The following is a 72,089-nucleotide window of genomic DNA, read 5'->3' as shown; positions in this document are numbered from 1 at the left end:
TAGCCTTGCTCCGTCTGATGTGGTGACTTGGGGTGGGTCCACTTGTCTTCCACATCATCCTTACTAGGAAGAAGAAGAACAAAGAAGAAATCAGTAGAAGAGCGCAACAAGTCCTAAGATATCTGCATAAACAAATTCATTTAACTTTCATTTCATGTCTTTATTTATGTTTTGTGTGGTTTTTTTTTTTTTTTCATAAGTTCTCATGTTTCTATTCTCTCTCTTTCTCTCTGTAGTCTTTTGTAGTTTTATGTCTTTGTGTCATGTCATCGTTTGTGGTTGGTTTAAAACATGTTTTATAAAAATAAATAAAGTATGTTTTATAATATGTGTATTTACTCATGTCTTTCGTTAAGTTTTATAATAATAAATTGTTCTCTTTTATATATATATAGCAAAATTGTTCTTTCATGTCATTTTCATCGTGGGAATAAAATGATGATACAACATTGTATCTATACTGAAAATTTATTCACGATTAAATCAATTACAAGATCAGATATAATTTTTTCATAGCAAATGTGCTTCACTTTTTACTCTTTTTCTTTTTTGTGGTTACAGAATTGTGTTTGATTTTACAATTATCATGTCAAAATTGCAAGTAATACTAAAAAATCATATTTAATTATTAAAATTTATCTAAAATTATTATGTCAGGACTTATATTGATTTTTATACATGTATCGCATATTATACAAATTAAATTTTAACCATACAATATTATTTGGGTAGATAAGGGTGGATTCATAAATTTATTCAAAAATTGCAAATCACTTCTCAAAGGGTTTATCATCTAAGATTGTGTTTGGTTTAAGAATTTAGAGAGAGATTTAAAATATCTCCTAAATTTTTTAACCAAATACAACTTAAGAGATCGTAAATTTTATAAAGGCTAAATATCTCAAATCTTAAGATCATAGGAGATTTGTTCAATGGTTAACTCTGGACTTTAGAATTATTCGATTGTTAACTCTAGACTTTAGAATTGATTAGAGTGCATTCGGTCATCTAATTATATATATAGATAGAAATAAAAGTATACTCTCAAATGGAATTGGGTGAGACACCATTAATCCATTAATCTCTCGTACCATTTATCTTTTGTTAATCCAAGTTATTAGATTGTGTTGAATGATAACTAATTACATTTAGATTGTAGATTTTATCTATACTAGTGAATTGGCCGCGTGCAAGGCATGCTAACAAATGCCCATTATTGGCGTTTATTGGTGCCCATTACAAGAAAAAAATTAATTTACAGAAATCAGGAAAGATGGATGCATAGATATAAGCCTACTTGGAAAATGCAGATAGCCGAGTGTCATAGAAGAATGAACACTGGGAAAATAATTCATACAAATAGGCTAAAACTACTTGAAAAGAAGATTAAAACAAAACTTACAAAAAGAAATGCTTATCGACAATCTATAAATAGAAGTGTGTTGCATTTGTAATCTCCATTATCCACATAACACAACTTATAAACAATGCTAAAGACAATGTAACCATGTACTATAGAAAATAACCAATTCATTCAAATGCACCATTTTTTCATCTACAAACTTTCCATTCTTCAAGCTTTCTTATCTAATAAGTTTAGTCTCCACTTCTTTCCAAAGGCATCAACTGCAGAAAGTAAATTAAATCCCTAGACAATATAAATGGGTTAGACATAGGGATTGGAAATCTTCCATTACAACTATGTAATGGAGATGATCTGAATCTCACACCCAATATAATTCAACAATCAATAGGATAAGTAATTTCAAAACTAATGATTTCAAAACTAATGACTAATCAGTAAACAGGAAATGAATATTGTTAGTTAAGCAGAAAACAAAGTAACAAGGTCAATGAAAAACTTTGAATCAAAAGGTGTTAATAGGAAAGGAAGCTCATAAATTCCCAAGCCGTGAATTTACCTGTTCATTCTTAATATATTTATGTACTAAGAACCATTCCCTTAATAACCTCGTGCTCAAACAAATTCAACAAAATGGTGAAATGAATGTTGACAATCTTTGCAAATAGATAGAATCTGGTAAGGATACTCTGCATTCTTGTAGCCACATTCACAAAATTTCGTATGGTTGCCATGTAATTGTGGTTGCCATGTAATTGTGTGGCTCAACCAATTTACAAGAAAAAAACACAAAAAAGAAAAAAAAAAAAAGTGTTTTCAATTAAGATGCACCCAATCTTTGTCTATCATCATAATACCGCAATGTAGCTTGTTTCTGGTATTACCAATTCATAAAAATAATATCCAAATCAAAAGGTTTGATGGAAATATATTCAATCTCTTTTAATCCTCTACCAACGTCAATGTGATTTTTGATTTCACATTTTGGATACAACTAAGTAGTAAAGGAGCTAAATGGTTTTTGAAAACTAACATTGATATAGATCTATTAGAAACAGCAACATTTTTATTTTAATAATAATAGTAATAATAATAATCATGTAATTGCTAAAGCATATTCAAGTGTGGGAAGCAGACACTATCTCACTTCAAGTCAATTGCTACAATTCAAAATTCTAAAACATAAACTTCCTGATAACTTGTCATGATTAAATAGAACTCTTAAAATCTAGCAATTGAAAAATTGATAATGAAGGCCTCCAAGTGTAACAAAATCTAATTGCCAAAGTCAATAGGATGTGTACGTAGAAATGAAATAAAATAATAAATAATGAAATTTCTAATTAGAACCTACACAATTGTCAAAGAAATAGATGCACAATTCCAATGACATTTAGATTATCAAGTGTTGCCATAACATTTCATCAAAATACTTTGCAAAATTCTTTACAAAAATTTAGCATCATCAAATTAGAGCCCTAATGAATCACTTTTTTTGTAATCTAGGAAAAATAGTGGCAGTGGCATGTGGTTCACAATGATCAGCTACTTTCAATGATATTAAAACAAATTGGAGGAAATCAAACATAGTTTGCAAACATGGGCCAGTGTATCTTAATACCTCATGCATAACAATACAGAAGAAATCAATATTAAGCCATAGAATACCTTCAAAAAACGAAAAATAAAAAAATAAAAAAAAATCAATTTTACATTGTAATGAAGGAGAATTGAAATGCAGGTCTTGAGAAGGAAATTTTTTCAAACATAACAACTCAAACCTAGTGAGCTGAGGATTCTCCACACAAGATAATGAAATGACCCTTCAACCATGAAATACGCAACAATATGGCAATGTTTCTTCACCAAACAGAGAGGGGGTAAACATAGAAACAACAAACAAGAGAGTAAAGGTCAATCTTGATACACGTAAATATTATATGAAAAAAAAGGCAAAAAGAATAAACAAACCTTTTGAATTGAAGAAAAACAAAAATGGAACCATAGAAGACTTGGGGAGAGCAATCCTAGCAAATCGTGAAAGATAGAGGGAGAAATATTTGAAGATTTGAAATTAACAGAGATTGTCGTGTGGGAGAAGTTTTCACATTATTTTTTTAAAAATGGGAAAATATGTTGGGTTAACAGGTTAAAAAGAAAATATTTATATTAATTATAATTTTTGATAGCTTTTGAAAAAAAAATGCTATGGACGTTAATAAATTAAAGCGTTTTGGGGGAAAAATGTTGTGAACACATGTTATTAAAAGCTGCTTCTATTGTAGTACAAATCAAATCAAATGCACTATTATTATCAAGATTTCAACCGAAGCCCAAAGGCAAAGAGTAAAAGGTCAACTATACCTTTCATGATGAAAATTTTGCCCCCATGCGATATTATACACACCCACACCCACACCCACACCCACACTAACACTATTTCACCAGGGCCATACCCATCACCTATCTTTTAACAATGAATCTAAGAACATAAAAACCAAATATAGTATTGGACACAAAATATATTAATCAACAAATTTTTTTAGGTATGGCCATACCTTGTAAAGTCATGTTAAAACATGTATTCTATGTTTGATTTTGTATTTGATTTATGGGTTCCTACACTTATTGTAATTTCTAGAGTTCCAAAAAAATAACCAAAAAAAAAAAAAAACTAACCTTGTGATCTACAAAGGAAATAAAAACATTAAAAAGGTGTGCAAATATCATTACTTATAGGGGAATTTCTACGAACTTGATCAAGTTTTCTATTACATTTACAACCTCAAAACATGAGTACAGCCAAAAGATTATAGAATAGTAGATTTGGGTATGAATCTTGTGTATAATTTTATCTCTACCAGTGTATTGATGAAACAATATCCAAAATAAAATAAAAAGAAAAGCAGTGAGAAAAATAATAAAGAACAAATAACAAAGAAAATATACAAAGATGACACATGGTGAGCTAAATCCAACCCAACAAGGTCTCTTCTGCCCAGCAAATGTTGAAAACCAATGAGGAACAATTAAATAACGCTCCAAAAGGAATAGAAGAATAAAAAACAAAAACCCAAAAGTATACATGGGTATAAAAAAAATAATAAAAGAACATTTTATCTTCACATAACCAAGAACGAAGAATCAATCAAATTTTGCAAATTTTGCGTAAAATCTATTATCTTCCTTCACTTGAAGATGAATAGTAGTTCCCGCAATGGCAATAACTATGTATCCAACCATGAAGAAAAATAATAATACTAATAATAATAACAAATTTAGGATAGATTTTAACAGATCTCTTTTCATTTGAAGCATGGAAATGTATTTTTTTTTTATTTCCAAATTATGTTGTATGTTAGTTAGATCATTAGTTGAGATGTTTTTTTTCCTTTCCCAAACCAAGTCAAGAATTGTCTAATTCACGTGAGAGTGAGCTTCAAACAGAGATTCCAAATCCAATGTTTAGTAATTACTCCTAAGCATACGACAACACACCAACAAAAGGAACAACATGAGGGTTCAACTAAACAGAAATTTCTCACATGGCAACCAAAGAGAAAATAATTCTTGATTGATTTTGAATGTCACAACACAACCAAATGATAGTTAAAAAATCTGTGAAAAGTTGCAACTTAAATTTTTTTCCAAATGAATCCAAACGATAGCTAAAAAATCTGTCAAAAGTTGCAACATAAATTTTTGCGAATGAATCCAAATGATATGTACCAGACTCAAAATTATAGTTTCAACACCTAACCTGAAGAATTCCTCTATGTCAATTTCTGGATCAAAATAGCATCGCATGTTCTACATGCCTTGCCTGCACCATAAAATCGATGAAAATACAAAAATATTATTAGTTAGTTATTCATGTCTACAATTATGTAGTTGGGCTAGTCTGCAGATACCGAAAAACTTTACCAAGACATATTTAATCTTTTCATGGAGTATTTGTAGATCAAAAATATAATACAAAACCATTAATGTCATGAGTATAACATATAGGCATAATTTTTATTTATTTATTTATTTTTATTTTTTTTGTGTAAAAATCGATTTGGGGATGGGAAAGTGGAAGTATATATATCAATTTACGATTGGAAAAATCAAGGTTAAGTGATGTGCTTATGGTTTAAAAAATAATAAATTCCGGAGATGGTGGGCTAGTACCTTGTAGGAAAAATAAATGAAAAAAAAATAAAGAAAAGCCATAACTTTCAAGGATTTTTTTTATATTTCCCAATGTAACCAAAGTATAATCTAAAATTTTGTGAAGAACATATTATATTCAAAACTCTCTACAGGGAGGAATGATTATCATTTTTCACACATATGACTCTCTCTTTCAGGTTTAGAGAACTAAAAATGAGAAAGCAAAGCTTGTGCATTTTTTTAACCTTTCTATGACTAATATTGCAATTGGAAGGTTTTATATTTCTATTAATATCATAAAGCATTTAATGAGTGAAATACTTAGTTTTGACTCAAATGTGTTTAGTAATAAAACTTAGTATTAATAAACATTGAATATAAATCATAAATGTCATAAATTTACCACTATAAAGTCTTAAAAAATTGATAGATTTCATAAGTATATAGATAACATAAATGAAAAGATAAAAAAGACAACCCTTGTAAGTTAAAAATATTATACTCACCAAGAAAAGCAAAAACCAACTAAAGAAATATATCAAGCACGATAATAGCACAAAAACTAAAATCATAGATAAGTATTACAACTCTAAACATTACCTTCACATCATGAGCATTTATTATAAATACCTACAAACTAATACGAATAAATTTAAAAACATATAAAAAGGTCGAACCAGAGAAACAACAATTAACATAACAGCATAATATGAATAGAATTTTTTGCTCCCCACAACCTTGCAGAAGAAAAAACAACGACGAGCATCTCTAGCCCTTACCCTTTACCCATATAAGATTGAATTCCAGAATAAATACAATATAAACCCTAAAGATATAAATATGAAGAAACCCTAATTTTATTAGGCAAAATCCCAAAAACAATCTACACAATTTTTTTTTTCTTTCTTTCTATTTTGAATTGCATCCTCTTTAGTCGATTTAGGTATAAAACATCCCCAAAAAAAAGGTAAAATTAGGGTTTGGTCCTTGCAATTTTTTTTACAACTCACAAAAAAAAAAAAATTAAAAAAAATTAGATTTGTATGTATGAAAACCCTAACTTCTGAAAAACGAACCTGAACGATGGGAGAGGGAAGTGTGACAACTCTGGTCTTCCTACTTCGTCTCCTTCGACTTCTTCTCTCTCTCTCTCTCTCTCTCTTCTCTCCGTCTTCTCTAGGGAACACAAGTGTTATTTGTGTCTTGTTGGTCTTGCTTTTAGGCTTTATAAGTAAAGGGGCAAAATAAAGAGATCGGTGAGAGGGCAGAGGTGGGAGGAAGGCGAAAGAGATCGGTGGTCGGTGAGAGGAGAGAGGAGAGAGGAGGCGGTCGAACATCGTCATCGGTGGAGGGAGATCACCGTTGGGAAGAGCATAGAGGAGAGGAGAGGAGAGAGGGGAGGGGGTTCTCTAAGACAGCTGTGTGTTTATGGATCTTTTCATTTTCATAAAAAGCGAGCAAACAAATTTTGAAGGCAGTTTTCCATCAATACCCTTGCATCGAAAGAAGAAAAGTTATAAAGCATAAGGCCAAAATTGACTTTTCAGTTATTCAGAAAATACTGTTCATATTTGGCTGAAATTACTGTTCACTTTGCATCTGTGCTTTATATATATTGTATAGATATAGATTTTATTAGTAGATTCTAGAGTGTGATTAGAAGCGTTGACTATTTGGGGTTGCACTCATTTTTTTACCATTAGAAGATGCTAAATAATGGCTACATTACACAGACTTTTCAATAGAAGTAGAGAATAAATAAATAAATAAAAGGCAGAACAGTAATGACATAATTTTGTAGTTGTATTACAAATTTTGAGTTCAAAGGCCTTTTTTGAGAAGGGTTAAAAAATATTAATTTATTAATTTATTTAGTTTATTTAAATTATATTATTTTTTTTATTTTCACATGTCTTTTTATAATAAATAAAGATAATTATTTTATTACCTTTCAATTTTTTTTAGATGGTTTAAATAGTAGATTTGTTTAATTGTTTGAATTAGATATAAGAAATTAACTAGAATATATTATTAGTTAGATATATAAGACAAACTATAATATACTTGAGATATGAGACATAATGTTAGAATAATTATATTTTTATAGTTCATATGTGAGTTGTCATTATTGATAAAAGCGGTGGGACCTACTAAAAGCATTAGAACCCACTACCTAATGATAATGATGACAACTCACATACCAAGGTAAATAGTATATCAATATGGTTATTATAACATTATTAAATATGAGAATATTTTTATTGTGTTTGATTAAAGTAGGATATAGCATGACCTATATCATTTGATGAGAAAATGTTTCAGATCTCCAAAATAAAATTTTATAATTTAATTCATAATGATATGACTTGATAAGTGTTAACTTGTGATTTATTATTATGGGTGAATTCATTAAAATTATAAATTTCTAACCTTTTTTTTAAAAAATATAATACCATAATGAGTAATATTACATAGAAGAAATTGCATTTTAGTTTGATAGTGAGAAAATAATCCCATTTTCATGATGGTTTAATTTTATTTAATTTTTTTTCTTCTTTTTTTTTTGTATGGTGTAGGTTTTTTTTTTTTCCTCTTGAATTTGGTGTAATGTATTTTTTTTTTATCTAAAAAAAAACTTGCATTTGATAAGATTTCACTTATAATGTAATTATTTTAAAATTATTAGGTAATATTAGGATATGATATGGCAATACTCTTATCAATTACCAAATATTATGTTCTTTTATTATTCTTCGCTTACCTAACATATAATCATAAGTTTCACTCTCTTCCATCAGTCATAATGATCTTGGAACATCACCAAATATCCGAACACCACCAAATTACTTCTTATGTTGGGTCAAAGAAGTATATGGATATCCCACTATATATATCCAATCAAAAAAGGGACTTGGGACTATTCTTAGAAAAGAAAATGGGATAAATGTAGTGAATGGGGTTACTTTTTCATTGTTGAACACAGAAATGGGATGTGATGGTGGTTGCAGGGTTTCAGTTTGAGTTTGGTTTGGAGAGGAGTGTGGAGTTGGGTGTGCCTTGAAGGCTAAAGGTGTGTGTGTTATCATTACTGTTTGGGTTTGGAGGTCTCAGTGGTGCCATTGATTTGATACCATATATATGTCAATTTTATTCAGAAATTGTATGTCAGCAGCAAACCCCTCGGGAAAGGTCTATTTTTCTACCCCCAAAGCAAACATCACAGATAGAGAGAGAGAGAGAGAGAGAGAGAGACTTGGAAAGAGACTTCTCTGTCCGTTAGTTTTTCACGTCTCTCAGATTAGAGAGAGAGAGAGAGAGCTTTGTTCTTCAAATCCATGGAATTGTGACACTTCAATAAGGTTTCAGGGTATAGATTTTGATGTGACAGACTTTATACTTTTCAAAATTAAATTTTAGGGGTTTGGTATAGTAGTCCTAGAATAATTCTCTAAGTGCTAGACGACTCGTATTCAGTGTTTGGATGTGAGGTTGAATCTTGGCAGCTGCAGTCTTCAGTGTTTGGATATGAGGTCGAATCTTGGTAGCTGGACTCTCTGACTGAAATGGTGTATGCAGTGTGGAGTCGGTACACATACCCGAGGTTTGCCCCTTGTCCTACTTCGGTTAATCAACATTAGGTAGTTGATTCTAAAATCAACGGAGGACAAATTTAAAGAGTTTACTCGTTAACCAAAAGAGAGAGCTCTTCTTACCTTTGAAAAACTCCTACATTGCATATTATGGACTATTTTGGGAAGTGGTTTTGTTTTAAGGGTGATTGATTAATAAGTCTCATATTTTGAATTTGAAGATCTATATAGTCTTTTATATATATATATATATATATATTTATATTTTTGTGATTCATTTAATCATTTTGGATGTGTAATAACTCATTTGCCCATCACATTAGAGTGTTACATTTAGAAAGTTATGTTTGAGTATTACGTTTGAGAAAAGTATAGTAAGGAGTTTTCAGTGTTTTACGTTGGAATGTTACATTTTTACAAAAAGTACACTAAGGAGTTTTTTTTAGTGTGTTATGTTGGAGTGTTACATTTTTACAAAAAGTAGACTAAGAAGTTTTTAGGGAGTCTTACGTTAGAGTGTTGGAGTATTATGTTGGAATGTTAAGTTTGGAAAAACTATACTAAAAAGTTTTTTTAGAGTTTGGAGTGTTATGTTGGAATGTTACGTTTAGAAAAACCACACTAAGTTGTTTTTTTAGAGTTTAGAGTATTACGTTGAAGTGTTACATTTGGAAAAAGAACACTAAGAAGTTTTTTTTAGTGTTATGTTGGAGTGTTACATTTGGAAAGTACATTAAGAATTTTTTTTTTTAGTGTTACATTAGAGTGTTACGTTTGAGTGTTACATTTGGAAAGTACATTAAGAAGTTTTTTTAGTGTTACGGTGGAGTGTTACGTTTGGAAAAAGTACACTATGAAGTTTTTATGAAGTGTTACGTGTTAAAGTGTTACATTTGGCAAAAATACACTAAGGGTGTGTTTGTTTGGACGGACTGGATAAGGGGAGATTGGAATCCACTGGACTGTTAGACCTAGGATACATTGTCCCTGGACTATTTGGTTGGACTGGATTTGTATCTCATGTATATTTAGTCATGGGATTAGATGTCAGGAAATGACTAGTTGGTTGGATAAAATATGAATCCTATGTTTGTTAGGGATATTATGGAGAAGGATAAATGTTCAAATGACTATTTTACTCTTTTCAATTATTTACTAAGTAATAGTAATATTAAACATATCTTTAATATTTTAATTAATTTTAACTAGATTAAATAAAAATTTATTTCATTTTATTTTTTACACAATTAAATAAATTTATTTTTAAAAATTAAATAAATAAAATATCAATAAAAATATAGGTTATTTTTTTAATTAAAATTTTAAATAAATTTATTTTAAAAAATAATAATAATTAAATAATGAAATTAAATAAAACATCTATTAAAATTTAAATAATGAAATTAAATGAAATATGAACAAAATTTTAGAATAAAACATCAACTAAATATCTATAAAAAAATTATTTTAAAAATTTTGACTATTGGTCCGGTACAAAAATTTTGAACCAAACAGCGAACTATTAGTCCGGATGGACTAATAGTCCAATCCCATAGAATAATCTCTCAAAACAAATACCACCTAAAGAGTTTTTTAGTATTTGAGTGTTAAGTTTAGGAAAAGTACACTAATAAGTGTTTTAGTTTATTACATTGGAGTGTTACGTTGAAGTGACGGAAAAATGATCCAAAAATTGGATCCAACGTCCCTAAAATGGCGTCCTCCAATGAGGAATGGTAGAAACGTCTACCAAATCATATAAAAAATTAAAATAGGATCTAACAGTAAGGTTGTCAAAATAAACAGGACCTATCGGTGTATTAGAAAATTCATGGGACTTGTAACGCCCCCAAGATATAACCAAAATATAAATAGATAATTACATAAATCAAAGTGTAACGTTCTTGCATTACATAGAGTTAATAATACAAAAGAGTCAAACATAAATAAATGCCCTACAGGCGTACATCTTTCCAAGTCTTGACTTGGTTACAGCAAAAGAGGGACTAGCTTATACAAATAAAGCCCTAGGCTATACAAAATGAAACAAAACAAAGAAGCTTTTGCTTCCCAAAAGTCCCTCCAATGCTATTGCCTTGGTGGAGTTATGCTATCAATACCTAAAAATGTTTTCCCCAAATATGGTGAGCCACAGCCCAGCAGGAATAATCTAACACAATATATGAGGTTTAGCAAAGATATAAGTACGATGCGCATTTACAATGCTTGTAATATAACATTCGTAATTTCATATATTCATAAGATACCAAATCTGATTCTTGATTCATTTTCCTTCAATTCATTTCCGGTTCGTTTATTCCTCTCAATTCATGAGTCAATTTCATTATTTCTTTCATAACCAAACGAGACTACAACTCAATGGTTCTACAATTCCAAAATCAATACTCAAATACTTCAAACTGCCATTTTACGGATATTTCATCCGCGGGTGTGGTCTCACCTTTTTCGTGCCCCCCTTTCGGAAAGGTTTGAAATGAAAGGCTTCACAGTTCGGACTCCCGCGGTTCTGAATCTAGTATCACAAGTGCAATGTGAAACTGATAAGCACCAAAGAGTCCAAACCAAGCAAATCTTTTTGGAAAATCGATTTTAAATCAAATAATGCCAAAATTGGACTACTTTGCCAGATTACAAAGTCGTCACCTAAATATTTTATTTTCGAAGAAATTTAGGAAACCCTGACTCATGCCAAAGGCCATGTGTCCGTCATCATCAAAGTTGTTTCGGCTCGGGAACTTAGGTACGAGGGGGAAAGGTCATGAATTGAGTACCCCCGCTTGCCCGATCAAAGATCATCCTCTACTAATCATGATATAATTTTTTATAAACATTATGTGTTCTTATTCCAGTTATTAGCTAACATTACTATGTGACGCACACAAGCAAGTATAGACTAATCGCAAGGCTTGAAACAATTCAACTCATGTTTTGTTTTCAACAATGGTTTGAATTTGCCACCTCAAGTGGGCTTAAAAATGAGGATTTGCCACCAAACATAGTGGGCTTAAAACATGATTTTGCCACAACAAAGTGGGATTAAAACTTACATTTGTTGAATCGTTCCAATTCAAACAACAAGCCTTCATCCACAGGCATTCATGCATTTTAGCATTTAAGCACATAGCCTCATGGAAAACATGCTAATCATGGCAACATCGACACGCATGCGATATGCTAAAGCGTAAAACTCACCTAGTACTCCAAGCTAGGAAAGAAAACAAATTTAGAAAAAATGCATGATTCCTAACTATGTTAAATGACTAATGCAACACATGCAATAATGCAACTAAATAGGCTCAGCTACTTAATCATGGTATTTGTAACACTTTGATAGTATGCTTTGAAACACGTATTCAAAGAAGTATTGAAATGACAATGTAGTTTAAATGATGAGCTGAGCCTTGGTGAATGCAAGACAAATGAATGGGTGCAAACATGCGAGCATAAGGTATGCTAATTGAAAATGTCCTTAATATAACCATCAAAAGTGGGTAAATAAAAAGGAGAAAGACGCGAGGTTGAAAGACATCTACACACGCACGCACACTCATTACAACATTATGCCCTTGCGAAGGAGGGTCCGAATGAATAAGCCAAGCTAATCTAAGCTAAGCTAATTAAACTAATCTAATTAATCTAATTAGACTAATTATTACAAATCAAATGAATAACTAGCAAACAAATTACTAATTATTACAACACTTAACTAATTAGCAAACTAGTTAATCAAAACAAATGCACACTAACTAATCATGCAAAGCATTAAACTATGCTGCCACTGTTCCGCTCTGGGAAGTGGAAGATGCATGCGTTCAGTTTTTGCCCCGAAAAGTCCTCTGTTTTGCTCCCGAGAGGCTCTGTTTGCAGGGTTGAACACAATCCAAAATCTTTCTGCTCCATATTACCAAATCTTTGTTGGAGATTACACCAGTGGCCTGCCGGCCATGAAAGGTTGTTGCCGGCCCTCTACCGGCCAAAAAGGTGCCTTGCTAGCCAGAAATGAGGCACTGCTGGCCATGGATGGGGCACTGCCGGGCACTGATACTCGTGGGTCACCATACTGCAACAGAGCACAAACAGAGCAAAATGAAGGTTTTTCCAAGGGTTCGGTTGTATTGTACCCCTCCTTATCATCTCAAAACCTCAAAGGAGTGACACACTTGGATCCAAAACCATCAATCAAGCTATTTCATTGCATGATGGCCAAAGAACCAAGTTGTACAATTTCGATAAATGCACAAATAAGACTCGAAAGAACTACCACCCTATCATGCATGATCAAGGGCAATGGAGACCAAGGAAAATGGTACATTTCATCACTATTGAGTATGAAATGTCCCATTTGCCTTGTGTTCAAATTAATATTTGATTTGAACACATGCAATGCAACACAAAGATGATTATCTTGCCTCTTTTACTTGTTCATTTTGTTTACTCATTTTACATTACCGATTCATTCTTTAGTCGATTAAGTCTAAAAGTGAGTGTCCTCTAATGGAAAGATGGCTCAAACCACAATGTGCTTTGGGCATGAAAGAGGCATTACACTGTTGGTAATGAACCCCTTAAGGGATTAAACCATTAGATGCAACACCTCAATTTCACACTTTGGCAAACAAGTGGTTTAAAACCACTTTCAAAGAAAACAAAAGAGTGAAGAATCGAGGGAGATTGCAAAGATTTTAGATGCTGAAATGAAGTGTAAAACCACACTAAAACATGCTATCAACTCAAAACAATGATGATTAAAGCATTAAAACATCAAACTAGTGAAGGAAATTGCACTACAACTATGCAATACAAGCCTCAACTGAACTAACCATCCCAAAATAGAGCCAAAACAAGTTATTTCAGAGGCAAAAACATGCTGGACTAAAGCTAAATGAAGCTAGAAAAACATGCTAACATATGAAACTATCTAGGCATGCAAACAAGACACAAGGAGGGGAGGCTAATCCCTCCAATTTTGGACTTCAAAAGTTGATTTTTACCACTGAAAAATCTCTAAAATTTAGTGGTTTGAAGGCCCCAAAAAGTTGATTTGAAAGTGGTGAATAATAGCACAAAGCTTAACAAACAAAGGAGCAAAAAGGGTAGACAACCCCTTAACTCAAAATAGCCTCAAACCACCATTTTTAGAGCATAAAAACAGAGGTTTGTACACGTCAAAACCAGCCTTAAAACAATTTAAAAGGATGGCAAAACAAGTATTTAAAACAAGTTTAAATGACAAGTATTATACCTCTTGAAGCTATGGTACAAAATAGGCAACAAACCAAGCTCAAACCTCCTTCTAGAGCTCAAACAAAGCTCTAAGTAACCTCAGCCCAAAGGTGAGAGTATTTGGTTAAGGGTTGATATACAAAAGCTAAGAGAAAACAAGCTTAAAGGCACAAAATTGTAAAAGAGAAAGAGAAATCTAGAGAGAGAGAATTTTTGTCTTCAATTTTTCTAGCCCCCCCTCCCTCCCCCCCTATAGCGATCCCGGGTTTACCCTTGTTGTATAGTGATCCGGACATGTGTCCGTGGATGTTGGTAGTTGTTTATTATCTTGTTTACATCCTTTCTTACGTTGTATTTGAGTTATAGGATGTGTTGAGCGGGTTTGTTACAGGTTGGTTGAGTTTAGAAACCAAAACTAGTTGCCCAGATTTTTGGCCTGTACGCTCGAGCGGAGGTGTTGGCGCTCGAGCGTAGATTACATCCATCCAGTATCTTGTTGTGCAGTGTTGTGAGCTCGAGCGTAGGGTTGGGAGCTCGAGCGGAGGCCTGGTTCTGCAAAAGTACTGGGCGAGTGCATTCTGCGCTCGAGCGGGAGGTTGGCAGCTCGAGCGGAAGTCTGTGAGTGTACGCTCGAGCGGGGTGTTTTACGCTCGAGCGTAAGACTGGGTTTAAGTCCCGAAATTGTGACTTTTCAAATCACTTTTTCACTTTCTCTTCTCTCTCTTACTTTTCCAAAATCACCATTGTTGAGCCTTTCACTCTAGACTCTACCTTCTCTCTAGGTTTTGATCTAGTAGGAGTGATTTACTCACCTTTGGCCTTTACAAAAAAATTGTTGATCGTCGAGGGCTTCATTTTAATCTGAAAATCTCGGGTTTTGGAGCACGTTGGGTTTTGTCGTTTTCTCCTTTGGGACTCCGAATTTGAGGTAGGGATAACCTACTCCTCTCTATGGGTTTTGTCTTTAAATTTTGGTATTTTGAGATGTTGGTCTTGGTTGGGTAAGTTTGTGAAAGTTTGGGGCTTTTGTGTAATTTTACAAAGGTTGGGGTTTCATTCATAATAGACCTAGATGCATGTTTGGCATGAAGAAAATGGAATGATTGTTGAATCATTGATGAAAATGGGACCTAAGGGTTGAAACGGTAATTATGGAAAATGGCCTAATTACAATGTTTAATTAATTGGGATAATTAATTGGTGAGAAATGAGGAAATGAAATGTTGATTGAATATCCATTTGCGCATTTAATTTCTGTTTTAGAAATAACTGCTTGGGGCTATCGGTGAAGGATAGTCGAGATTGTTGTAGACAATGTATGTTGATTAGGCAAACTGAAACTAATCAATGGAATGTGTTATGGAACTTGACAGTTGCTAGAATACATTAATTGTTTGTATTGTGTGATTGTATATAGAACCAGTGTGTTTATATACGTTATGTGTAGAGGAGGAGATAGGGGATGTACTCCGCGGTTTAGGGGAAGATAGGGGATGGACCTCTAAACCGGATAGGTATTTGGAGGAGATAGGGGATGTACTCCGTAGACAGAGCTCATATGCTTGTCTAGAGAAGTGAAGATAGAGCTCATATGCTTATCTTTGTGAAGTGAAGTGTGGATACAGCTTGTATGCTTATCTGTGGATATTGTTGATATACATATCTGTTGTAGAATGTGGATACAGCTTGTATGCTTATCTGTGGATATTGTTGATATACATATCTGTTGAGAATGTGGATATAGCTTTTATGCTTATCTGAATGTGAGATATAGTTTTTATACATATCTGTTGAAATGATGATAGAGCTGACATGCTTATCTGTTGAAAAAGGGAAAATGAAAGGTAACTTAGACTCATAAGTTGTAAGACATAAATATGAAATTTATGTGATTGAATCAGTGTTGACCAACTATCAATTGCTAATGTTTTAGTCATTGTCCATGGTTGGTTTAGTGTATTTCTACTGGGCTGTGGCTCACCCTATATGGGAATATCATTTTCAGGTACAGGAAGCATGCCACCTCCAAGGACATAGCTGGGAGGCTAGTGGCGGACATAGTTTTGTCGTTTCACTGTTGATGTATTACATGTAACTTCAAGCCAAAGGCTTAATGTGTAAACGAGTTAGAACTCTTTCTTGTAACCAAGTGTTAACTTGGAAAGCTGTAAGCCCGTAGGGCATTTTGTTATGAGGTTAACATGTAATATTTATTTAACGGAACTCTAATGAATGAAAGGAATACAGTTAGTTTAAGTGTAAATGCATGTCTTATCTGATGGGTTTATTGTTATTATTTTGAGGGCGTTACAACTTGGTATCAGAGCGTACCGGGTTCGAATACTTTGGGTACGTGGGAAGTGACTAGGATCACAATGGGTTGTCTCGCTTGATAGAGACTTTGATGTAGTATCATATGCTATGTGCTTATTTGATAACATGCTTATGTGACTATGTGGGTATGGGATTTAATTTCTTGGATGTTGATTGGATCCTTGAGTTTCTGGGAGTCTTGTTGGAAAAGCACTTGATCAACGCTGTTTCTAACCGGAACTCTAGTAACGCCTCGGGACTATCATTATCCGAAAATGAAATTCGTAAGTGCTTATGTGTTATGTGCTTATGTGGAGTGAATTAAAGTTGTCCAGGCATTAGGACGTGAGTGTTTAGTTTCGGCACATTTATGAATGTGCTAACGTTCTGTGTTGCCTTTATTAGGATGTCAGGACGAGGAAGAGGTGCTAGGCGTGGTAGACCTGCGAGGCAGGAAGTACCGTTACAGGGTGAGATTCCGGCAGTGCAGGAGGGAGTTGGGCAGGCCAATGTGGCCGAGCCAGTAGGTCAGCAGGCTATGGGTGCCTTGGCCAGAGAGATAGCAGGAGCTTTAGGTATTCTTAGAGCTGGGAATCAGGCAGCTGAGACAGGGCCTTCCTTCTTGAAGAGGGAGTTCTTTCGGTGTAATCCGGACGAGTTTATCGGGGATCCTAAAGAGCCGCTTAAGGCAGATGAATGGCTCGAACAGACAACGAAGACGTTTGAGATGCTTGGCATCGAGGACGGAGCACTGAAAGTGACCTTGGCATCCTTCCAACTGAAGGGAGATGCGGGTCAATGGTGGAAATACGAGAAAGCTCGTGTTGGTGGTACTTGGGAGGCGTTTGTGAATGCTTTTCAGGAGAGGTTTTTATCAGCAGCAGCTAGGGAGAAGTTGAGGGATCAGTTTAGCCGGCTTAATCAGCAGGGCTTGTCAGTGGCTGAGTTTGAGGCTACTTTTACCAGTCTGTCTAGGTTTGCACCTGAACTGGTGGCGTCTGAGGAACGCCGTTGCTATGAGTTTGAGCGGAAGTTGAGGCGGGGCCTCAAGTTGAGAATTGGTGGGTCTTATATTCGAGAGTATAGACACCTAGTGGATGCTGCAGCTCATATGGAGCTTATGATGCAGGAGGAGGATGAGGGCCAGAGAGGCTCCAAGAGGAGCCAGGATAGTCAGGGTGATGGCAGGAGGCAGAGGGGTTCTAACCCTCAGCAGTCGCAGGGTGGTGTTGCTAGATCGACCTTCCCAGTGCCGAGTGCAGGCTCCGGGAGAGGTGGTCAGGGGGATTTCACCTGTTACAAGTGTGGCCAGCTGGGTCACAAGGTATCTGTTTGCCCGCAGAAGGGTGGGGGTCAGAGAGCTGCTTCTTCTTCAGCTAGACCGCCGAGTCAGAGTTTGGGCAGGGGGCAGCTCTTGATTTGTTATCAGTGTGGACAACCTGGGCACATGAAGAGGTTTTGCCCACAGTTGAGTGCCACTTCGGGAGCGTCTGGTTCTAGGCAGACGCAGGGTTTTCAGCCAGCTCAGTCTGTGCAGGCCTCGAGGGCCAATCCGGGAGCTTCGTCATCCCAGTCTGTGCAGCAGTCTTTTGCTCCGAGAGGTGAGCAGGTAGACCAGGGGCCTACGGGGCGCGTGTATGCTGTTACCGCGCAGGACTTAGTACCGGCTCCATCAGTAGTGAGAGGTACTTTTCTGTTTTGCAACTCAGTTGCTAGTGTGTTGATAGACACGGGTGCATCTCATTCTTTTGTATCTGCTGCATTTGCATCTGTTTTGGAATTGGAGTTAGCACAGTTAGCATCTCCTATTTGTGTGGTATCGCCTTTGGGCGGTGAGTTGATTCTGAAACAGGGTGTTAGAGGATGTGATATAGAGGTCGCCGATTATAGGCTTCCTTTTCCGTTTGTTGTCATGCCCATGAAGGGTTTTGATGTTATTTTGGGTATGGACTGGTTATCGTCATACCGGGCTGTTATTGATTGCTACCGCCAGAGGGTTACATTGTGTACCTTGAGCGGGGAGTGGTTCCATTTCTTGGGAGACCGGGTTGGTAGTGTTTTGCCACCGGGGTATGATTCGCGAGGGCGAAGTGAACTTAGTAGTCTACTTGCCAGTTTTGAGAGTGGTGAGAGTGGTGAGACCCAGGTTGTGTTACCGAGGGTGGTTTGTGAGTATTCGGATGTTTTTCCCGAAGATCTTGTTAGTTTGCCACCTCACCGAGAGATAGAATTCTCTATTGATTTAGTGCCTGGTACGGCGCCGATTTCTATGGCACCTTACCGTTTTGCTCCAGCAGAGTTGGTTGAGTTGAAAGCTCAGCTCCAGGAATTGCTCGATAAGGGCTTTGTTCGCCCTAGTGTTTCACCGTGGGGAGCGCCGGCCCTCTTTGTTAAAAAGAAAGATGGTGCCTTGAGATTGTGTATAGACTACCGGAAGTTGAATCGGGCTACGGTTAAGAATAAGTATCCTATGCCCCGTATAGATGATTTGTTTGACCAGTTGAAGGGTTCCCGTTGTTTCTCTAAGATAGACTTGAGATCGGGTTACCATCAGTTGAGGGTCAGGGAGATAGACATTCCTAAGACGGCATTCCGTACGCGGTATGGCCATTACGAGTTTTTGGTGATGCCATTCGGACTTACCAATGCACCGGCAGTCTTTATGGACTTGATGAACCGGATTTTCCGGGAGTTCTTAGATCGATTTGTGGTTGTCTTTGTGGACGATATCCTTATCTATTCGTCATCTAAGGAGGAGCACGAGGAACACTTGAGAGTGGTGCTTGAATTACTTAGAGCCCATAGGCTGTATGCCAAGTTTGGGAAGTGTGAGTTCTGGCTGGGGGAAGTCAAGTTCTTAGGCCATGTGGTATCCGGGGAAGGGGTGTCTGTTGATACATCCAAGGTTGAGGCAGTGCAAGATTGGGCACAGCCTAAGAGTGTGTTTGAGATCCGCAGTTTTCTGGGATTAGCTGGGTATTACCGTCGGTTTGTGAAAGATTTCTCCAGGTTAGCGTCACCGTTGACTAGACTGACTCGGAAGGGAGTCAAGTTTGTGTGGAGTGAGACTTGTGAAAAGTCGTTTCAAGAACTGAAAGTTAGATTGACCACCGCTCCGGTGTTGGTTATTCCGGAGAGAGGGTTGGGTTATGCGGTTTATTGTGATGCTTCACGAGAGGGTTTGGGTTGTGTGTTGATGCAAGAGGGGAAAGTGGTAGCTTATGGCTCACGTCAGTTGAAAATACACGAGAAGAATTACCCCACACATGACCTAGAGTTAGCAGCTGTGATCTTTGCCTTGAAAATCTGGAGGCACTACCTTTATGGTGAGAGGTTCGAGGTATTCTCGGATCATAAGAGTTTGAAGTATCTGTTTACACAGAGAGACTTGAATCTGAGGCAGAGGAGATGGATGGAGTTCATCGAGGATTATGATTTTGAGTTGCATTATCATCCGGGAAAGGCCAATGTTGTGGCCGATGCCCTTAGTAGGAAAACCATTAGTGATGTAGCTTGTATAGCCATCCGGGAATGGGAGATGTTGGGAGCACTTGGCGAGTTTGATTTGTTACTGGGCGAATCTGTTGAGGCTGCGGCCTTGTTTTCTGTTGTTGCGCAGCCTACACTTGTGATTAAAGTGTTAGAGGCACAGAGAGGTGACCTTGAGGTAGAATCCCTCCGAGAGAAGATCTCCAGTGGGAAAGTTGAGAAGGGTTTGACGGTGTATCCCGACCTGCGTGTGAGATACCGAGACCGTTTGTTTGTACCGGAGTCTTGCCGAGAGGAGGTACTCCGAGAGTTTCATCATTCGCGCCTTGCGGTGCATCCGGGAGGTACTAAGATGTATCAGGATTTGAGCCGCCAGTTTTGGTGGCGGGGTATGAAAAGAGATGTGGCTGTTTTCGTATCGAAGTGCCTTACTTGCCAGCAAGTGAAGGCCGAGCATCAGAGGCCAGCGGGTTTGTTGCAACCCTTGCCTATTGCCGAGTGGAAGTGGGAGCATGTCACTATGGACTTCGTTGTAGGTCTTCCGAGGACTCAGCGGGGTAGTGATGCTATTTGGGTGGTTGTAGACCGGTTGACTAAGTCGGCGCACTTTATTCCTATGCGCGTGAGAGATTCGGTGGATTGTCTTGCCGATTTGTATATCCGGGACGTAGTGCGATTGCACGGGGTCCCAGTGACGATCGTCTCAGATAGAGATCCTCGTTTTACTGCTAGGTTGTGGCAGAGCTTGCAGAGTGCCTTGGGCACTAAGTTGACCTTTAGTACGACTTATCATCCTCAGACTGACGGGCAGTCCGAGCGTACTATTCAGATCCTCGAAGATATGCTTCGGGGTTGTGTCCTTGATTTCAGTGGGACGTGGGAGAGGCACTTGCCATTGGTAGAGTTTGCCTACAACAACAGTTTTCAGTCTAGCATCGGTATGGCACCGTTTGAGGCCTTGTATGGCCGACCGTGTAGGTCTCCAGTTTGTTGGGCCGAGGTGGGTGATGCACCTTTGTGGGGTCCGGAGTTGGTTAGGGAGACGACGGAGAAAGTTGAGCTTATCCGTAGGAGGCTTGTTACAGCCCAGAGTCGGCAGAAATCTTATGCCGACCGTAGGAGGAGGCCTTTGGCGTTTGAGGTAGGTGATCATGTCTTTCTGAAAATATCACCTAGGCGAGGCCTGATGAGGTTTGGGAAGAGTGGGAAATTATCCCCTCGGTTTATTGGTCCTTTTGAGATCCTTGAGAGGATTGGCGAAGTTGCTTATCGGTTAGCCTTACCGCCGCAGTTGTCCGGAGTGCATGACGTGTTTCATGTGAGTATGCTTCGGAAGTATGAGCCAGATCCATCACATGTGCTGGACTGGACCGATTTAGAGGTAGATGAGGATGCCTCGTATGAGGAGAGACCGGTTCGGGTCTTGGATAGGCGGGATCAGGTCCTGCGTGGCAAGACCATTCCTTTGGTGAAAGTCTTGTGGAAACATCACGGAGTGGAGGAAGCCACTTGGGAACGTGAGTTGGAAGTCCGTGAGAAATATCCGGACTTGTTTGTTGATATGTAATCTTGTATTTAAATTTTACATTTTGTTGAACTTAGGAGCTTTTATATATGTCTTAAGTTGTGAAACATTGAGAATGTTTTGACTATTGGTAGTATGTTTTGGAACTTGCCTCATACGGAAGTTGAATATGATACTATATATGTTGAATATATTGTTGAAATTGGAAAGATAGTGCATAATGTTGATGCATGTTGATAATACATATGTGGTTTACATATTGTGATATGTCTCTTGTTAAAGGGATGGGATGACCGGTAATGGGTCGAATTGTTGAATGTTCAAGTGTAACATTGATTAAAAGGGAGAAAAACTTGTTTTGAAAACTTGTGCTTAATTTCGGGGACGAAATTCTTTAAGGGGGGGAGGTTATAGCGATCCCGGGTTTACCCTTGTTGTATAGTGATCCGGACATGTGTCCGTGGATGTTGGTAGTTGTTTATTATCTTGTTTACATCCTTTCTTACGTTGTATTTGAGTTATAGGATGTGTTGAGCGGGTTTGTTACAGGTTGGTTGAGTTTAGAAACCAAAACTAGTTGCCCAGATTTTTGGCCTGTACGCTCGAGCGGAGGTGTTGGCGCTCGAGCGTAGATTACATCCATCCAGTATCTTGTTGTGCAGTGTTGTGAGCTCGAGCGTAGGGTTGGGAGCTCGAGCGGAGGCCTGGTTCTGCAAAAGTACTGGGCGAGTGCATTCTGCGCTCGAGCGGGAGGTTGGCAGCTCGAGCGGAAGTCTGTGAGTGTACGCTCGAGCGGGGTGTTTTACGCTCGAGCGTAAGACTGGGTTTAAGTCCCGAAATTGTGACTTTTCAAATCACTTTTTCACTTTCTCTTCTCTCTCTTACTTTTCCAAAATCACCATTGTTGAGCCTTTCACTCTAGACTCTACCTTCTCTCTAGGTTTTGATCTAGTAGGAGTGATTTACTCACCTTTGGCCTTTACAAAAAAATTGTTGATCGTCGAGGGCTTCATTTTAATCTGAAAATCTCGGGTTTTGGAGCACGTTGGGTTTTGTCGTTTTCTCCTTTGGGACTCCGAATTTGAGGTAGGGATAACCTACTCCTCTCTATGGGTTTTGTCTTTAAATTTTGGTATTTTGAGATGTTGGTCTTGGTTGGGTAAGTTTGTGAAAGTTTGGGGCTTTTGTGTAATTTTACAAAGGTTGGGGTTTCATTCATAATAGACCTAGATGCATGTTTGGCATGAAGAAAATGGAATGATTGTTGAATCATTGATGAAAATGGGACCTAAGGGTTGAAACGGTAATTATGGAAAATGGCCTAATTACAATGTTTAATTAATTGGGATAATTAATTGGTGAGAAATGAGGAAATGAAATGTTGATTGAATATCCATTTGCGCATTTAATTTCTGTTTTAGAAATAACTGCTTGGGGCTATCGGTGAAGGATAGTCGAGATTGTTGTAGACAATGTATGTTGATTAGGCAAACTGAAACTAATCAATGGAATGTGTTATGGAACTTGACAGTTGCTAGAATACATTAATTGTTTGTATTGTGTGATTGTATATAGAACCAGTGTGTTTATATACGTTATGTGTAGAGGAGGAGATAGGGGATGTACTCCGCGGTTTAGGGGAAGATAGGGGATGGACCTCTAAACCGGATAGGTATTTGGAGGAGATAGGGGATGTACTCCGTAGACAGAGCTCATATGCTTGTCTAGAGAAGTGAAGATAGAGCTCATATGCTTATCTTTGTGAAGTGAAGTGTGGATACAGCTTGTATGCTTATCTGTGGATATTGTTGATATACATATCTGTTGTAGAATGTGGATACAGCTTGTATGCTTATCTGTGGATATTGTTGATATACATATCTGTTGAGAATGTGGATATAGCTTTTATGCTTATCTGAATGTGAGATATAGTTTTTATACATATCTGTTGAAATGATGATAGAGCTGACATGCTTATCTGTTGAAAAAGGGAAAATGAAAGGTAACTTAGACTCATAAGTTGTAAGACATAAATATGAAATTTATGTGATTGAATCAGTGTTGACCAACTATCAATTGCTAATGTTTTAGTCATTGTCCATGGTTGGTTTAGTGTATTTCTACTGGGCTGTGGCTCACCCTATATGGGAATATCATTTTCAGGTACAGGAAGCATGCCACCTCCAAGGACATAGCTGGGAGGCTAGTGGCGGACATAGTTTTGTCGTTTTACTGTTGATGTATTACATGTAACTTCAAGCCAAAGGCTTAATGTGTAAACGAGTTAGAACTCTTTCTTGTAACCAAGTGTTAACTTGGAAAGCTGTAAGCCCGTAGGGCATTTTGTTATGAGGTTAACATGTAATATTTATTTAACGGAACTCTAATGAATGAAAGGAATACAGTTAGTTTAAGTGTAAATGCATGTCTTATCTGATGGGTTTATTGTTATTATTTTGAGGGCGTTACACCCCCCCCCCCACATGCAAGAGAGGGGTCCTATATATAGAAAATACAAATTTCCCTCACAAAGATCTAGCCACACACATGTTGGAAGATGCATGAACCTATGCAAATAGCTGGCACAAAATATCACAAAATATCTGCAGGAAACACTGATGGCTAGCCGGCTATCACTACAACAAGTTGGGTCTTGAATGACGAAATTTTTTTGTCTCAAAAGAGCTAATTTCGTCACTATAGATATTTGTGACGAAATATTTTCGTCACCTGTTTCGTCATTGAATGTTTGTCACTAAAAACCAACATGACGAAAAATAATTTCGTCACCAATGAAATTAATTCAGTGACGAAATTTTTTGTCACCAATAAAACAAGATTTTGTCGCCAAAAATTCTCATTTTCGTCACCAAATAATTATTCAATACCATATTTATAATTTTAGTTGACGAATAAATTTGTCACAAATGTTGATCATTAATGAGGAAATAATTTCGTCACAGTAAGATGTAAAGGTGACGAAATTTTTCGTCTCCAAAAGTCATACATGGGTGACGAAATATATTTCATCGCAAATATATTTATATACATGACGAAATATATTTCGTCACCAAACAACAAAATCAATGAAAACTTCTATATATACGCTATAACAAATTTTGTCAAAAAAAATGTTTATTAATGACGAATAATCACTTTGTCATAATAACAAGTACAAATGACGAAACAAATTCGTCACTAAACCTGTTCCATATTTTATATTTCAATTTCAATTATTATTTTACAAATATCCCTGCTCATATCCCAATAGCCTTTTAATTGTACTAAGAAATCACTAGCTATTATACATCACTCCACAAAAAAAATCAATAAACAATTTATATTATAAATCAAAATATATCCATCAAACAACTTTAATAATATAAACCATTAAGTACAACAAAAAAAACCACCAAAGCAAATCCCAAAATGAACTAACGTGAAATCCACAAAAAAAAATCAACACTCAATCTTGATTTGCAACTACAACTAAGTATCAGTTCACGAAACAAAATTCAACAGTTGATCTTCATTTGCAAGTATACTTCCAAACGTCATCAAAAACCAATCTGCAAAGAAAATAGACAAAGAAAACATTAATATATTATCAATTACATCTAAAGGGCTAGAGAAATTTTTTTTTTCCATACAATGAAGGCCAGAGCCATATTAAAAAAATTAATAATAATAAATTCATATAAAATAAAGTCATGATCATCAACTTGTTGGTATAAAAAATAGATATAAATTCAAGTAGTCAATTGAGTATTTCTAGTAGTTAACTTTGAGTATTTCAGTTGCAAATATTTAAATGCTTACCTGTATTTGTTCCTTGTTTCCAGCAGTAATGTTTGAGATTGTTCAACAGGCTTCTTTCTTGATGCTCTTATGATTGTGGGTTAACAGATTCAACAAGCAATAATTGGTCTATAATTTGAATTGAAGAAATAATAAATTTAAAATTTTGCATAGCTTGGGTTTGGGAAATAAATCGAAGAAAACAAATTGTTCTACCCAACCAAACACTTAACTTGTGAGTGAAAAAGTTGCATATCAAATTCAACATAAGCACATAAAAAGTTGAAATAGGCTCAATGCAAGATAGGAAAGGTAAGTTAGGAAGAAAGATTGAAATAACGCCTAAAAACTTAGGTTTCCATATTCAACCCCCTCCCTCTTCTAGAACACATTCACGCGCAATGTGTGTGCGTGTGAGAGAGAGAGTTGTCATTACCTGTCTGTAAAATAGAATGCTTCTTCAACACCATCACCATGCTGCACATCTATACCAATGTATAGAACATGTGGATGATATTTTAGAAGCTCCAAAATCCCCAAAACCAAGTCATTGATATAACAAAAACCAGATGCCTCGCACTTCTTGGCATGATGCAGTCCACCAGCCCAATTTATGGCAATGTCACAAAGCCGATTGTTCAATCTACGCGCAGCATCTGCCAAAAAACTTCAATCCCTAGTCAAGGAAAACTTAATGCCACTCAAGTTTACATTACAATACCATTTGATCATAATTTACCTATAGTTCCACCAGCATAAATTTGACAGAACTGAAACAGGTTTTCAAAGATACGGCAATCTTCTCCAAGATTATCTGAAAAGGTGAGGTGGACAAACAAAACTTGAAATTATTTGATAGTCAATAAAACTAAATATTAAACCAACATAGCACCAAACTCATCACTTGGTCCTATCCACCCAATTAATAGCACATTAATTCAGAGGCAGTGATGAAAGAGCTAAAAATTATCATCAGAATCATAGTGAATAATTATTGCAGTTAGTCACTCAGGTATGGTAATCACACCCCAATTTAATAATTTCCACACCAATAATTTGTTACGAAAGATTAGCTACAAGTTATCCACTCAGTCAACTTCCATTTACACCTGAACTTCACCAAGTTCTTAAAGTACATACCTTGATGCAAAATAACTAAGTCATTCTTTCACACAACTATGGAAACAACGTGTTCCCTTATAGATATTGTAACAAGGACACATATGGCAGTTCCCAACATCAAATATTTAACAAATTAACAGAATCAATTAATTTCACACAAAGATTTCACAAAATGAAAAATATATGAGAGATAAAATGTAATGCCCAACCTAATGTTTAACATGAATACTTTTCTATAAATAGAGATCACTGCTTATAGTTGTTAGATCAATAATGTTAACAGATGAGCAATACATTTAAACATGCATAGTTTATCATCGTTGATATTTGACCTTTCTCAGACCTGAATTACAGATACTGCTACAGATATGGAATCTGATTCTAGAAACAAGCTCCCTGTGCTACAAACTGCTGCAGCGCTTGCAGTTTCACCAAATTATATGGAATTAAGGAAGGTGAAATCAAGCAAGCATGTGAGAGCACTGCTATATATATATATATATAGAGAGAGAGAGAGAGAGGTGAGAATTGGAAGGTGAAGCGATAAATAATCAGTCGTAAAAAAATAGAGGCAAAAAGTTATTTTTCTAGTAGTGATATATATATATATATATATATTTTTAACCGATGAAGCTTACCTTCGTAGAGAATTATCTCCATTTCGATGAAGCTTCCTTAGTCACTGTCTCTAAAGTATACTCAATTTGTCACTATTCTGAATTGGAAATTCGTCAAACACCTCTTATCTAAAATAAAAGAGAAAACACTATGCTTCTCTGAGTAATGGCTTAGTGAAAAACAAAAAGCAAAAAATTAATTAGTTCAAGCATCTAGAGTGAAAAATCTAGAAATCCCCTAGATGTTGATTTGTAATTATGTATCAATTTTAAGCAGAATATAACAATCCCAATCAAACAATCAAGACAAAGAAACACAGTGATTTAACGTGGAAAAAACCACAATTGGACACCTCCAACTGTGATCAAAAAACCACGGGCAACAGCCACAAGAACAATCCACTAAGAAGATTTAAAGGAATTACACAGGTATACTCTCAATTACCTAGCGAATCCACAACGCCTAATTGAACCAACCTCTATGTGCCTCTTCCAACCCCATCTTCACCACGGAATTGTCTTTCTGATGAGCCACTCCGGATTCCACCAAAGCTTCAGGCTCGAATTCTTCAGAATCCACAACTGAAGAATAACTCTCTCTTTTGTGTATAACAAACAAACCTTTGATGTACTCTCTTTAGATCATGAGTTGAATACTCAATAAAAACATCAAAGAAAACTCCCAAAGTATCCCCAGATATAAACCCTAGAAACCAAAAAGAAGATCTGGAGAAGTTATCCTAAAAATCTGACCCAACACGCGAATTTATAGAATCTGTCCCGCGATCTCCGCTCGAGCTCAACACAGCCCGCTCGAGCGGACTGACCAAAAACTGCGTGCGAACAAACTGAGATGCGCTCGAGCGTAGGAGCATCCGCTTGAGCGTAAAATCACACCTTCCAGTATTTTTACAGGCGACTGCAGAGATGCTGAGAGCTTCCAATCCCCGCTCGAGCGCCTGTTTCCCCGCTCGAGCGGACAGGCCAAAACCTGAAAAAACTGGAAAAAATATAACATGATCGGACAGGCAACTTTGAATGCATTTATGCATTTTGCTTCGATCCCCGTCATAATCAGCGAAGTGGCAATCTTGAAAGCATTATCAACACAAACTTCTCTGAAAGGCTTGATTCGGGTTGGATTCGCATCTAAACACTCAAAGTCTCACTGAAATAAAAATGCGAATAAAATTACAACTCAAAGGAGTTTTGTCAAACGGGTTTGCCAAGAAATAAAACCTAACATAGAGAATGCTTAAGAAATTACTTGGAACCCCAAATACATTTGCATTTGCAACCTGCTAATGCCGAAATAGATGTTTCTCATGGTGATCACCTGCTAGCCATTAATGCAAAATGGACAAACCTTTGAAAAGAAGTTGAGTTCTTTCACAAAAATCATAAACTAAACTATGCAGCAAGCTGAATACCTTGATGTAATGCAACTACATGCCAACTTCATTTTATTCCCTTCTCTCCACATTTTCCCCATCCCTTTATATAATATAGACTTTTTTTTTCTTTTCTTTTTTGGATCATTTTTTGATTGTAAACAGAGAAAATTTCATTAAAAAGAGGAAAAAAAAAAGAAAAAGAAAGAAGAAAAGAGGATCAAGTACAAGAGGAGGGGGACAAGAAGTACACTGAGAAAAAAGAAAAGGAAAAGAAAATAGACCTTTGCCATTATCACAATACTGATTGCTGAAAAGACAAAGGTTTTCTTCCTTTCTTCCAATATATCCCCACTTCCTCTTTCCTGAAAAATTAGTTGAAAAAGCTGTCACCATCAGGCAAAGGTATTCAATTGATTACCGAGAATGGAATTAATCCCACTAGGCACATCTAGAAGCAAACAAAGTGCCTCCCACTCAAGCTTTTCAAGGACCACAGACTCTAGAAAATTTACTAGGAATTGTAGGAAGATGAGTTCAAGTTCTTATGACATTGGACTTATCATTCCTCATTTGTTCTTCAGTCTCATCATCCATTTCACAGCATAGATTACTTTACCTTCAAAATAAATGGGTAAAAGAAAAACTTTAAATAGTAACAAAACTTGTACATAGAATTTTGCTTGTCATCAAATTGGAAGAGTTCAAATGGAGAACATTCAATGTACTACTTATGATTACTACTATCATATTAAGTAGTTAAAATAGATGTCAACAATTAGTTTATCCTTGATTGACAAATAAGATGATATAGGGACCTATTAGGAGAACACAACAATTAGTTTATCCTTGATTGACAAATAAGATGATATAGGGGCCTAATAGGAGAATAATTATAGGAGGCATTAGGAATTGTGGAACACACTTCACTGGGATTGGTGAGACATGAATAATAGAGAAGAACAATAAATGCAAGTAGTAGACCCTAAATAATTGACACAAAGGCTTGTTGAATTGTGTATATACTAGCGTATGCCCGTGCCTGAAGGCACGGTGTAAATAATGTTAGTTATAAGGGTTTATGAAAATTTCATGAATGGTTTGAATAAATGAGCATGTTTAATCTCATGGTTGAAATAGATCACACTGCATATTAGTATGCATTCAGCACATATAAATCTGAAAAGGACAACATGGTTTGGTTGGACTGAATTAAATTGCTAAAATAATTTACAGTCCAACTATTAATTCACTGCAACTTAAACAGGCAACACTCCTGGTACATTTGTATCAGTCAATAGTAAGAAAGTTACAACAACACAGCATACCATCCATACAACGACGCACTCAATTCTTTAAGAAGAAAAATATTTCAATATATTTTTTCAGTATCTTTATCAAAAAATAACACAAACTTTATAAATTTCAACGCGATACATATAAATTATAACTGTATTTTAATCTTAAAATTATTTAAACCGTGCCTTTAGGCACGGGCATACGCTAGTATGTTTTATAAAGATGCTTTGAGATATTACTTATCATCTCAAAAATAGATGTTATAAACAGATGCTCATTATAAAGATGCTTTAAACAAATTTTTATAAACAGATGTAATTTTGAACAGAAATAAGCTATTTGTTTTAAACATATTTTTATAAACAGATGTAATTTCGAAAAATAAGCTATTTGTTTTTTTTTTTGATTTTGTAACCAATTTGTCTTTTAGTGAAAAAAAAACAAACAAAAAACCCAAAAAATTTGTTCCCAAACAGCGCCATAGTAGTACTTAGTGCTTCTACAGAGTATTGAGCCTAATCTAGCCTACCCATGCAATGCATAAGCCAGTACATGTTGAAGTTTCCCAGACAGTAAGCCAGAAAAGAGCTTCTAACTTGCCTTAGGCAGGTAACTCCAATTATTTTCGTCCAAGTAAGTTTGTTTTTCCTTGGCCATAAAAATGATAATTTCCACAAAAATATTTTCCATCAAAACAAATGGAGCAAAGTTTACTCGAGACAGAACAAATGGGAAACTCTAAATGTATATGGCATACAATTATTATTATTTTTTTAATATTTAGGACATACTAACGTGAACTGGGATTAAAATTTACACCTACCACTCTGTTGGCAGAGGCAAAGTTAATAGGTGATTGTGTTTGACATGTGGTGAATGCCTCATTAAGTTTCTATGAAAAGTAGCATGGTTCATCCTTTTAGTATCAACAACAATTTGTCGCAATGAATCATTCTTTATGGATGCAGAAACAAATAGAGATGTTGGTTGTTCGGTTGCTTTCAAATACTACTGAAGTCTGAAATCAATGTTATCTCAATAGTAGATCCTAGTTCAATTAGCCATCATCTGCTTGATCTCAGTTATTATTTATCCAAATTATTAATTCAAGAGAAAATTAAACATATTTTTATAAAAAGATGCTCATTATAAATATGCTTTAAACATGTTTTATAAAAATGGATATTACATGGAGTGCAGTAATTTTTGAGCAGATGTTTAAAAAATGAGCAGATGTAGAACCAAGAAGTTCTTCAACACTACCAAGGAATGATATAAATTTGCAATAGCACGACTTCAAAAGCCAAATGAACTATCAAGATTAACTAATGGCAAAGAACCACACCATAATTTGATCCCCTCCTACATGTGAGCAACAATCATGCCCTGGATCAACTTCAAAACTAAAGTTCCATTTTGTTCGGTCAAGCCAATTTTTTTGTTAATAAAACAAAAATTAATTCTTTTATTATTCAAGAAAACAAAATCTCAACAACAACTATGATAGATAAGCAAGAATTATAAGAAAACCAAACACTAATATCACCATTTGAGAAAACCACATAGTGATCCGGTATATTGGCAGCAAATAAAATTTTCAGCATCAAGGACTTGGAAAAGTGAAGATGCACCATAATTTCAATTGCTGATGCATAATGGTGCGTTGATTATAGTCATCACTTCAACTTTCTATTTCATATTAAAACTCATGCTTCATATGCTAAATGGTATATATATATATAAAAAAAAAAAAAAATACTCTCAGCAATTCTGTTCCAAGAAAGAGATAGTGGATCGATGTACTTTTTCACTAATAGAAATGAACCCATATCCTAATGCTAAACAAAACTACAACAACAATAATAAGCAATAAATTTAGGGTTATTTAGTTATTAATAAAATAAGAAAACCAAACACTAATATCACCATTTGAGAAAACCACACAGTGATCCCCCAATTCATGTCCACCGGCTCCTACCTTCCGCATCCAAAGATTAAAAACAAAAAAACTCTATTTAATTTTTATACGCATCAACATTGTACAAAAAATATTGAGACATCTGCATCTGCTCGACCTATTATTGGGTCCTAGGTCAAATCCAAAATCATATTCACATAAACTAACAATATCAGTAGTCCCAATTATTGTCACTGTTTCATTGATCGATGTCCAGACACAAATAGATAAGCAAGAATTTCATCCCAAACCATAAATTCAATCAACTAACTCCAAAGAATTCTGTAAGAGATTCACATTAACTAATATAGTCCATAAAAATGTAAATCCCTATACTGAACTCAATTTACCCAGAAAATTGAATTAGAACTCTCTTTCCATCAACCAATCCCCATTGAATAGAAAAGAAGATTCACAGCAACTATGATAGATAAGCAAGAATTTCATCCCAAACCTTAAATTCAATCAACTAACTCCAAAGAATTCTGCTGAACTCAATTTACCCAGAAAATTGAATTAGAACTCTCTTTCCATCAACCAATCCCCATTGAATAGAAAAGAAAATTCACAGCAACTATGATAGATAAGCAAGAATTTCATTCCAAACCTTACATTCAATCAACTAACTCCAAAGGATTCTGTAAGAGATTCACATTAACTAATATAGTCCATAAAAATGTAAATCCCTATACTGAACTCAATCCAGAAAATTGAATTACAACTCTTTTTCCATCAACCAATCCCCATTGAATAGAAAAGAAAATTCACAGCAACTATGACCCAAAAGATACCCATGAAATGGACAGCTTTAAAAATGGATCCCAAACCTTAAATTCAATCAACTAACTCCAAAGAATTCTGTAAGAGATTCACATTAACTAATATAGTCCATAAAAATGTAAATCCCTATACTGAACTCAATTTACCTAGAAAATTGAATTAGAACTCTTTTTCCATCAACCAATCCCCATTGAATAGAAAAGAAAATTAACAGCAACTATGACCCAAAAGATAACCATGAAATGGACAGCTTTAAAAATGGATCCCAAACCTTAAATTCAATCAACTAACTCCAAAGAATTCTATAAGAGATTCACATTAACTAATATAGTCCATAAAAATGTAAATCCCTATACTGAACTAAATTTACCCAGAAAATTGAATTAGAACTCTTTTTCCATCAACCAATCCCCATTGAATAGAAAAGAAAATTGACAGCAACTATGACCCAAAAGATAACCATGAAATGGACAACTTAAAAAATAGAACAACCTCTCAGACCCATTCAAACAAACACTTAATGGGTGTGAAGCCCTGGACTGAAAAAGAAGATTAGAATACCTCAGAACTATGAAATCGCAACCTGTGAACTATGATCAGAACTATGAATCAGAACTATGATCGCAACCTCTGATCAGAACTATGAATCAGAACTATGATCGCAATCTCTGAAATTTCAAATGATGAAAATAAAAAGATTCAGAACTATTGTGATTCTGATTCTAAAGGGTGAGAAGAACAGTTGTGATAGAGATTGCCATACCTGACCTCTGAAATCGCAACCTCTAAACTATAATCAGAACTATGAACACTGTTCATATAAAAAGAGTAAAAAGATTAAAGTGGAATTGAATCAGTTTCCGCAAATCAGTTTGTACAATCTGATCCCATTTAATCTATTCTACAATTTGTTCTTGATCATTCAAAAAATACAACAGAGAGATGGAGGAGGACAGGAATACCTTGTGATGAAGAGGAGTGTCGCAAGAACAAACTGATAAGAATAGAGAAGGGAGAGGGATAAAGATAGAAGGCATGAGAGGCGTGCGCAAGCGGGAATGTGAGAAGAGAGAGATAAAGATAGAATAGTGGGGAGACGTGAGGAAGGAGGAGGCTGACTCGTTGGGCGGGAAGATATATATTTAGGATTGATATAAAATTAAGGGAGTCATCTCAGCCATCTATCTAAATAAGTAAATAAATCCTAGCCATTGAAATGTCCTAGTAGGACAGTTGTGTCTAACATATTTTCAAAATTCGTTCTGCTTTATTATATAGATATATTGTTTCTAGAATTATATACAAAAAAAAAAAATTCATTTTTCCTGTACTAGAATATTCAAGACAGAGGCACTTCAGATGAGAAGCCCGAGCGCATGGCATTGACATCACATTCCCCCTAACACTATGGAGCCACTAGCCCAGTAAGCCTCAAAATTTCAGTGTTAAAAACCTTTGAGCTACAAGATCAAATATAAGACTATTTTAATTCACACCAAGAATTCTGTTATAGTCTATGAACACAAAGGCGCCGAGGTAAAAAAGAAACAAGTAAGTTCATATAAGATTAAAAGTTAATTTGGTAAGAAATCACATAAGTGAACTTTAAGTCAGCTTGTGCTTGTGCTTGTGCTTCAAAGGAAGACTGAAAACCTTATGTTGTTAGGACTTTTTCTTGAGAATAATCATCCTATGTTGATACAAGAAATAGATGAGAAAGAATATCTATGCCTTCACTTCAAATAGTACTTAGGACTGATAAGAATTCACAAAACAAAATACCTCCCAGAGATCTTCTTTCCAGGAAACTCTGTAACATTAATGCCCTTCTATAGTAAATCATGCCAAACACTGTAATTCCAGCCATGATAATGGACACTATTAGAATATGAAGTAAATATCTATGTCGTGTAAACTATCCAAAGGATGCTGAAATTCAAAATAAACAAAGTTTTCACATCAGATTCAGGGAGTAAAATGAATAAGCATCAACTGAATCTAACTTGTCCTAGCTAAAGTCTGGCCTCAATACGATGCCCAAAACCAAAGCTCCAAGGAAGCAAACACAAACCCACTTATCCTGAGCCGAATGCCTACAGCCAACATCGCATTTTTTTAAGAAAAAAATTAAGGATTCAAATGTTCTTCCTTGAAGACAAAAAGGAATAACGTAATCTAATTATCTATATTCATTAGAAATACATAAAATTATGTTCTACTAATATACAAACATAGATTGAAAAAATTGAAAATAGTGAGATTGAAAAACAAAAGATCAAAGTGAATGAGATTCTATTGAAAAGAAAGCAGACCAATCATTATTTGGAAGAAAATAAAGATAAATGTTGATAAGATAATCATTGGTTTAGATAAATACGATTTCATCTAGAATGTAAGCCATGCCAGGTCATTAAGCATAGAACAGGTAAAGGTTAACCCATGTAGTAATTCACATACTTTAACATAAGAAAATGATAAGGAAGAAATTGAATATGGAGAATGGTCAACAGGGCACAAAAATGTGATGAACTTTAATATCTTCCTTCCATATTGAGAAGAACAAAGCCAATTGGAAATTACCATAATCAAACCAACTTGAGTTTCTACATTAAGTGAGAGGGCATTCACACCAGAAATACTGATCTTAATTCAAGACAGTAATAAATTTTTTAAAAATGTCTAAGGCAGGCCTTTAATTTTCGTAATTCAAACTTCAAGTAGGACAAACTATTGTTTATGTCAAGAAATTGGATGGATAAGCAGAAGATGGGAAAAAACAAAACAATCAACAGATCTACCTTAAAAACTTACGAATTTCAAGCTTTCCATTGTTTCATTAAAAAAAAAAAGAAGAAGAAGAAAAAGAAGAAGATGGACCCAAAACAATTATCAAACATCAAAACAACCATAACCCTTCAATTTGGATGCAGAGAAAAGCAATAACAAGATGGAAAAATTCAAAAAAAATATTTTCCTTCACCAAGAACCTAATTTCACATTCAGGTTTTAATTTTTTTAATTCAGATTCAAACATTTTCCCCAACTCACATTCAAGAAAATAAATAAATAAATAAATAAAAATTCATAACCTAAAACACAATTGTAATTTTTGATTTGCTCAGTCAAAACCCTAATTTTTCAATGAAAGAGAGAGAGAGAGAGAGAGAGAGAGAGAGAGAGAGAGACCTGAAACAGAGTGATAGCATAAATAATTTAGTTCCTCATCCTCCCCTGAGTGGTTATACCAATCTCATTCTCGTTAATCGGCGTCTCTGGCCTCGGTTTCTCTACCCTCTGATACCGATCCATCTAACACAAAAAACCCAAAGTCAAAAACATAATTTTTTCTCCAAAAAATCAAAAACCCAACAAGAAAACAGCAAAAGAGTACATAGAAATTAGATCTGAAGAAGGGAATAGGAAGAGGGTTAACCATGGTGAGTGTTGAGCGAGTTCGGAACGGGTAAAAGGTAATGGAAGTCTCTAAAAACCCGCTCTCGCCTTTTGCTAGTCTCCATGGCAGCTCTAGATCGATGAATTTGGTGAGAGAAGAGCCATGGCCGTTGTGGGTTGTAGAGAGAGAAATTGGAGGGGAGAGAGAGAGAGAAATTGGTGAGAATGTGATTTAGGGTTTGAAATGGAAGGGTGTGGTAGAGGAGCTTCCGCAGATCACTAGTTGAGTTTTTAGCATTTGCAGAGAGAGAGAGAGAGGGGCGGGGAGAACTATGCCCAATTTCAAGAGTATTTCATTTTAATATTTGACGTGAGTATTTTTTTTTGGCGCTTACTATTATTTTGGTTATATTATTTATGATAGGAGTTGTATGTCGTGAAAAGTAAAATATTTTTAATGACTAGTATATGTGTGTCATGAAAAGTTTATTTTTTAATGGTTGACTTTTTATGCGTCGTAAAAAGTATAATATTTTTAATGATTGACTTTTGAAATATTTAATATTTTTAACGGCTGGTGTACGCGTGTCGTGTATAATTGATATATTAATGACATGTCATATGCACGTCTTAGAAAGTTTTATTATTTACGACTAACATTGCAAGCCGTAAAAAAATTTTCAGTATTAGCATTTACGGCCTACGCAATAGACACGCCGTAGTTGGAAAATTATTTATGACATGCAAAAAAAATAAATCGTAAAAATGAGAAATCACGCCTTGCATTTACTATATGTCATTAATGTGGAGCCGTAAAAACTCAGTTTTGTTATAGTGGAGAAAGAGAGAGAGAGAGAGAGAGAGAGAGAGAGAGGCCATACCTTTGTGTGTTTTGCAAGAGAGGGATGAGAGGAAAATTGGAGCACCAAAAAAAAGGAAAAAAAGGGTGGGGGAGAATTAGTAGGGTTCCTTTTTTTCATTACCGCTAAATCTCAAAGTTTCCCTTTAAGATTGGTTGGTGATAAAATAATTTTGTCATTAAAAATTTTAAAATATTAAAATTATTGACGATAAAAATATATTTCTCATTAAATAGTTTTAAAATATTTAAATATAATTTTTTTAAAAAATATTTAAAATTATTGGTAACAAAAATATATTCCTCACTAATAATTTTATAATTGGTGACAAATTTTTCTCACTAAAAGTCTCAAAATTTTGGCGCCACCCAAAAAAATTTAGAGGAAAAATCTTTAGTGATGAAATTTAATTTTTCCTCACCTAAAAATAAGTATTTATTGACGAAAATAAATTTCGTCACCTATTATTTTTACTTTTTATTATATGTGATAAAATTTTATAATTCGCCACGAATTATTCTTATTTAGTGACAAAATATTTTCTTCATTACTTTTCGTCACCATAGGTTTAGAGAGTTAATTAACTTGTGTTTTGTTTTGAAAGAGAGAGAGAGAGAGAGAGAGAGAGAGAGAGAAATTGATAAACAAAAATAAAAAGGGGAAAAAAGTTAGTTGTCTATTTTTTCCATTACCACCCAATATGTCAAAAACTTTCCTCCAAAATTGGTGACAAAATAATTTCTTCACTAAAAAGTCTCAAAATTTTAAAAATTATTAGTGACAAAAATATATTTCTCACCAAATGGTCTTAAAATATTTAAAATCAAGTTTCTCAAAAAATATATATACAAAATTATTGGTGACGAAAATATATTCCTCACTAATAATTTTATAATTGGTGACAAAAAAATTTCTCACCAACAGTCTCAAATTTTGGCGCCAACAAAAAAAAAAAAAATTAACGGGAAAACCTTCGGTGACAAAACTTAATTTTTTCTCACCTAAAAAGAAGTATTTGTTGACGAAAACAAATTTCGTCACCTATTATTTTTATTTTTTATTATACGTGACAATTTAATAATTCGTCACGGATTGTCCTTATTTAGTGACAAAATTTATTTTCTTCACTACTTTTCGTCACCATAGATTACTTTTGTTGTAGTGTATAAGTGATGGCCGGCAAGGCTTCATTAATGGCCGGTCAGGCACATCAATGGCCAGCAGGCCAAAAGCCATGGCTGGCAGCCTTCAAGGATGGTCGGCATGCCATCAACAACCTCATTCTGAAAAGACCTAAGCATGGTTCAAAGATGAGGCAAAAAGGATGCAGGGTTTGGAAAACTCAAACCTGTGGCGTTCAACCGCAGACTTCGAGCATTCGGTGAGCAATCAAACTCACCATTGGATGTACCTGCAAGAACATCCAAGTCTTAAAGGGCCACCAAAAATGGGGTGTCTACAGCAAGATCGACACCTATGTATAAATTTCGGAACTTGCACCCAAGACACTCTGGCCAACTTAATTATAATGGAGTCCATCCTCTTTCTCCTCCCAAACAATCATACATATACAATGTATTTAAAAACATAATCACACATGGAGTACATCCCCTTTCTCCTCCCAAACAATCATACATATACAATGTATTTAAACATAATCATATTCAATGATAATCAATCATGGATTAGTTTCAATTTACCTAATCCTCATACAAGTTCTACAACACTAAAAGCTATCCTCCACCGATAGCCCAATACAAATATTTCTAAACAGATATACAATCTCAAGACATATAATTTATTCAAAATTTCCAAATATGTGAAGTATTACATACTCAATTCCACAATCTATTTCAATACTCGCTTAATTCCATGTTTACAACTTCCACTTCAACTATTTATACAAAATAGATATGATAATCATTTTAGGGAAAAAATTTCCTTTTTCAAAATATCAATCCAAGTACAAAAATCAACCATTTTGACACAACATAAGTTCATTTTCAAATGCCAAACTCATTTATTTCACATTCACCAAAAACCCCTCTTTTTCATTTCACCCAAACCCTAGGTTTGTTCAAATTACTCCCAAATCCCACCATTGTTACACAACCACAAATAACTAAGTTAAAAATCATAACAAAGTATAGAAAATCCCTACCTCAAAGAGAAAAGATGAGCCAAGCAAGGATGGAACTTCAAAGATGTCGAAATCCAACTTCAATTGGGTTAAGATGAAGCTTTCAAGATGCTCTAACTTTTTTCCAAAGACACTAGGGTGAGGAGATCAATGGATCTAGGCCAAAATGTAGAGAGTGAGAGTATCTTATAGAGAGAGTGTCAAGATTTAGGTTTTTGAAAAGCTTTAAAGAGAGAGAATAATGAAAAAAGTGATATAAAATGTCACTTTCGAGATTTGATATACGCACAGTCCACTCGAGCGGAAGAGTTGGCGCTCAAGCGTCAAACACAAAAAAAATTTCCGCTCGAGCGTAAGAAGTGGCCCGTTCGAGTGCAGAATACACACATCCAGCACTTTACAAACAACAGACAAACCGCTCGAGCGCAAGAAGGGACGCTCAAGTGCCCACCCGCTTGAGCGTAGGATACGCCGCTCGAGCGTGGAAAACACTCCTCCAGTATTTTGCAGACGAGCAAAGTACTGAGGGTTTGCAAACCCCGCCCGAGCGCAAGAAGGCCCACTTGAGCGGAAGACCAAAATTCTAGGCAACACAAGTTTGGAAAAACAAGCAACGAACTTGCTCCAAACGCACAACTACAATCCAATAACCAAAACAGAGAAGAGACAAGGGAAATAAGATGTGAATCACCATTCAAAACCATACCAACCCGAGTCCGAAATACAACAGGTGACAGGTCAATATCAGAATCGTTATAGGACTAATTGAAGTAACTGATTCTCATATAGGACTTTCTGATAATTTTCTCTTTTTTTAATTATTGGATTTTTTGAGAAAAATATATAAAAAAAATAAGAAGGTGATATGACTCAAATAAGTCAATAAACTATGAAGCACAGGTGTGGGTACGCATACTGGTACGGGTACGCTGATATAGCAAGACCTAAAAAAATAAGATACAGGTACAGCTAGGGTATGTCAATAAATTTTTTATTTTTTGTAATTTATAATTTGAGATTTAATCTACAGATCAAAGTTCAATACCAAAACTAAAATGAAAAATTATAAAACCAAAAGAGAAATCATAGTTTAATAATGCCAATACCAAAACAAAGTCTAAAAGCTATTTTAATACCATAAAATAAGGGAAATTACAAAATAAAGTTTCATTCCAAAAGTAAGCTAAGTGAAATTTGAAAATTCAGTTTTCACTTCCATCAATTTTATCATTGAATAATACATATTTTATCTCTGGCACATCAAATAAAGGATTTGTAATTTCAAGTAAATCAAAACTCTCTAATAAATTAAACGTATTTCCACTAATGTCTCATAACTTGATATACTCTCGATGTACACCATAAAATACCTATAGAGTACCAAACTATCAATTAATGTATAAAAAGAATCATGAACGTATTTCGAGTACCCGATACGCATGCAGCCCTATTGGTATGAGTACTAGTACCTTGCAAGTACTTGATACGAGCACGGTGATATTTTCAAAATACCCGTGCTTCATAGTCAATAAGTCAATAAATTAATTTTTTTTTCCCTTTCCAAAAAAGGCCTATATGAATACTTTTATTATGTAATTTTATGATTTGAATTATTTATTTTTGTGAGATAACGTATACAAATTTGTGAAAACTTACTTAATTTTAAAATTTTTATGATTAAATTTATACAAATTTAAATTTAACTTATATATTTTTATAAAAATATTTGTCTAAGTTCGTAAAAATTTACGTAGGCTCATTTTGGGAAGAAAGGAAAAAGTAACTTTTGGCTTATTTTTAAAAAGTCAAAAGCCATTTGAGTAAAAATTCATCTAAAAAGTGAGAAATAAGTCAACAAATGAAATTATCAAAATACTCTCAGTCTGTATAGCTTTTGACAAAAATGCATTAATAATGCATGAAAATAATATGATAAATTTATAATTTTACAAGTGATATGACACCATATAATAATAATTTTAAAAAAAAATTGCTTATTTAACACTTCCCAAATAAATCTATGAATAAACTAAAAATTTTAAAAATAAACCAAAAAACTACTTATTTTCATCTACCCAAAACAAGTCGTAAAGGGTGCGCAACCCAAACACTTCCGCCCTTACCTTTTACTTCACATTTCGATTCAAAGAGGGCCACCCATCCTAACCTTTTCACAATTTTTTTGGTTTTTTTACCCAAACTCAACTCAAAATAGATGTTTTCAACCAATTGAGTTAGTTTAACTGGAAGTCAAAAAAATAAAAACAAAAATTCAATATGCTGCGAATGGTGCAATTGCATCAACGAATAAGATGGCTTGAGTCTTCAACAATACTACAAAATGAGCAATTTTGGCATAGCCCTTCTTTCAGCAGATTTTCAACCAAAGATGAGTCAGTTTCAATGATTACTTCATGCAATCCCTTCTTCAGCACAATCGCCAAGCCTAGGGGTGAGCATGGTCTGGATTGGTCCGGATTGGAATAAAATCAAGACCAATTTGTTATCTACAGTTCTTAAAAAATTAGAACCAATCCAATTTGTTTAAATCATGGAATTAATCTGAACCAATCCATTTAAACACAGATTGGATCGGTTTAGGACCACAGATTCACATAATTATATAAGAAAAAAAAATATAGAACATTTTAATTTCATAAAATAAACATAGCATCATATTAGTTTCACAATAGCAACATGTCTTTCTATAATAGCAATATACTATTCTAGAATTTAAACAACCATAAGAAAACTGGTTCTACCATAAGTATTTAGACCATTACAAATTAAAACTAAAAACCAACCAACAAAAGCAATAAAAGAATATACTATGCGGGTTTAGGTTTGGGTTTAGGTTTTATATGGAATAAGAGAAAATACTATGTGAGAGGGTGTATAATATAAATATAGGCTATTTGTATACGGCCCGGATTGGTTCCAATCCGGAACCGTGGAGTTCAATCCGGAACCGATCCGTGGACTACAGATTTTTAATTTTTCAATTAAAAACCGAACTACAGATCCAAAAAACCAATCCAAACATACCGGATTGGACTGGACTGGATCGGATTACGGATTTCATGGATTCCTTGCCCAGCCCTAGTCAAGCCTTTGTACGAGCCCCACATCTCATTATGCTTTTGTTTGACAAGATGGTTGGAACTGATTTAGTCCACTAAAAAATAAAATAAGCTAAAAAGTCAATAAAACAAATTGTCATATCCAAATCATAATTATTTCACTTTTTTTTTTTCTGACAAAACTACAAAATAGTTAAAAGTTCATCTAAACAAAACTTTTTTAGTCAAACTAAAGTTGTCAAAAAGTCAAAAAATCAAGCTAAAAAAATTCTTCCCAAATGAAACCTAAATATGATCAATTTCACTATGTATATACGATCACATTGGAGTGGGTAGTTAAATTTTAATGGTGGATTTTAATGGTGGATTCACCCTTGTGGAGGTTTGTTATTATTTACATATCAGTGATGACTTGGCTTTCGTTTAGGATAAACTTTTTGAGCTTGGCTTTTTAGTTATTTTAGTCTAACCAAAAAAGTTGTGTTTGAGATGATGATTGACTCTTTATTTTGTAGTTGATTTGATGGTTGTGAGAGAAAAAATAAAATGATTATAGTTTGAATGTGACATTTTGTCTTATTGGTTAAAATAGTCTATTTTGTCTTTATTGACTAATTTAGCCACCAACCCACATCCCAAACGAAATTTTGGTATCACTATGACATGAAATATATACTTAATAGTTAGAACTCTTAAGCCTTTTTATTTTCCTCTATAGCTCATACGATTGGATTACCAATCTTGTGGGTCTTACAAGAAAAATATTAGGATAATAGCATTGTGATGTTCTAAGAAAGGAGGGACTGCTCAAGCGGTGGAATTACCTCTCGAGTAGTGAAAAGGGGTCATCCAGTATCTCATCTATAGGTCTAAAATTTCGGGAAGAAGGGTTTTTCTCTTGAGCGACCAAGTCACCGGTCGAGCGGTTCTTGCTCTTAAATCGCTCGAGCGGTAGATTTACTGCTCAAGCGGTCTGTTCAAAGTCAGCCAATTTACAATCAATTTTTGCTCCGCTTTTCTCACTTTTTCATTTACTCTCTTTCTCATTTTCCCTATTCTGAAAAACCCTTGTCCCAAACACTTGATTTCTTCTATTTTTACTAAGAATCCACCCAAAACCTTGCGCTAGAAGTGAAGAACAAGCAGAGATCAACAATCCTATCAATTGAATCCCTTTATTTCAAAGTTCTCCTTGAGTTTTCATTTTCTAAAACTTCATCTTTGTGGTAGGGGTACTTTTAACCTAGTACATCTTTGATTTGAAGTGAATATGTAGTAATTTCTTAGCTATAACTATATATGAGGTGATTGTTTTATATAAACATGGGTTTTGAAGTATTAAAGGGGTTTCTACTCAATGTTTTGATAGATTTCAAATGATTATAGATGATCTTGGTTGTTGATGATGATTAGTTGTTTTAAAAACACAAAGAAGGTAAAAATCCCAATTTTCCTCAAACCCTAGTTTAGAGTTTTAGTTCTATAGATTAAGTTTTGTTCAATTGAGCTTTAAATCATGAAATTGAGTTGATGTTTAGTAAGAATAAGCATTAATGTTGAATTCTACATGTTTTAGAAAAGTATTTTGAGTTGAGAAGAGATGGGACATTGTTGAAATAATAAGGAATTGGATTTCCTTTTGGTTACCGATTCTCTTTCAATCTCAATTTATGCATTGAATTACTCGTAAGTAAATTGAAACATTTACAAATTCATGCATCATGTTGCATCTTCATGATTTCGTTCCATGATATTGTTATATCATTTCTTGGATATTTGAAAATGTTAAAAGGGGTTATATAGAGTATGAGTTTGGATAGTTGAGTCGAGTATTGGAAAGGAGTTGTGTATTGTATTGGCATCCGCGTGGGAAGTCAATGTGCCCATTTGTCCTGTATTGAGCTTATCACCGGACAAATGTGAAAAAATGTTTTTGGGTGTCCACTAGTCCCACCGTTTCAGGAGATGTCAAATGTGAAGAAATGAGGTTTTGGGTGTCCATTAGCCCGCCGTTTTTAGAGTCCACAAATGTGGAAGAGAAAAAGGTTTTGTAAGGGATTGGATCGAGATTCAACCCTTATCCTTTTTCGTATAAAGATGGTTGTATTAAAAAGGTTTTTTGTCAGAGATTGGACTTAGCCTGAAATTTTTCTAAATGTGAAAATTGCATTTTTCAAAACTTGCGATTTAGAAAATAATTTTTGGCAATAATTGTTCCTTATATTTTAAATAGTCTAATTTGATTTTATGGGATTTTTTTACAAGGTATCAACCACCTTACTTTAATGTCAAATTTAGAAATTTCAGTCAGAAAATTATTTTTTGAGCTGTCTATTTGGGTTTAGCTGTATAAAACCCACTTTTTGTTCATTTTCTCTCTCTCTCTCTCTCTCTCTCCCCCCCTCCCCTCCACATCCGAAAACCCTCCCTAAAACCATAGATTCCACCCCATTTTAGTAAGGATCCACCATAAATCTTGCAAGAATAGTGAAGGAGAAATGTAGATCACTATGTTTACCGATTGGATTGCATTTTCATCAAAGTTCTTGCTTGGGTCTTCGTTATTAGCTCTCATCTTTGAGGTAGGAGATTCTCTTAACTCCATATATTTATGCTATGGTGTGATTTTGTAACATTTTGGGGTTATGGGTTGTTATGACTTAGAAAACTTTGATTGTAAATTGTTAATGTACAAAAATGGGGTTTTCACTCAAATTTTTAAAATATCTTGATTGTTTTAATATATTGATGAATAATATTTGATGATTTGTGGACCTGAAAAACAAATGAAGAAAAACCCCAATTTTCTTGAAACCTTAGATTTGGGATTTTTTTTTTTTTGGGAGGGGGGGGGGGAGGGGGATTTAAAAGATGGTTTGAACTAGTTGGTCATAGTGTTGAAATTTAAATTGATTTTTTTTGGATAAATCTGAGTGGGTTGATTTTTTTTTATCTATGATGATATTATTGGTGATTCAAGGAAGTTGAATCATCAGAAAATTGAGAAATGTTGGAAGGATATAAAGTTAGTATTTCGTATAAAATTATTATTGGTAATGAGGAAGACCTTGAGTCATGGAAATGTGGATATTTCATTCAGTATTTATTTGTTGAATTCTTGTGCAATTAAATTGAACCATAAGCAAATTACAATATTTGCAAATTCATGTTTTGCATTGCACTCTCATGGTTTTGGACTAAGTGTTGAGTGATTTCAAGGTGAGTATGTGTGTGTGTTTTAGAAATGTGTTATATGTGTTGAGGTGCCCAATTGCCCTTCTGTGCTCGGAAACCGAAAAATGTGAAAATATTATCAGTATATTGTTAAGGTGCCCAATTTCCCTTCCGCGCTAAACGCTGGTAAATTTAGGGGATATGGTTGAATAGATTGTTGGGTGTCTGATTACCCCTCCGTGTTTGGTGGCTGGTAAATGTGGAGATATTTTTAAAATGAAATAGGTGTCCAATTTCCTTTTCGTGCTCGATGGCTGGTAAATGTAGAGATATTTTAAAAATGTAATTGGGTGTCCAATTGCCCCTCCGTGCATATTGCCGGTAAACGTGGAAATGGTTTCTCGGAAATGTGTTAGATGCCCACTCATCCTTCTGTGCTCAGTGGTTAGTAAATGTGGGAGTGATTGAAATATGTGTTATGGATTTTTATTAAAAAAATGAGAATTTCTTGAGTATGATAAAGGTTAAAGGGCTGGGTCAAACATGGGTTTTAAATTATACATTGATCATTTGAGTAGCAAAGTCATAGTCTTATGCATGGCATGACATTGCATAAATATAATCATATCGAACATTATATATATTGTGTTAAGTTTATTTCCTATTGTGCGTAAAAGCTCACTCCCTTTTTATGGTTTGGATATCTAACATTCCAGGCGATGAAGATGTGCCTCTAATTCGTTGAGAAGCAAATGGAGTTCTAGATGGAGCATTGAAGCTCCTTTTTGTGACAACCCCGCCACGTATAATATTTTATATTTGGTTAATTAAGGAGATTTGGGATTTTAATTAGTCGTTATCCTAATTTAGTTTGGGATTTATGATAATTGTGGAATCTGATTCGTATATGATTCTTTTAAAGATTTATTTTGCAATTAGAAATTAAGGGTCCAAATGGCTTAAGGACGTGAAATTAAGAAGTTGAATCAATTTAATTTTTAATTACGGACCCATTTGGGAGTTTAATTAAATATTCAATTCAGTTTAGTAGAATTGAGATTCGATTAATTAGGTCTGAATTGGAGTTAATTAGGTTAATTAAATTATGAGGATTGAGAATTGTGATTATTACGAATTAAATTTATTTATGGGGTGTCCAGTTTGAATATGTAATTTATTGACGAAAATTTGGAATCTGATTAGAAATTGAAGGCCTAAATGGTTTGAGAAATCAAAATTGATGATGACAATAATTTTAATTTAATATTTGGAGCCTTTTGGGAGTTTGATTAAAAAAATAAAAAAATAATAAAAAATTCTGATTCAGATTAATAAATTTAAATATTATTAATTGGGCTCTAAAGGAAGTCAGATTAGACTAATTAAATTAAGTGGGATTTGGGATTAGTCATGATTGATTTAATTATGTGTTAATCAAGATTTATTAAGACTAAGTGTTGCTTAGTTAAATTAATTTTGATCATACAGTAAATTGTAGAATAATCTAGAATTGGGTGTGTTTGTGGGTGTGTGTGTGTGTTGAGAAAATCTGGATGTGAAAAGATGGCTGTGTGTGTGTTTATTCATTGTTTATACGTTGTATTAGATAGAGCCCATTGAATTCATTCTTTGACATTCAGGAAGAGAGCTTGAGCCGTAAAGAGAGAAAGGCCCAGAGAGAGAGAGAGAGAGAGAGAGAGAGAGAGAGAGAGAGAAGGAAGGAACTCAAGGCTTGAGAATTGAAGGAAGAACAAAGGAGAAGAGGGTTTTGTGGGATACCAAGAGTCAAGCAAAAAAAAAAAATTGTGGAAAAATCATCATAAGGTAAGAAATTTCATCTTTTTTTTAGTATAGTTAAAATAATCTAGACATAAATTGATTCAAGATGGATTTTTAGAGGATTAAAAATGAAGATTTTAAGATTAATTATTTAAATTGGGTTTTACATATTTTGAGTTAAAGATGATGAAATTTTTCTATTTTAGATCTATTATGATTCAGGTTTGATTGTTGAGTTTTATACTCTCAATTAGTTTCTATGAGTATTTTACATGTAGAAAAATGATCAATTTGATGGTTGTTTTGGAGATTAAGATTTGGGTTAATCTAGGGTTTGAATGTGATGTAAAAAAATTGGGGATTTTGGTGTTAGGAAATTTATATGTTGAAATTGACTTGATAAATGGTAGATTGGGTATCTCTATGTTCTATGGAGGAATTTTATAAATGATTGAAGTGGTTTTACTTAAGTTGTTGAGTTTATGAAAATGTTGATTTTTGACTTTTGTAGTTTATTGATGGTGGTATTGTGCATATAAATTGATTGGATATTTAAAAAGTTTATTAACTCAAAAAATGTACAATGGATGGGTGTTGTGGAGATTGGATAAGAAATTTGTTTGGGTGACTTGAAGTTGGAGGAGTTCTTTAGCTTGTCATTCCATAGCATGTCTTATTTAGGATAAATTTTGTAGATGTTGTAATTTTCATTGAAAGCTTTTCCTTAATTTTAGATCCTATTTACCAATTGTTAGGATTGGAGGGAGGCGTCTCTACACCTCTTGGGAATTAATTCGTAGAGTTTCAATCTATGCTTTTGCTAATTGGGAGGTGAGTATACTTACCATGGAAATTACCTTACCTCTATCTTTATTACAAAGTTTGAAAATAATTTTTGAATTAAAGGAAATGAATGATACATTTCATCATGATATATGTATAAAAAGAAAATCTATAAATTTATTGAGGCCAAGGGTTGAATTTTAATAAAGATATGATTTCATTTGTATAATGAAGCATTAATTTTTTATGAGAATTTATTTAAGTTGAGTCTTTTAAATTTTATGATGATGATGATTGAATGACAGTGAAAGGTTATGTGAGGGTATTTATTTTATTGATCATATAACCGAATATAGCCTTTGGGGCCACAAGGGCCAAAATGCTTTGGGGTCCTGGGGACCGAAATGTTTTAAGGACCATAAGGGTCGTTGTATGTATAAGGGGTGCCGGGGACCGAAACATTGAAATGAGAATTGAAGTGCTACGATGACATGAGCTATGTTCCTATGGTTATGTTTTGCGTAACGGTACCGTCACCACCTAAGTCGCGAGGTAACGCGACCCTAAGGCTATGTAGTGGATTGTATGATGGGCAGGAAATCTTAATGTATTGAAAAGTTATATTTTTGTTTACTTTCATTATCCAAATGTATTTTTTTTCTGCCTTATGAGATTCCTTGGAAAAATCTTGATAACGTTTTATGAAAATTGTATTTCATCATTTTTATTTTTATTTTGTATAAATTTAAGTCCAATTAAGCTCTTATGTTTAGTATCTTTATTTTGAACCCTATTGGTAGGAGCAAGTTTTATAACTCCATGGTATTGGTATACTCATTGGGCTTTAGCTCATTCTTTTAAATAATTTTTTTTTCAGATTCATAGACTTTTGTGTGGCTCGCCTCAACTTGGAAGACTAGAATTTTTTTGAAGGATCACAGGTGGGCATCTTGTGGTTGAGGTTTTGCTTAGGGTCATTCTAGGATGTAAGCTTACCCCTTTTTTTATGAAGGAGGTTGATTGTAAATATTGCTTATGAAGTTGGATGTATTGATGGATTCGTGATTAGTATGTATTATTTTTTTTTTTTTGGGAGGAAATGCTTGGGAACTATCTTTTAGCATGATAATACTTTTTTTGTCTTTGAATAGATCATCTCATATATGTTAGGCAATTGAAAGGTCTTATACACTTTTGGTGATGTGGTGATGTGATGTAAGAATTATACAGGAATTGTGGTGTAAAGGTGCTATAGCGTTTGAGGTGCACCCTCTTGGCAGGGTTTTGCCTTGCCAAGATTGGGTTGTTACATTTTTGGTATCAGAGCACGAGTTAATATCTCACACACGGGTCCATTGAGCGTTAGAATGTCTAGAACAGAATTAAGTTGCATGCATCTAATAAGTAAGTGATAAGTTGTGCACTTGGGAATATATGTGTTTGTGTAATAGATTTAAGTATTAAAACCAAGAATTAAGAGTTGTAGGGTATTTTGTTGCTTATAAGAGGACCGAAATGTGTTTGTTTAATAAGTGTGATATTGAGGCTAAAAGCCAAGAACTATTGAGGAACTTTTTCACATTGTAAGTAAATATTAGTGAGTACAAGTATAATGATCTGCGAGAATGTAATATTATAAGAACTAAAGGTTATTTTGGAATTTCGATGATTAAGAAGGACTGGGATATGTGTGTTCAACAAGTTTAGTGTTGAAGATAAGAGTTATTGTGAAATTTTCTTTTTATGCTATAAGGGAAATGTAATTTTTGATCATAGCACATTGGTGAGTACATGCATATTGATTCATGTGAACACAATATTAAACAGAATTAAAAGTTTTTGATGGAAGTTAGGAAGGCTATGTGGTTAAATGTAAAATTAGAGTTTGAGAACATTTTAGGAAGTTAAAGTATTTGATGATTAATGAAGTGTGTCGAACTATGGTGATTGAGAGTTAGAAAACTATTTGATATGAAGATGATATGCTATTTTGGTGAAGGACCTACTATATGAACCATGGAAGTTCATACATATGTTGATGACCTTGAAAGTCCGATTAGAATCACTTTCGGTCAACATAGTTTCGAATCGGAAATTCTTGATCAACTTCATGGGAATGAATAGGTTGCCCTACCAATCTCTTTGCAAAAAAAAAAAAAAAAGGAATTGTTTAATTATGGTTGAATTTGTGATGTATGATTTAGGTTATCCAATATTACCCCGACTGCTATCTATCTTGTCTTGTGACTCTAAGAAAAGATAATGAGAAGAAAGAACGAAATGGAAGTTGAGTCTATGTTGGAGCAATTGGGCAAAATAGAGGAAGTGTTAAGAAATATAATGAAAGCTAGGCAATAATGCTATGGGAAACTGCAAGATTATAAGAAAAGTAAAGTGTTAAGTCAAAGAAGGAATTACATAATATGTTTGAGAAGCAGAGTATTAAGTGTTAAGCAAAGTTTGGAGTGGTTAGAAATTTTAAGCAAGATATAAGTTCATTCCCCAAATGTTCGATTTGTTGCAAATATTATAACGGGGTATATCATCGAATTTTAAGAGCATACTACAAATATGGAGAGATAGAACAACTAACGAAGGATTATTTAGGAGTAATAAAATTTTAAGGAGATTTCAAGTCAGCCAGTCAGTTTAAAGATTAGTTTCTAACCCAATTGCTAAGTAAAGGAGTACTTTAAGCATGTGTATAGAATTTTGAGTTGTTATGTCATATATGTTTTGGGATATGTGAATCTTTCCTACCTAATGTTTGGCAGGCATAAGATACATTTACTTGGATTTTGGAACTCCATCTGAAAATGCTAAGAATATTAGAGTATGACCAAGACTTAGATTTATTGTAAAGAAGCCTGTATCTAGTACTACTACTTAGAAGAGTTATTGCGAAATGAAAAGCAAGAAAATATTTTTGCCGAAGTTATAAATGCATATTTCTTAAGAACCTCTTAGGACAAAGAATTTGAATTGACTAACTTGCAAAGGATTGAGAAAGACAAAATTTGGTTTCAAAATACTTTGATGATAGCTTTGATGCTACTTGATGGTTGAAGTAAGTTATATATGCATACAAGAGAATTGGAAAATTTAGAATTTATTTGCTTAGGCATTTGGAACCCAATATGAGATTGTTAAGACAATTAGAATAAGATTGTTATTTCGGGTACCTCAACTAATTGTGAGTAAAGTGTCCACACGTTAATTGATTCAAGACCTATCCATTCATTTGAAGCTAATTGTTATAAGATGAATGTATCATTGGAAATATTATTATATAATAATAAATAACTAAATAAAAAAAATGTTTTTTTCGTTAGTTAGAGAATTATATTACTTGGGAACTTGTACTATGATTATGGTTCGATATGGACCCTAGAATGTAACGTTTTGAGTGAATGGATTTTCTATCTCTCAAGTGGATGTGATCATACACCTAAGCGAGTCGTCTTTGACTTCTGAGATTAAACAGTTATTTTGTGGAACCAATGGAGTAAAACCCCAGCCTATTTGGTTTGTCAATAAGGCCATTGTGGTCCGAGTATTTGTGGACCCAAAAAAATAAAATAAAATAAAATAAAAAATAAAAATAAAAATTGAATTTGTCATTAAGGCTGTGTTAAATACTTAGTCTATTTTGGAGACTTCATATGAGATGTCAATAATGGAGTATTTTGATTTATTTGAAGTTAAGTTGGATCACGAATATCATTTGTGATTGATCCTCAATGAATTGGAGACATGTGGATTATTTGGCGATATGTGAATTATTGGAGACATGTGAATGGATGAGTAGAAGTATATAAATTAAGTGATTGACGAGAATAGTACATTGTGATTAATATGTTTCATGGTTTAATGTTATGAGGTTGATTTCAAGGTCTAGTACATATTATTGATTACTGAATGACCTTTGATGACAATATAGATTATGATGAATCACCAATTTGGGTTATGAACCAACAAATAAATGAGAATGAGTCGAACTCCTGTGATGAGAAAATCGAATGGTAAGAAAGTTACTTCGAAAGGAGGAATGAAATGAAGCAAAGCTATTTGATTCGTTTTCAAGTACAAGTGACTTAAGTTTGGAGGACCAAACTTTCTAAGGGGGAGAGATTGTGACAACCCCGCCACGTATAATATTTTATATTTGGTTAATTAAGGAGATTTGGGATTTTAATTAGTCGTTATCCTAATTTAGTTTGGGATTTATGATAATTGTGGAATCTGATTCGTATATGATTCTTTTAAAGATTTATTTTGCAATTAGAAATTAAGGGTCCAAATGGCTTAAGGACGTGAAATTAAGAAGTTGAATCAATTTAATTTTTAATTACGGACCCATTTGGGAGTTTAATTAAATATTCAATTCAGTTTAGTAGAATTGAGATTCGATTAATTAGGTCTGAATTGGAGTTAATTAGGTTAATTAAATTATGAGGATTGAGAATTGTGATTATTACGAATTAAATTTATTTATGGGGTGTCCAGTTTGAATATGTAATTTATTGACGAAAATTTGGAATCTGATTAGAAATTGAAGGCCTAAATGGTTTGAGAAATCAAAATTGATGATGACAATAATTTTAATTTAATATTTGGAGCCTTTTGGGAGTTTGATTAAAAAAATAAAAAAATAATAAAAAATTCTGATTCAGATTAATAAATTTAAATATTATTAATTGGGCTCTAAAGGAAGTCAGATTAGACTAATTAAATTAAGTGGGATTTGGGATTAGTCATGATTGATTTAATTATGTGTTAATCAAGATTTATTAAGACTAAGTGTTGCTTAGTTAAATTAATTTTGATCATACAGTAAATTGTAGAATAATCTAGAATTGGGTGTGTTTGTGGGTGTGTGTGTGTGTTGAGAAAATCTGGATGTGAAAAGATGGCTGTGTGTGTGTTTATTCATTGTTTATACGTTGTATTAGATAGAGCCCATTGAATTCATTCTTTGACATTCAGGAAGAGAGCTTGAGCCGTAAAGAGAGAAAGGCCCAGAGAGAGAGAGAGAGAGAGAGAGAGAGAGAGAGAGAGAGAAGGAAGGAACTCAAGGCTTGAGAATTGAAGGAAGAACAAAGGAGAAGAGGGTTTTGTGGGATACCAAGAGTCAAGCAAAAAAAAAAAAATTGTGGAAAAATCATCATAAGGTAAGAAATTTCATCTTTTTTTTAGTATAGTTAAAATAATCTAGACATAAATTGATTCAAGATGGATTTTTAGAGGATTAAAAATGAAGATTTTAAGATTAATTATTTAAATTGGGTTTTACATATTTTGAGTTAAAGATGATGAAATTTTTCTATTTTAGATCTATTATGATTCAGGTTTGATTGTTGAGTTTTATACTCTCAATTAGTTTCTATGAGTATTTTACATGTAGAAAAATGATCAATTTGATGGTTGCTTTGGAGATTAAGATTTGGGTTAATCTAGGGTTTGAATGTGATGTAAAAAAATTGGGGATTTTGGTGTTAGGAAATTTATATGTTGAAATTGACTTGATAAATGGTAGATTGGGTATCTCTATGTTCTATGGAGGAATTTTATAAATGATTGAAGTGGTTTTACTTAAGTTGTTGAGTTTATGAAAATGTTGATTTTTGACTTTTGTAGTTTATTGATGGTGGTATTGTGCATATAAATTGATTGGATATTTAAAAAGTTTATTAACTCAAAAAATGTACAATGGATGGGTGTTGTGGAGATTGGATAAGAAATTTGTTTGGGTGACTTGAAGTTGGAGGAGTTCTTTAGCTTGTCATTCCATAGCATGTCTTATTTAGGATAAATTTTGTAGATGTTGTAATTTTCATTGAAAGCTTTTCCTTAATTTTAGATCCTATTTACCAATTGTTAGGATTGGAGGGAGGCGTCTCTACACCTCTTGGGAATTAATTCGTAGAGTTTCAATCTATGCTTTTGCTAATTGGGAGGTGAGTATACTTACCATGGAAATTACCTTACCTCTATCTTTATTACAAAGTTTGAAAATAATTTTTGAATTAAAGGAAATGAATGATACATTTCATCATGATATATGTATAAAAAGAAAATCTATAAATTTATTGAGGCCAAGGGTTGAATTTTAATAAAGATATGATTTCATTTGTATAATGAAGCATTAATTTTTTATGAGAATTTATTTAAGTTGAGTCTTTTAAATTTTATGATGATGATGATTGAATGACAGTGAAAGGTTATGTGAGGGTATTTATTTTATTGATCATATAACCGAATATAGCCTTTGGGGCCACAAGGGCCAAAATGCTTTGGGGTCCTGGGGACCGAAATGTTTTAAGGACCATAAGGGTCGTTGTATGTATAAGGGGTCCCGGGGACCGAAACATTGAAATGAGAATTGAAGTGCTACGATGACATGAGCTATGTTCCTATGGTTATGTTTTGCGTAACGGTACCGTCACCACCTAAGTCGCGAGGTAACGCGACCCTAAGGCTATGTAGTGGATTGTATGATGGGCAGGAAATCTTAATGTATTGAAAAGTTATATTTTTGTTTACTTTCATTATCCAAATGTATTTTTTTTCTGCCTTATGAGATTCCTTGGAAAAATCTTGATAACGTTTTATGAAAATTGTATTTCATCATTTTTATTTTTATTTTGTATAAATTTAAGTCCAATTAAGCTCTTATGTTTAGTATCTTTATTTTGAACCCTATTGGTAGGAGCAAGTTTTATAACTCCATGGTATTGGTATACTCATTGGGCTTTAGCTCATTCTTTTAAATAATTTTTTTTTCAGATTCATAGACTTTTGTGTGGCTCGCCTCAACTTGGAAGACTAGAATTTTTTTGAAGGATCACAGGTGGGCATCTTGTGGTTGAGGTTTTGCTTAGGGTCATTCTAGGATGTAAGCTTACCCTTTTTTTTATGAAGGAGGTTGATTGTAAATATTGCTTATGAAGTTGGATGTATTGATGGATTCGTGATTAGTATGTATTATTTTTTTTTTTTGGGAGGAAATGCTTGGGAACTATCTTTTAGCATGATAATACTTTTTTTGTCTTTGAATAGATCATCTCATATATGTTAGGCAATTGAAAGGTCTTATACACTTTTGGTGATGTGGTGATGTGATGTAAGAATTATACAGGAATTGTGGTGTAAAGGTGCTATAGCGTTTGAGGTGCACCCTCTTGGCAGGGTTTTGCCTTGCCAAGATTGGGTTGTTACACTTTTGATGTTGTGTATTTACAATTATCGAGCTTACTTGTCGGGATAGGATTTTATTTTGTTATGATCAAGGCCCTTAGCATTGAAAGATGTAAGCCCTTATGGCAATTTGATGTATAGTTTACAATTCTGTGTATTGTAAACTAGTGTAAGTACCTTAATAAAGAATTTATGAGAATGTGATGAGCTTTGGCTCATAAGATTGTTTTCTTTTATTTCTTGTTCACATTAATGTTATCGATTGGGTAATAGTAACAGTTTGGTAATCTATAAAATGGAATAGAAATAATGGGGCGTGACAGGTTTTTAGGTGCCTATCACCCCACCATTTTTAGAGTCGGCAAATATGGGAATATTTTCAGTATATGAATCTATATATATATATATATATGGTTTTACGATTCTTGCTTGAGATGTCATGGCGTATTTACCACCCCATTGTTGTTGATGAGATTTTAAGATGGAAATTGTGCATCGATCATCATTGACCTTCAAAAAAGAAAAACATCAGAATTTTCCATGGCATGTGCATTGCATGATCATATGCATTTCAATCATTTATATGCAATGTTAATAGTATTCCTACTGGGCTATTGCTTACACCAAAATCTAACAAACTTTTGTGGTGTGACTCCACCCAAGTGCAAAGGCAATGGGGATGTTTTGATTAGAGTACGAGGCTTAATGATTGTTTCGTGTTGAAGCTTGGAAGCTATTTTGTGTTTTGGGACAAATGTCAACCCTTTTTGTGTAATTAAGGGGATTGCCTTGAAACTTGTGCGCCATTAGGGCATATTTGTTTCTTCTTGATTTCTTCTCTAACTCCTTGAATTATAATGTGTGTAATGCCCCCGAAATAATAGTAACGACCTACATTCATAATATCCCAAGAATACAAGAACTTACACAATAACACCATTTCATTAATTCTCTTTTCTCGTACAAAAGATAACATATGTAGATATACATTCATAAATCTTAGATGCTTCATGTCCCCTACGTGTCTCACCTTCCATTTTTCCTTCTTCTACACCACCTAGGTCCTCTATACAACTTGTTTTGGCCAGACCACATGCTTTCCTACCTCAGTTTTCACCTCCACGTTCCTCTGCCATAGTCCCATTCTCACCGACACCTTCAGTTGCCTTGTATCCATCTTTCTCTCCTATCACTCCTGATTCACGTGGGCTTAATCTTGCTATTGCTCTTACCTCTCCAACTGTTCCTCCTTTGTTCCTCAGCGCATCCATCCTATGATTCTTCGCCACATGACTTCCAAGCCAACTGCCTTGCTCACAGCCTCCTCTTTAGCTATCAATGATGATGTTGAGCCTAGCTGCTTCACTATTGCCAATAAATTTCTGGTATGGCGTGAAGCCATAAAGGAGGATATTAATGCTCGTGTCCATAATGGCATTTGGAGTCTTCATCAACCAACACCGAGAATAAATGTTGTGGGTTGTAAATGGGTGTTTCGCATCAAACGTCGGGCTGAAGATATTATTAAGCACTAGAAAGCACGTTTGGTTGCCAAAGGTTTTCATCAAAAAGAGCGGCTTGACTATTTTGAAAGTTTCAGTCCTGTTGTAAAGCCAACTACTATGCGTCATGTTTTATCTCTTGTTGTTTCTCACAGTTGGACTGTTCGGCAACTCAACGTACACAATGCCTTTCTCCATTGCAATCTTCAAGAATAAGTATTTGTGCATCAACCGCCATGCTTTGTTGACAAGCATAATCCTTCATTTATGTGTAAGCTTCACAAATTTTTATTTGGTTGTGTAGGAGAGGGTTCAAGAAAGGAGTTGGAAAATTCGAAGATCTTCAAAGATCCTTGAAGAACAACTTCAAATTCTCTAGAATATGATGAGAGGCTTAGATTCTTCAATAATCTCAACTTAGGAACACAACAACAAAGGAGATGATGGAGATAAGAGATTGGGTGAAGAAGAAGGCAAAATGGCTAGAGAATAGAATAATGGCAAGGCTCTCCCATTGATCTCCCACTTTCGCTCTCAAGGTTGATAATGGAGAAGGGAAATTAGTTCTTTCCCAAGAGTTAAAAATCTCCAAAATCCATCCCTTGTAAAGCTATGGGTGGGTGCTATTTATAGGCACCTCATGATGTAGGATGGAGCCCATGTGCAAGGCACATGGGGGATATTCTCTCTAACCACCTTGTCCGAGGAGGTGACCTCTCCGAGGAGGTGACTTCTCCGAGGATGAGAAAACCCCGAAGAGGAGATCAATCCCTCGGCGAACCCTTCTTCTTAGCCACACCTAACCAATGATCCCCAATCATCCCAAAGGGTCAGGGGTAGTCCCAGAGGACGTCCTGCCGCAAAATATTGCCGAGTCTCATGGACCCCCCGGGGTCGTGCCACCTCGACCCGGGTATAGGCTAGTTTAACCGAAGAGTGAATTTATCTCCACTCACCGTCCTCGGGATCGGGTCCTTTGTTCGGACTCCATTACGCCCATGGTTCTGGTACGTAGACCCCGGAAAGCTCCGAGCCCGCAAGTGTTCTGGGACTCATTAACGGAGCGACTTCTAGATTGCGTCTGAATCCGTTCGAAGCCAAGTGTTTCGGACCTCTAGGTTCGTGGATCCGAACCCTTTCGAGTCCGTGTGCCTCGGATCTCTAGGTTCGTGGATCCGAACCCTTTCGAGTCCGAGTGCCTCGGATCTCTAGGCTTGCTTAATACCCTTTCGAGTCCGGGCCCGAGTAAGTCTCTAGGTTCGTGGACCCGAACCCTTTCGAGGCTTACAGTGATTCAATCCGTTTGATGGCGATAAATCTGGGCCCACCGATTCTTGGACTTGCGATAAATTTGGGCCCACTAATCTTGGGCTATTGGGCCTAAATAATTTAGTGGGCTCAAATTAGCCCCTCTTACATTTGCCCCTTGCGTGTATGAGAAATTTTAAATTTCTCAGACATGCATACTGTCATTTCTTCGACCCTGTTTCGCATCACGTTCCCCAAAAAAAAAAAAAAAAAAAAAAAAAAAAACATTTTGTCACGACAGAGCCTATGGATAAAGTTGATGACGCACTTCAATTTACAAAAAAAATTGACAAGCAAAAATTTAATTTTTTTTTTTTTTTTTTTTTTTTTTAGGCTCACACGTGCCTTTGTTGTTTGGCACACACGGATAATGCTCTTTTTTTTTATTTAAGGAAAGTGCCAAAACCCTAAGCCTCACCAAAATCTTTTACACAGCCGCCACACCTACTCTCTTTCTTTCTTTAACCCAGCTTTTCTTCTTCTTTAAGAAAAACTTGTTTCTACAATACCAGAGCCCATTTCGGCACACTCTCTCTACGCAGAGAGACCAACCCAGGTCTCTTCTTCTTCAAGGATGGTTCTGCTGCTGCAATACCGTGGCTGCTGCTGTTTGTTCACTGCCCACTGTTACAATCATCGAAGACCACACAAGCCACCACCGCCGGCCTTCGTGAGAGTCACTGTTGGCGTTGACCATGACGCACTCTCAACGCGTCGCTGGTCGGTCCAGCCGCCTGAAATTCCTCTGACTGATTTGGCTCTCGAAATATCAGTGCTCACGCTGCTGCCAACCTGTCTTGGCTGTCCCCGGCGCTGGTTCTACCAATCTCATTCTTTATTTCTCCAGGCTGTGACTAAGTTTTGTCTCATACATCCAATCTATGAGAAAACTCAAATCCCTCTCACTCTTGATTTCTCTGATTTCAAACATACTCTTCTTCTTATGATTTTTGATCCGTGAGCAAACATTTTGTGAAATCCATTTTTGAACTTCTTATTTGTATAAACTCTGATTTATAAATTTTTGGATAATGTAACCCATAAATTTCTGCTGTTGCACATCTTGATGAAGAGATCTTGATTTTTTTTTTTGTGTGAATATTGGAATAATCAATGTTGAATCCTTGCTAATTTTATTGAAGAAATCTGGCTTTGTTGTCTTGAATCCATGTTATTGAATCTTGAACCTGTGCCGATAATTTTGACAATAATTTTGACATACATACAGGTTTGATGTTGAATAATTAATTATTGCCTTGTCGATCTTGTAGATGCTCGGAAGATAAATAGTGGATGCCCGATGCTTTGCCTTCGTCTTCGGCTGTTCAACGCGAACCACACGTCGCCCACTCAACGCGATGTGTGGTTTTGCCTAACACCATCCAGCTCGTTAGTCTCACAGCCCGGCGCTATTTTTTTTTTTTTTTTTTTTTTCGGAGTTTGAATCTCGATTTTTGTATACTCACTGGATTCGGCCGTGATTAATCAAAGTGGACCACGTCGCCCTTTCAACGCGTCGTTGGTTCGTCTAGCACCCTTCTCACTTACTGTTTGTCCAAGCTACACTCACTGCTGCCGCCCTGTCTTGGCTGCCCCTAGCGCTGGCTCTAACGATCTCGGCCTTAGTTTTCTCCGACACTGCTTTCTGCTGCAAGTTGGCCACCGGCTTCAACTATTCCAGCACCGACCACACGTTGCCCACTCAACGCGACGTGTATGGTCGCCACCTTCTTTCCGACACCATTGCTGCCTCCGGCCTCAACTTGTCCAACGCCGACCACGTACGTTCGCCCACTCAACGCAACGTGCGTGGTCTTGCCCAGCCTAGCTCAGTCCTGTTGATTACAGTCTATAAAACCTCTCTGATTTCAACTTGAATTTCCAACATCGGCTTCGGACTTCACCCCTCTAACAGTCCCAAATTTGTGAGTATGAAATTCGGCTCCCTCTTCCTCTCGTTGAATAATAAAGATGATATATTGTTGTTTGTTTAACTTGTGGATGCTTGGGAAATACATAGCTGATGCCAAAATTTTGTGTGACCGTTGTAGCTTTACGTCGGCTTGAGAGGAATTGGCCCGGAGAGACAAAAACTTGATTGTTGCATTTTCATAAACTTGCTCAGAGTAACAAAATTGTTGTAACTTAAATAGATCATTATTATTTGTTGATGTTGCCTCATTCTGATAATGCCTGAATCATGATCTGAAATTGATATTGTTTGTCTCGTTTGTTGGCTTTGCTATTTCAGGCAAATGAATTCTTGTTTGAAATCCACGACCTCGGGGGCCCTTAGAACCCGCACTAATGAAAGCAAGGGTTGTTCCTCGGAAGTCTGAACAGAAGCAAGACTGTCCCTCGGGAGGCTCTCCCTCAGAAGTCCGAGCAGGAACAAGGCTGTCTCTCGGAAGTCCGAGCAAAAACAAGGCTGTCCCTCGGAAGTCCGAGTGGATGTGCACTTCTACTTCGGCAGCTAATGGAAGCAAAGGCTATCCCTCGGGAGTTCGAGCAGGAGGCAAGGCTCTCCCTCAGAAGTCTGAGCAGAAATAAGGCTGTCCCTCGGAAGTCCGAGCAGAAACAAGGCTTTCTCTCGGAAGTCCGAGTGGATGCGCACTTCTACTTTGGCAGCTAATGGAAGCAAAGGCTATCCCTCGGGAGTTCGAGTAAGAGTTCACTCTACTTTGAAAAGAAAGATCCTCGGAGCTCGTATTGATGAAATCAAGGGCTGTTCTTCAGACCCGCACTAATGAGAGCAAGAGTTGTCCCTCGGAAGGCTCTCCCTCAGAAGTCCGAGCAGAAACAAGTCTATCTCTCGGAAGTCCGAGTGGATGTGCACTTCTACTTCGGCAGCTAATGGAAGCAAAGGCTATCCCTCGGGAGTTCGAGTAAGAGTCCACTCTACTTTGAAAAGAAAGATCCTCAGAGCTCGTATTGATGAAATCAAGGGCTGTTCTTCAGACCCGCACTAATGAGAGCAAGAGTTGTCCCTCGGAAGGCTCTCCCTCAGAAGTCCGAATGAAAGCAAGAGATGTCTCTCGGAAGTCTAAATGTATGTATACTCTTTTCTTCGGTAATCAATGGAAGCAAAGGTTGTCCCTCGAAAGTCCGAGTAGGAGTATACTCTACTTCAACAAGAAAGATTCTTGAAGCTTGAACTGACAGAAGTGAGGGCTATTCTTCGGAAGTTGAAGTGGGACCACACACTTTGCTTCAATAAGAAAGTCCCTCGAAGCTTGCATTGATGGAAGCAATAGCTGCTCTTCGGAGGTCTGAGTGGGAGTATACTTCTACTACGTCAAGAAAGGTCTCTTCAGGTTGGTAACCGAGTCTACTATTCCCCTTTCTTCTTCGAGGGGCAGTAAAAAAAAAAAATTGAAAACTGTTTCAAGCAACATAACACAATGAAGATATACAATGTAGAGAAAATAACTTTTAACGGAGATACATAATATGGAGGAAGTAAATTTCTTCATAACATAAGAAAGATAGAACTTTATGGACAATGCAGTAAATGCAAACTGTAAATGTCATAGGTAGACTTCTTTTACGGAATGTTGACATTTGCCCCTAATGTTGCGACGGCATCTGAAAACTTGTTGTCGGAGCGAGGCACATGCTCTATTTCGACCTTCTGAGATTTGTCAAGAAGCCTTTGGACTGTTGTTCGATATGTGGCCAAGGCAGGCTCCTTTAAGACGAACTGTCCTGAAACTTGCTTCACTATCAGCTTTGAGTCCCCCCGGATCCGAATCTTCTTGATACTGTGCTTCTCAGCTGCTATCAAGCCTAAAATAAGAGCCTCATACTCGGCTTCGTTATTCGAACAATGAAAATCCAGTTTATAAGACAAATATAACTTTTCCCCACTTTTGCTCGTAAGGACTATCCCGGTTCCTCCCTTCCCTCCGGCTGCTGCTCCGTCAAAGCTCAATGTCCAGAAGCTTTCCTCGGAAGCCATAGCTGCGTGCACCTCTCCTCTTAATTCTTCATTCACTGGTTCATAGTCACCACTTGGAAATTGGGCAAGGAGATCAGCTAAGGCTTGGCTTTTGATCGCCTTGGGGGCTACACATGTGATCTCGAATTCACCCAGTGCTAACAACCATCTTGCCACCTTCCCGGTTAGAGTAGGCTTGCTGAGGAGGTATCGGATTGGATCACTTCTAGTAACAATCTGAATCTGATGTGCTAGGAAGTAATGTCTGAGCTTTTGGGCAGTGAATACCAAAGCTAAACAATGTCTCTCTACTGGAGTATATCGGACTTCTGCTCCTCGAATCTTCCGACTGATGTAATACACCGGGCGTTCTACTCCATCTACATCTTGGACCAATAATGCCCCTATGGACTTGGGGGTTGAAGTTAGGTACAACATTAGAGGCACCCCGGGCTGCGGGGCTATCATGGTCTGAGGCGAGGTCAAGGCCGCCTTGATTCTCTCAAAGGCCTTTTGGTGCTCTTGGTTCCACTCGAACTTGGCATCTCCTTTTAACAAAGAGCCGAAAGGCGCAGAGATCTCTGCCAGTGCTGGGATAAACCTCCGAATATAAGACACCTTCCCGAGGAACTTCTTTAACTCCTTCTGAGAATGCGGGGGAGGCATTGCTCTGATAGATTTGACCTTGTCCTCATCTGCCTCGATACCGTGCCTATGTACAAGAAACCCGAGGAACTTCCCGGCCGTCACCCCGAAAGCACATTTGAGAGGATTCATCCTCATTTTGAATTTCTGGCACCTCTTGAATACCTTCTCAAGGTCTCGAAGATGGTCTTCTTCTTTCTTGGATTTCACCACTAGATCATCAACATAATCTTCCACCTCATGATGGATCATGTCATGAAAGATTGCAGTCATAGCCCTTTGGTAAGTTGCACCGGCATTCTTGAGTCCGAAAGGCATGACTGTATAGAAGAAGTTTCCGAGAGGTGTTCTAAAAGCAGTCTTTTCTGTGTCCTCTTCAGCCATCTTAATCTGATTGTATCCACTGAATCCATCCATGAATGAGAACATCTGGTGTCCCGAGGTAGTATCCACGAGGGTGTTGATGTGAGGAAGAGGGAATTCATCCTTCGGGCAAGATTTGTTCAAATCTCGAAAGTCTACACATACTCTGATTTGGCCATTCTTCTTCTTTACTGGCACGATGTTTGCTAACCACGTGGGGTACTGTATTGGCCGGATGAAACCATCCTGTTGAAGTTTTTCAATCTCCTCCTTAGTCTTCTCTTCGAGATCTGGATGATATTTTCGAGCAGCTTGCTTAATTGGCTTGGAGTTTGGGAACACATCAAGATAGTGGGAGACTAGGTCAGGATCTAGTCCGGGCATTTCCTTATATGACCAAGCAAACACATCTGAGTATCGGCTTATCAACTTTAACAACTGTTCCCGCTTCTCTGGGCTAAGGCTCGAACTTACGAATACCGGCCTCGGTGCATCTTGTCCATCACTCATATCTATTTCAATAAGTTGTTCGGGCTGAGGCTTCGGCCCATCTTGCATACATTCTGGAGCCACTTCAGGCTTTATTACTATATCATTGTCAGGAGGCTCTTCTTTTGACTCGGAGTCGGTGACTGAAGAAACCGACTCCCCGCACCTTCATAAATAGTACACCATCTTGCCTCCTTCTCGAACTTTCATCACCTTCCGAGGAATAGGCGGACTTTCTGGTCTAGACATCGCCCGCTTACTTGATTCTGTCATCGGCTCCTTGTCATCTTTGATATCCTCCCAACGAGGAATTTTGACCCCTCGAGGCTTAGAGGTGGTGGGAACTTCTTCGACAGCCAGTTCGGTGAAGTAGATGGCATCAGAGTAATGAGCTTCATGGATCTCGAACGGCCTTTCTGTAGCCTGAATTGTCACCGTCTTCTTTCCCCATTTAGCCTTAACACACTGATGATAACTTGATGGTACAGCCCCATATCTATGCATCCAGGTCCTCCCTAGAATGATGTGATAATTTGCCTCAGAATCGATAATATGGAACTTGGTGGCCGAGCGAATCTCTCCAACGGCTAAATCAACTGTTACGCATCCGATAGTAACTCTCATTTCTCCACCGAAGCCAGTGATGACTATCGGCTGCTTCACAATGCGTTCTTCAGAGATTCCGGCTTTTTCTAGAGTAGCGCGGGTCATAATGTTGATAGAGGCTCCACTATCTAGAAAGGCCCTTTTGAACTCAACCCCGTTAATAAAAACAGTCACATAAAGCGGGCGATTGTGAGAAAAAAGATACTTTCGATCAGCCTCGGAGAAAGTAATGGCACTAGATTGCTCTTTTGCCTTCCTCGGGATAGACCCCTCAGTCGACATGCATTCCTCATGGTGTGCCTCGGCTATATTAATGATAGACTTGGTGATTTCTGTTCTTGCCTCCCTGGAAAGTCCAAGCTGGTCAAAGAACTGCTTGAACTTTACACATTCTTGCAGGGTTTTGGCATAGTGATCCGGATCTTTTTCCACTCTTGGAGGCTCGTAGTTAACCATCTCCTCGGTCTCCTCAAAATAAGATGCCACATAAACATGGTGTCCTCCTCTTCCATAGTATTCTTCTCCTCCTTCTGGATCAAAGGGATCTTCGCCATGAGTCATAAATGTTCTGCCCTCTGGATCGAGAGCACTTCCATAGTAAACTTGCTCACCCTCTGGCTCGAGGATGTCGTCCAGATAACAGTCATCGTCATCGAGATTAGCGATAGCCTCGATCATTGGGCCTTCATAAGCTATCATAGCAACATTCTTGCCCTTGTCTCGGTGTTGAGGATACGGTTGTTCTCGGATGTCTTGAGTCCCTCGCTTTTTGAACCTCAATTCGTCTGCCTCGACTTTATCTCTGAAGATTTTCCTGAGAGTCCAACACTTCTCTGTCGGATGTTTCAATGTACGATGGTAGACACAAAATTCAGGGCTCTCACGGTCCTTTTTTGATGGCATTTCTTCAACATAAGACAATTTTAGCTCTCCGTCAGCCACCCATTCCTTAACTAGAGCTTTCACTTCCTCGATTCCACATGGATAAGAAACATTCCCCTTTTCACCATTATATTGCTTTCTTTTCTGGCCTCTATGACCTCCTTCTTGTGAATTTCGGGTATCCGGGGCAGAGGCAGCAGCAACGATAGGTCCACGAGATGACTTGAAACTAGTCTTGTAACTGGCTTTAAATCCGGACTCCTGAGCCTGAGGAATGCTAATGTTCCGAGCTGCTTCTATTAATGCCGAGAAGGTGGGTAGCTTGTGGTTAACTAGAAACATTTTGTACCTGCTCAATGCCCTTTCTAGACAAATTTGAACCAGATAACTCTCCTCAACAGCTTCATGACAATCCACGGCCTTGTCCTGAAACCTTTTGACGTAGTCAAGGATGTCTTCACTTTCTTGTTGCTTCTCTTTACACAATGTAAGTGTGGTCACCTTCTCCGCCACTTGAAAGAACTTGGAGTGGAATTTGTTAACCATTTCCTCCCAACTTCGGACAGAGTTTGGGGCCAAATTAACATACCAACTATATGCTCGGTCGGTGAGGGACTTAGAGAATTCTCTCAGTCGGAGGACGTGGTTTGAACCATGAATACCTAGAGTCTCGATGAATCGCACAACATGTTCTCGGGCATTTCCTTGTTTGCCGTCGAACTTGATGAACTTCGGCACTGTATACCCCTCAGGGTATGGATAGCTCAGCATCTCAATGGGGTAAGGCGGCTTGACGTCTGGATCAGGCAAAGAGGGTAAGGTCCTCTTGCCCCGTTCGAGATCGAACATGGCCTGCACATCGGCGAGAGTGAGAAACTGTTGAGGGAGAGAGTTTGATGGTGGTATTCCCGGGACTTGGCTTATGTACCCGAAGACTGAGCTAGGGGCGTCTTGGCCATTCTGGTGCTGCGAATTCATCATTGGTGAGGACATTTGACGATACTGGCCATCAGCGCCTATAGACATGCCAGTTGGTGATGGGATATTGAATTGAGGCCCGTAAAGTCCACCGTACGGCGCTGCTATACCGGGTTGTGCTTGCAGATTTGTTGTTGGCACCAAAGGAGGCCCGCTTGGTGCTTGGGTAACATTTACTGGTGGCGTGACAAGATTATGTACGGGCAGAGCTCCCTTTTGCGCCATCACGCTCCTTATGTTTTCCTGGACACCAACAGTCGCCGGAGCACCATTCATTACACTAGAAACTCCCCTAGTCACCATCGGATCTTGGCTTGGCACGCCATGGAGCCCGGGTATGGGCAAACTGCCGCCGTCTACTGTGGTTTGAGCATGTGTTACTGTGGCCGTGTTGCCATGAGCCATAGGCTGATTGGGGCTTACTTCTCCTTGGATTTGATTTTGCGCTCCGGCGGGAATAACTCCACCACCAGTTTGATTTCCGTTTGGCGCCGGTGCAAAGTTAGAACTCATCACCAACATGGTGTGGGTGAGATTCTGAAGAGTGGTAAGAATCTCCTGTTGAGTATTTTGAAGTCCTTGAATGGCTTCAAGCAAAAGTGGTTGATCTGGAGCCGTGGTTCTGTCATCACCACCATTAGAGGATCCTTGTTGGTGAACTTCATCTTCTCCTGCCATCCTTGTTGGAGTTGTGTGGATTCCAGATCTCGTTGAGACCATTAACCAATCCGCCTCCCCAGCAGAGTCGCCAAAATGTAGGAGAGGGTTCAAGAAAGGAGTTGGAAAATTCGAAGATCTTCAAAGATCCTTGAAGAACAACTTCAAATTCTCTAGAATATGATGAGAGGCTTAGATTCTTCAATAATCTCAACTTAGGAACACAACAACAAAGGAGATGATGGAGATAAGAGATTGGGTGAAGAAGAAGGCAAAATGGCTAGAGAATAGAATAATGGCAAGGCTCTCCCATTGATCTCCCACTTTCGCTCTCAAGGTTGATAATGGAGAAGGGAAATTAGTTCTTTCCCAAGAGTTAAAAATCTCCAAAATCCATCCCTTGTAAAGCTATGGGTGGGTGCTATTTATAGGCACCTCATGATGTAGGATGGAGCCCATGTGCAAGGCACATGGGGGATATTCTCTCTAACCACCTTGTCCGAGGAGGTGACCTCTCCGAGGAGGTGACTTCTCCGAGGATGAGAAAACCCCGAAGAGGAGATCAATCCCTCGGCGAACCCTTCTTCTTAGCCACACCTAACCAATGATCCCCAATCATCCCAAAGGGTCAGGGGTAGTCCCAGAGGACGTCCTGCCGCAAAATATTGCCGAGTCTCATGGACCCCCCGGGGTCGTGCCACCTCGACCCGGGTATAGGCTAGTTTAACCGAAGAGTGAATTTATCTCCACTCACCGTCCTCGGGATCGGGTCCTTTGTTCGGACTCCATTACGCCCATGGTTCTGGTACGTAGACCCCGGAAAGCTCCGAGCCCGCAAGTGTTCTGGGACTCATTAACGGAGCGACTTCTAGATTGCGTCTGAATCCGTTCGAAGCCAAGTGTTTCGGACCTCTAGGTTCGTGGATCCGAACCCTTTCGAGTCCGTGTGCCTCGGATCTCTAGGTTCGTGGATCCGAACCCTTTCGAGTCCGAGTGCCTCGGATCTCTAGGCTTGCTTAATACCCTTTCGAGTCCGGGCCCGAGTAAGTCTCTAGGTTCGTGGACCCGAACCCTTTCGAGGCTTACAGTGATTCAATCCGTTTGATGGCGATAAATCTGGGCCCACCGATTCTTGGACTTGCGATAAATTTGGGCCCACTAATCTTGGGCTATTGGGCCTAAATAATTTAGTGGGCTCAAATTAGCCCCTCTTACAGGTTGGAAGCAGGCACCTCGTGGTTGGTTTTCGCAGCTCACTGGATTCTTACTCACTCTTCAGTTTCAGGCTTCTAAGGCTGACAGCTCATTATTCATTTATCGGCACAATGGATATGTTGTCTATATTTTGATTTATGTAGATGGTATGTTCATCAATGGCAACACGTCGTCCTACATCTGTTAGTTTATCCACTCTCTTGGCCGAGAGTTTGCAATAAAAGATCTTGACAGCCTCCATTATTTCTTGGGTATTGAGGCCCATACTCAGTCCAACAGCTTGCCGCTCTCTCTAAAGAAGCATATATTGGATTTATTACATAAGTCTGGTATGTTACAATCCGAGCCGATTTGCACTCCAATGTCAACAACCACCAAACTCACTCTTTCTAAAGACACTGCTATGGTTGATCCGACGTTGTATTGGGCAGTGGTTGGTTCACTTCAGTATCTTACACTCAGCAGACCTGACATTTCCTTCACCATAAATCGGGTATGTCAATTTATGCAATCTCCAACTGAAGATCATTGGTAAACAGTAAAATGGATTCTTCGATATCTAATACATACATCCAATTTTGGGTTATTGCTTCAACCCACTTCCACTACTCGTCTTTAGGGGTTTTCAGATGCTGATTGCGTTAGTTGTACGGATAATAAGCGACCCACTGGTGGTTATGCAATTTTTATCGGCTCTAATCTGATCTCTTGGGCATTTCGCAAGCAACGAACTGTGGCTCGATCATCTACTAAATCGGAATGCAAAGCTATAGCTGATGCTACTGCTGAAATCTCTTGGGTGCAATCCTTGCTGTTTGAACTTGGTGTCCTCTTACACACACCTCTGACTTTGTGGTGTGACAATCTTGGAGCTACCTACTTGTCGACTAACCCGGTTTTCCATGTGCACACTAAACATGTTGAAATTGACTTTCATTTTGTTCGGGAAAAGGTTACTCGGTGAGAACTCCAAATTCAGTTCATATCTTCTCGAGATCAGATCACCGATGTGCTCACCAAAGGCTTACCATTTCAGTCATTCCAGTTCTTTCGTGACAAGCTACAAATTTGCCCCTTGGAATCTTAAGCTTGAGGGGGAGCTGTTGGGATAAGCCTTATCTGTATCCATACAGATCATGTTACTATCTCTTATAACTATTGCATCTATCTATAGATTCTTATTGTATCTATCTACATTCCTTGTACTTATCTGATGTGTATATAAATATACAATGGATACTCTACATATCACGTGTGAGTTTTGCTACAACAACATATAAGTTTCAACTCTTTGCCTCTTGATTTTTTAATTATCTTAGTCAACTCCCTACTTTTCAAGTGGAGTTGTAATTTGGTATTTGTTTAACGTTGTTTCAAAAACTAGTAAAAAACAATCACATAGAAGTATTAATTACACTAGTACTTCTGTACTTTTATTAAAATCCTGCTTTAATTTCTCTACTTTAATCCTTAACAATTTTATATTTTTATTAAAATCTCATTTTAGTCTATTTACTTTAGTCACTTTATTGATTTTTAAAACGACGTTAAATGGTTGGGTCTAACTATAACTTGAATTGAAATTTAAGGGGTTGACTAAGACAATGCAGAATATAAAAATACAAAGTGTAATTTGTCATTTTCTCACTTTTAAATATAAGTAAGCGAGTTTTATGTACATTTATTAATGTAAATTCCATTGAATTTACCTGTACATTATAGAACATTATATTTTAAATATCAATAGAGATCAATGCAATTTACCTTAAAAAAAAAAAAAAAAAAAAAAAAAAAATTAATTCACACCACTTCATACTTACATTTTATTATTATTATTTTTTGATTACTTTTGGAAGTATGTTTTGAACTTCTTAAGTTTGTGGAACAAAAAATATTTTACTTTGTTTGGACGGTAGTAGCTAGGTCCGACAGGCCCGACTCTAAGAATGTTCTTTTTCTTTTCTTAAATGTATTTTTGTTGAAACATATAATCTAAGAATGCTCTTTAGGACCTCAATAAAATACATGTGATTTCTTTTGTTTTTATTTTTTATTTTTGTATTGTCATTGGGTTTGAACATAATACTTCCTCCGTCTTAAAATATTAATTTTTTTATAGCAAATATAACTTTTTTTTTGTAAGTACAATTATTACATTTTAAAAATATTAATTTTTTAAAAATACCCTTTGGTAGTACAATTATTACACTTAAAAATTATTAATGTTAATGAATTTTAAAAAATGACAAAATAGGAGATTTATATTATTTTAGTCATTAATTTTTGAGAAGAAACTAATGTTTTTAAATAATAAAAAATAAAATAAAGTACAAATATTTTGAGACAAAATGAGTAATATTTTTGCTGATGATTAATACGTAATTAAAATGTAATATATATCTTTGATATATATTGTATTATGTATTTTCTTTCTCTACAAATATTCACAAGTCTCAGCCCATAATTAGCACCTCCATTGTGTTCAGGTTCGGCATCACATAAAATTCAAGGGAAATTACAAATAGATGGGACAGTCACAAAATAGTTGTACTATAAATGATAAATTTTTTTTTTTGTTTTTTTTTTTTGGTGCAACTCTCACACATAAGAAGAGTTGTATTAGGTATAGAAATGAATTTGTACAATGCGCACAGGAGAGTTGTACCCTCATGAAAATTTAATTTTTTTACCACTATTCCACTGAAATGTAATTTTTCCTAAAATTTAGATAAATTACACTGATCTTTGATGATATATAAATATATATATATATATATATAAAATATGTCTCATAAATATAATATAATTATTGTTAGAAATTGGGCGCCCATGTGGCATGACCCTTAGAACCTTTTGAACCTCATCCAAATGGGTTTTGAATTTGAATTCAAACCTATTTGGATGAGCCACTCAGGATATATATCTATCATATCATGATATGGATAGATAATATAGATATCAGATATTATCTCATTTAACCAATGGATAAATGAGATAAATATAATATATATCTGATATATGGTTATGGGTAACTAAGAGAGAAAACAATGTAGGTTTTGTTTTCTACCCATAAACTGACTCTCTCCCAAGAAACAACGATCAAGTCAATTGCACTGTGGTTTGTGTGGGTGATATTCACCATTGTAATATCACCCCACTGCTGGGATTGATTTATCAGACTCTGGAAGCACGTGATTTATCCACGAGGTTCTATCATCGAAAGGTATGATATGATTATTTTATCCGCTGCATAATTGTTTGTTTTTATTTACATTGGTATCAGAGCCATTGATGGATATTTTCGTGTTTCTATTTTTACATGCGTATATATACATGTATATGCATGAATATTAATGGAGGAGGAAGATGAAGTGCACGGTTTTCTTTTTTGCATTTTAACTCCATTTAGATTGAGAGAGTGATATACCTCAATTTTATGTTGCTTAAATGTTATTTTTTATGCCATAAATGTTTTTATTGTGAAAAATGGAGTCCGTCAGTACAAAAATCGGACCGGAAAACACCCGGGAAGGCGGCGCGTGTGATTCACGCGCTGTATGACGCCGAGGAGCAGCCCCACGCGCCACCACGCGCCTCCACGCGCTGAGCGCGTTAGGCACGCGCCTCCCACGCGCCACACGCGCGATCTGTCAGCTTCCTTCCACACACGCGCGTTAGCCGCGCCGCTTCCAGCCGCGCCACGTGTGCGACACACGCGCGCCATGCGCCGCGCCGCGCCGACTCGCGCCGAGTTGCGCTGAGCCGCGAGCCGAGCCGTTTTTCCCCCTGGCTTGGCTCTAAGGCTCTGTTTGTTTGTTTTTTAATTCTGAATTGCGTTAATTGGCCATAATTTATTCGTTATAGCTTTGTTTTAAGCATGGTTGGTACCCTTAGACTCAGAATTAATTTTTCTACATTCTGTAAAATTTTGAAAATTTTACGAAAATAAAAAATATTTATTCTGTGTTAATAATTCATTTTTTATGCTTTAAAATGATTCTGGTATTACATAAATAATTTTCTGGGGTTGAAATTTTTATTGTGGACTTCTGAAATGTTTTACTATCTACTGGTAATATTGTCTCAGTTTATCAGTTTCTGGATTTTTTATTTCTAATTTTATGTGTGTTTATTAGTTATTTAAAATTCCAGAATATTTCAGAAAAATTCCAGAAAATTTCAAAATGATGTACACTTTAATTATGGCATAATCTGAATATTGAATACAGCATATTTTTTTTTGGATTTGTAATATGTTGAAATTAGAAGAGCATGATTATTTATTTATTTATTAGAATTCCATTATTAAATAAATATAGCATGAGTTATTTGTAGATTTACATTAAAATGCTATTGTATGGAATTTATCATACTTTGTATATGCCATAGTCAGTGGGAGGTTATTCGGTTGAGAGAAATCTTTGTAGATTAACTCCCGAAAACCAATATTTTTGCGCA

The 72,089-nt window shown here is 36.1% G+C and overlaps 1 protein-coding gene and 2 long non-coding RNA genes across 6 annotated transcripts; 1 reads left to right on the top strand and 2 right to left on the bottom strand.

Moving 5' to 3' along the window:
* Nucleotides 1-25,011: 25,011 nt before the first annotated feature.
* On the bottom strand, nucleotides 25,012-27,345 carry LOC114321235 (histone deacetylase 9-like). Of its 3 annotated transcripts, none has more exons than XR_014338019.1 (4): nucleotides 26,932-27,220; nucleotides 26,217-26,291; nucleotides 25,914-26,133; nucleotides 25,012-25,606 (listed from the first exon to the last, which is right to left on the bottom strand). XR_014338019.1 is itself a non-coding variant. In XM_082883183.1 (4 exons), the coding sequence occupies exons 1-4, from the start codon at nucleotides 27,257-27,259 to the stop codon at nucleotides 25,588-25,590; spliced, it is 336 nt and encodes a 111-aa protein (XP_082739309.1). In that variant the 5' UTR covers nucleotides 27,260-27,345; the 3' UTR covers nucleotides 25,012-25,587. The 3 variants fall into 3 exon arrangements, 1 of the variants encoding a protein (XP_082739309.1); XR_014338018.1 differs by having other exon boundaries at nucleotides 26,943-27,220; XM_082883183.1 differs by lacking the exon at nucleotides 26,932-27,220 and adding an exon at nucleotides 27,238-27,345.
* Nucleotides 27,346-28,873: 1,528 nt separating this feature from the next.
* Nucleotides 28,874-36,341, bottom strand: LOC114321248 (uncharacterized). Its single transcript, XR_014338017.1, has 4 exons — nucleotides 36,077-36,341; nucleotides 35,830-35,952; nucleotides 34,426-34,494; nucleotides 28,874-28,972 (listed from the first exon to the last, which is right to left on the bottom strand). It is a non-coding gene; the product is annotated as an uncharacterized LOC114321248 (long non-coding RNA).
* A 10,567-nt stretch (nucleotides 36,342-46,908) lies between these two features.
* On the top strand, nucleotides 46,909-54,917 carry LOC145797052 (uncharacterized). Of its 2 annotated transcripts, XR_014338016.1 has the most exons (5): nucleotides 46,909-47,114; nucleotides 47,825-47,900; nucleotides 48,730-48,793; nucleotides 53,734-53,809; nucleotides 54,639-54,917. It is a non-coding gene; the product is annotated as an uncharacterized LOC145797052 (long non-coding RNA). The 2 variants fall into 2 exon arrangements; XR_014338015.1 differs by lacking the exons at nucleotides 46,909-47,114; nucleotides 47,825-47,900; nucleotides 48,730-48,793 and adding an exon at nucleotides 52,807-53,023.
* The last annotated feature ends 17,172 nt before the right edge of the window (nucleotides 54,918-72,089 follow it).

Source organism: Camellia sinensis, chromosome 8 (assembly GCF_055761805.1).
Source record: "Camellia sinensis isolate YWXY chromosome 8, ASM5576180v1, whole genome shotgun sequence".
Lineage (NCBI taxonomy): Eukaryota > Viridiplantae > Streptophyta > Magnoliopsida > Ericales > Theaceae > Camellia > Camellia sinensis.
Note: the sequence above shows the minus strand (reverse complement) of the source record. Positions and strands in the feature narration are given on the sequence as shown.

Bases quoted from the DNA above. Each gene is read 5' to 3' on its own strand.
- LOC114321235 (XM_082883183.1), bottom strand. From the start codon at position 27,259: ATGGAGATAATTCTCTACGAAG. The intron at 26,292-27,237 runs GTAAGCTTCATC...TCACCTTTTCAG, and splicing joins GGAGATAATTCTCTACGAAG to ATAATCTTGGAGAAGATTGC. The intron at 26,134-26,216 runs GTAAATTATGAT...GTTTTTTGGCAG, and splicing joins TTATGCTGGTGGAACTATAG to ATGCTGCGCGTAGATTGAAC.